At 39.5% G+C, this 72,089-nt stretch overlaps 1 protein-coding gene and 1 pseudogene across 1 annotated transcript; one reads left to right on the forward strand and one right to left on the reverse strand.

Annotated features, from left to right (window-relative positions):
* Positions 1-11,971: 11,971 nt before the first annotated feature.
* On the reverse strand, positions 11,972-41,964 carry LOC125101275 (5'-AMP-activated protein kinase subunit gamma-2-like; annotated as a pseudogene).
* A 26,443-nt stretch (positions 41,965-68,407) lies between these two features.
* On the forward strand, positions 68,408-69,356 carry LOC125099849 (olfactory receptor 14A2-like). Its single transcript, XM_047729386.1, is given in 2 exon segments — positions 68,408-68,944; positions 68,946-69,356. Coding segments are annotated over 2 exon segments (948 nt in total).
* The last annotated feature ends 2,733 nt before the right edge of the window (positions 69,357-72,089 follow it).

A 72,089-nucleotide genomic window follows, 5' to 3' on the forward strand; every position in this document is an offset into this window, starting at 1 on the left:
CTGAAAAACAATCTCAGGGTTTTGAAGGGGTAGGGGGTGGGAGGTTGGGAGAACCAGGTGGTGGGTATTGGAGAGGGCATAGAATGCATGGAGCACTGGGTGTGGTGCAAAAACAATGAATACTGTTACACTGAAAATAAAAAAAATCTGTGGAGAGTGAGAGAGAGTTTGACTTCTTTGGCAATTTGAATATCTTTTATTTATTTTTGTTCTCTTATTGCTGATGCTAGTTTTTCTAGTATTATGTGAACAAAAGTGGTGAGAGTGGGCATTCTTGTCGTGTTCCTGATCTCAAAGGGAAGGCTTACAGCTTTTCTCCATTGAGAATGATATTCGCTGTGGGTTTTTTTTTTTTTTTTAATAGATAGATTTCAAGAATGGATGGGGAATAATTAAGAGCTTTTCCCCTAAGGACAGGAACATAACAGGAATGTCCACGCTCTCCACTGTTGTTTGACATTGTACTAGAAATCCCAGCCTCAGCAACTGGACAACAAAATCCAGTAGGAAAAGGGAAATGAAAAATATTAGGACAGGGGCACCTGGATGGCTCAATGGGCTAAAGCCTTTGCCTTCAGTTCAGGTCATGACCCCAGGTTCCTGGGATTGAGCCCCGCATTGGGCTCTCTGCTCAGTCGGGAACCTGCTTCCTCCTCTCTCTCTGCCTACCTCTCTGCCTACTTGTGATCTCTGTCTGTCACATAAATAAATAAAATCTTAAAAAAAAAGATTAGGGAAGAAATCAATCTATGTCTATTTCTATGCCTATAGATAGAAATCTATCCCTATACTTTGAAGAGTTTTAATCAGGAACGGATGCTGTATTTTGTCAAATATGGCACCAATTGAGATGACGGTGTGGTACTTCTCTCTTCTTTTATTAATTTGTTCTATCACATTGATTGACTTGAAATATTGAACCACCCTTACATATAGAAACCAAAAAGACTCCAAACTCAAACCACTAGAACACATACAGCAATTCAGTGATGTGGCTGGATATAAAATCAATGTACAAAAAAATCAGTTGCTTTCTTTACACTAACAATGAAAATATAGAAAGGGAAATTCTCGGAATAAACCTAACCAAAGCAGTAGAAGATCTGTACCGGAGGAACTACAGAACATTCATGAAATAAATTGAAGAAGACAAAAAAAGATGGAAAAGCATTCCATGCTCATGGACTGGAAGAATAAGCATTGTTAAAATGTCTATATTGACCGGATCAATCTACACTTTCATTTCCATCCTGATAAAAAATCCACCAGCATTTTTCAAAGTGCTGAAACAAACAATCCTAAAATTTGTATGGAACTCGAAAACACCCCAAATTGCTAAGGAAATGTTGAAAAAGAAAAACAAAACTGGGGGCATCATGTTGCCTGATTTCAAGCTTTACTATAAAGCTGTCATCACCAAGACAGCATGGTACTGGCACAAAAACAGACACATAGACCATTGGAACAGAGTAGAGAGCCCAGATGTGGACCCTCAACTCTATGGGCAAATAATCTTTGACAAGTCAAGAAAAGATATTCAGTGGAAAAAAGACAATCTCTTCAATAAATGGTGCTGGGAAATTAGATAACTATGTCTTGAAGAATGAAACTTGACCATTTTCTTACACCATACACAAAGATAAATTTGAAATGGATAAAAGACCTCAACATGAAGCAGGAATCTATCAAAATCCTAAAGGAGAACATAGGCAGTGACCTCTTCAACACTGGCCACAACAACTTCTTTCAAGACATGTCTTGAAAGGCAAAGGAAACAAAAGCAAAAATGAACTTTTGGGACTCCATCAAGATTAAAAGCTTCTGCACAACAAAGAAAACAGTCAAGAAAACAAAGAGGCAACCCACGGAATGGGAGAAGATACTAGCAAATGACAGTACAGGTGAAGCACTGATATCCAAGATCTATAAAGAACTCCTCAAACTCAACACTCACAAAACAGATAATCACAGATAAGCCAATCAAAAACAGATAATCACAGATAAACCAATCAAAAATTTGGCAGACGATGTGTACAGACCCTTCTCAAAAGAAGTCATTCAAATGGCTAACAGGCACATGGAAAAATGTCCATCATCATTAACCGTCAGGGAGATTCAAATCAAAATCACATTGAGATACCACCTTACACTGGTTAGAATGGCTAAAGCCAACTAGACAGTAAACAATAAGTGTTGGAGAGGATGTGCAGAAAGGGGAATCCTTTTCCACTGTTGGTGTGAATGCAAGCTGGTGCAACCACTTTGGAAAATAGTGTGGAGATTCCTTAAGAAGTTAAAAATAGAGCTACCCTATGACCCTGCAATTGCACTAGTGGGTAATTACCCAAAGATACAGATATAGTGAAAAGAAGGGCCATCTGTACCCCAATATTCATAGCAACAATGGCTAAAATTGCCAAACTTTGGAAAGAGCTAAGATGCCCTTCAACAGAAGACTGGATAAAGAAGATATGGTTCATATATACAATGGAAGTTACACCTCCATCAGAAAGGATGAACACCCAACTTTTATATCAACATGGACAGAATTGGAGGAGATTATTCTGAGTGAAATAAGTCAAGTAGAGAAAGTCAATTATCATATGGTTTCACTTACTTGTGGAGAATAAGGAATAACATGAAGGACATTAGGAGAAGGAAAAGAAAAGTGAATTGGGGGAAATCAGAAGGGGAGATGATGCATGAGAGACTGTGGACTCAGAAACAAACTGAGGGTTTTGGAAGGGAGGGGGGGAGTGAGGGGATGGGTGAACATGGTGGTGGGTATTGTGGAGGGCACATGTTGCATGGAGCACGGTGTGGTGCATAAACAATGTATTTTGGAAGAATGAAAAAGTAAAATAAAACAAAACAAAACAAAACAAAATAAAATAAAATAAAATAAAATAAAATAAAATAAAATAAAATAAAATAAAATGGGTTGCCTGGGTAACTCAGTGGGTTAAAGCCTCTGCCTTCAACTCAGGTAATGATCCCAGGGTCCTGGGCTCAAGCCTCGCATTGGGCTCTCTGCTCAGCGGGGATCCTGCTCCCTTCTTTCTCTCTGCCTGCCTCTCTGCCTACTTGTGAGCTCTGTCTGTAAAATAAATAAATAAAATATTTAAAAAATGATAAAAACATGATTTGGTAATCAAGAAAAAAAAGTTGAAAAAAAAAATAAGAACGAAATAGAAAGAATGAAATCAGAGGATTCAGGATGTTCCATCTCAAGTTTTGATGTTGGTTGAGGAAATGATCAATAGAAGAGAAGAAAGATCTGAAAGCAGACCTATGTCAGGATGACTCACTGATTTTTGATAAAGCTGAATAACCCACTTAAAGTGAAGGATAGTTGTTTCAACAAAATATGTCAGAGCCATTGGACATCCATTGACATAGAAACCAAACTAAAACAAAAATATCTACATTTACACTTAATCCTTTATACAAATGTGAACTCAAATTATGACAGCATCATTTCAAAGGAAAACACAAAAGAAAGGTAAAAGTATAAAAGTTTTACAAAGGAAGCACAGGAGAAGACTTTCAGGACCTAGGAACTGTGGTTCCTAGACCATAGCACTAAAAGCACCCTACATTAATGAAAACTCTTCACAAACAGGACTTTACCAAAATTGGAAACTTTTCTTCCACTAAGAAATTTGCTTATATTAGGAGCATGAAATGACAAGCTCTAGACTAGAACATATTTGAAAACCGCATTATCTGACAAAGAACTTTTACCTAGAATATATAAAGAACTCTCAATATTCAGCAGGAAACAAAACAAACTATCCAAATAGAAAATGGACAAAGAGCCATGAACAGACATTACATCAAAGAGAATGCTGAGATAGCAAATAAGCACTGGGGGAGGGGGAGTTGATCTCTAGCCATGAGGGAAATGCAAATGAAAATCTGACTGAATTATCACTACTACCTGCGTGTTAGGACAGCTGTTTAATATAAAACACAGTAAAAACACCAAATGTTGGAAAGAGCCAGCTCTCCTACATTGCTGATGGAAAAGTAAATGGAACAGCCACTCTGGTATGACAGTTTGATAGCTTCTACAATATTGAAACATAAACCCTACAACCTAGCAAGCTCTTTCCTGGACCATTATCAAAAAGAATGAAAACTTAAATTCCCATGAAACACTATGCATGAATGTTCACTCTGGGTTTAATCAGAATAGCAGAAAGACTGGAAACATCCAAAATGAGTGAACAGTGCCCCTTTTAAGGGACCTTTCTGAATTACCTGTGGCTTTTCTTGAGAATCTACAAATCTACCTCTCTGCCTCCCTACCAATCTATAAATTACTCCACATGTCAGCACACCTCAGAGTGTGTCCATTCATCCTTAGGGTTCCCTAAGACCAGTCTTACTCCCTAAGACTAGCAGTCCCTAAGACTAGAAGCTCTACCCTCACTGGAGCATCACGCTTCCCTAAGGGCCCCAGGACCCTAATGTGTGGGTTTTGAGCAGCAGTGAAGGAGGCAGGAAGGATCTGGTACTAGTCTGTGACAGGGCACGTGATGGGCTGTGATGGCTTCTAACATTTAAGGGGCAGAGAAGGCCAGGTGTGGGACAGAGGCAACACCTAGAATGCTGTCCTCCAAGATCTGGTGTTTTGCCTTTGGGGAGGGGAGGCCATGACAAGGACCCAGCTCACAGTCTACCTTTCCTTCATCTCTCTCTCTGGACTGCATCTGCCCCCTGCTCTTGTAGAACCCCCTCCCTAAGCTTGCCATCTCCTGCCTCCTGCTCACAAAAACACCTCCCAACAAATTCACCCACATTTTACAGATGAAGGAATGGGGACTTAAGGTGTGAGCAGCTCTGGGGTAGCATCCCCTCTAGGAGCCTAATGTTTTTGGAAACCAAGGCATGTTGAGCAAGGTCTGAGCAGGTAATTACAGGAAGTTCCAAGTGCTGGATCATGTAAGCAACCCACACACCCCTTACATTTAAGTGGCCTGCACTTATTCAGGCTCCATACTGGCTCCCAAAAGTAGCACCCTCAAATCAGCTCAGACAACATCGATCTTAGGTATGTAAGCCTCCCACCTCCCAAGTCCCATGAAGTTCACTTCTCACACCCAGAGGAAGCTTCCTTATGATTCCCATCTCTTTATGCCCAGGTATTATGAGCTCACTGCCTTGACTGAGCTCAGCTCAGGAGCCAGACACCTAGGCCCTTCTCCTTCCACCTCACCTGGAGCCACATGTGATCCATAGCTCACTGGGATCTGCACCTCACCTGCGCTGCCACCCCACATCCCTGGAGCTTAAAAGGACATTTCTCCAGAGGGGCCAAGCCTGGAATCTCACATTCTAACTCCCTTCTGATTCCCAGTGTCCAATTTATCACAGAATTTCAACTTTGTCTGTTGGAAGTGGACTCTTTCCTTCATACCCAAGAAGACCCTACAGTCTCCAAGATGCAACTGTCCCCACATCTCTTACACCGTGCCTTACTTCTAAAATACCCAGGAACATAAAATACTCAATGTGAATCCCACCTGTCTCCCCCAATTCTTGCAATGCTTCATAGGTCAGAACTGAGCCCACCATCCTATTCTCTCACAGCACTATGACTACCGCCCTGTCCTCACACCTCCTTACCCAGACACAGGGAATGGTTTCATGCCTCTGGACTCTCTCCCCCCTGGTTCCCTTGTCTTGTCACAGTTGCTTTTTGAAGGACTGGATTACAGAGGAACATGTCATGGAGAAGCACTTGCTGCTGTGGCTGCAGTTTGAAGGCATAAAATCAGGATCCAACCTCAAGTTTATCAACAACCTGATGGGAGGTCTCAGTCAGAAATGCTTTATGCAGAAATACCTGTGTACAGACATACTGCTTCTCTATTCCTTCCAATCAGAATGGTGCTTTTCTCAGTATCTGTGCTTGGATTGTAGAGATCAGTATGTTTGAAAGTGTTGATGAGGACAGGCAGATTATGCTTAGTGTCAGCTCTGGATGCTTCAGTGACACTTTCTCAGAGCCAGCATTAGGAGAATGTGATAACTCATATGGGGCAGTAGTGACTGCAAGCCAGGCTACACATCACAATTATCCAGAAGTTGTCTCTCATAAATTCTATATTCATAAATGATCATTTTAAATAGTTAATTTAATATTCAAATTCACAGCACACCCCTATTCCTGGAGATGACATTTTTCCCAGCTCTCCTATGCCATCATATGTACATGCACAGCATCACCACTTGGGCACTTCGTGTAAGGAAGAAACTTCCAGGAAGACTTCTTCGTTTGAATGAAGAACCTCTCTACCTCATAGAGCTGATCCTGCCTCTCACTGCACTGCATGACCTCTTGTTTTAGGGCCTCCACCTCTCCCTCCAGGACAGAACTCCTCTTGTTCAACTGGAGGGTCTCAGTCAATGATTGCTTTGCGCTCAGGGCATGGTTCTCCTCTACAATTTCCTCCAAGCCCTCCTCCTCACTTTCTGCCCTGAGTTTTAATACAAAGTCTTCAAATACTGGACTGTTTCATCTCCTAGAGCATAGTGTTGTTTTCTGAGGAGAATTCCCCAAAAGATGAATACTGGACAGGTGGAAGGCCAGAGGGTCCTCAATCTAAAGTCAATCCCAGGGAGAGGGAACTGGAATGCTCATTTCTATGCAGGATTGGAAGGCACCCAGTCAGAATGTCTTGATGTCCCAGTAACTTTTTATACCAGTGATAGTATCGGATGTAGGGCTCATGGTTTGAAGGCTCCAAGATGGCATTGGTTCTGTGGACTCACGGGTTAAATGCTGTGCAGGTTTGGAGTTCTTGTAGCGAAGTGGCAAAAGTGTTTGAGTGTCCTGTACTCTGTGGGGAAATAAGTTTCCATGTGCATGAGCATGTGGTGATCCTGCTGTTCAGGTGCCTGCTTGGCCTAGGACAGAGGTGAATTATTGGTTACCTGGTCCAGGGACACAAGGTGAACCCACTGTCAAGGTGCCTGGTTTGCCTAATACAGAGCTAAGTTGTTGGTCTTGAGGACCAAAGGAGCATGGTGAGCCTTATATGCATGTGCCTGCCTGGCCTAGTAGAGAGCTGGATTTTTGGTCACCAGGTCCAAGAGCACATAGTGATCCTGCTGTCCAAGTGATTCATTTTCCCATTGCTGACCAGGAATGTAGCACTCATGGTTTCTTGGCATTGGGAATCCTGCTGTTCTCTGGACTCACCAGCCTTGTGCTTCATTGGGCTGGCCAGCTTGTGGTATGAAGGCTCCTGGTTCACCCCAAGTCTGTGTGATTCACCTACCCAGTGTCAAATGAGTTCATAAATCTTCCAGTCTTTGGTTTCCTGGTGGTTCCTTTGTTCTAATATCTGAATTTCTCTGCTGTGTTAGAGGGTTTGTGGTCTGTGGGCTCTTGGTTGGTCAGGTGTCTGGGTATTAGTTTGTCTAGTGATGAGTCAAGTCAGAGAGTTTGTGGTCTGAGAACTTGTGTTCCAAGCACTCCCACTGTGTCCAATGATGTGATTATTCCTTCTCCCAGTACTTACTTGTTTCCTAAAATTCCCTGTATGCCAAGGATCTGGAGGCATTGTACACATTGTGCACATCTGGGTTGGCTGGGTATTCAGGGAAGTCATGTGCCTGTGCTGACCTTGATTGAAGGGCAAAGTAGTAGTGTGCCCAGTGCTCTCTCATGATGGGGACATAGCTTCCTGTGTTGAGCTCACTTGTGACCCCAGAGGTGTGGGGCGCAGCTAGGCCATCCACACAGTGGGAAATAGGCCCAGGAGTTGCTGGATGCTGGTTCAAAGACTCTTAGATGCACAGAGGAGCACAAAAGTAGGAACTAACATGAAGGTTGTGTGCAGGGTTGGCAAGAAGCCTGAAGCAAGAGGTGTGGGCAGGGGGCTTGCCATGGGCAAGGGCAAAGAAAAGGGCAGAGAACATAAGGAGTATGAAGAAGAGCTGAAGCTGAATGACTATATCTCTCCTCAGTGTGACCTGGGCTGTTGCTGTGTTTTTATAACAGCCCTGGGGCATCACAATGTCTTCTGGTGGTGTCACCGCTATGCCCTGGCCAATCACCAGGACATTGTCAGGTCAGCCTAGTTTGGTTGGCCAATAACCAGGCAGTTCATCTGGTCAATGACCAATGGTTTTATCAGTTACCCTCCTGACATCAATACCTAGAAACCATGTTTTAAGGAAAACAGGTTAACTTTCCTTCAAGATGAAAAATTAATATTCAGTATGTATTTATAGTGAAGATCATGGTAAGTCTGAAAGGCTCAACTAGTACAAAGTTGAATGTGTCACTCAGAGTCACCATTCACTAAAATGCTGAAACAAATATTAATGAAGACATGGGCCATTTGACCTGATGAAACATCAGATTTCAGGGGTAGGTGGGACTATATGGCAAATAGAGGAAATTCTACTTTCAAATCATCCAGCAAAGATCAAAAATATGTCTGGAAAATGGTAGGCATTGTGTTTGGTACATCTTCCCCAAAGAAACCTAAGCTTGGAAAAGAAGAAGGTGTGTCACAAGTTACCATTTTTTTTTTTTATTAAAAAATTTTTTTTAAAGATTTTATTTATTTATTTGACAGAGAGAGATCACAAGTAGACAGAGAGGCAGGCAGAGAGAGAGAAGGAAGCAGGCCTCTTGCTGAGCAGAGAGCCCGATGCGGGACTCGATCCCAGGACCCTGAGATCATGACCTGAGCCGAAGGCAGCGGCTTAACCCACTGAGCCACCCAGGCGCCCACAAGTTACCATTTTACCTATTGCTAAAATGATATTCAGCTCTTATAGAAGGGAGATAACAAAATCCAGCCTTTCACCAGGTTCACAGTACTTGTATCCAGCATCCATTTTGAAAGTTCTGGGGAGAGGGGGAGGGTGGTAGAAGTTAAGTTTGTCTCATCCTTCAAATACAGCTACATGTCAAATCATTCTGAACACCTAACAAATCAACCAGAGATCTGAGAAAACAAATGCTGCAAGTCTATAAGTATAAAAGTAACCACCGTTTGGAAGGCAGAAGGTGTGGAGACTTGAATTTGGAATGATATAGCTAAGAAAATAGCGGAGGAAATGGAATCTAAGGAGGCTACCACAAAGTGCAATAAGCAACAGGGTGAAACTATAGATCTTTTAGAAGTCTGGAAAAAGAAGATATGGTATGTGTGTGTGTGTAATATTACTCACTAAACAAAAGTAACTAAATTTTGCCATTTAAAATGATGTGGGTGGAATTAACGGATATTATGTTGAGTGAAACTAGACAGGGAAAGACAAATACCATATGATTTCACTCATATATGGAACTTAAATAACAAAACACATGGATATAGGGGAAGGGAAGGAAAATAAAATAAGATGAAAATAGAGCTGAAGGCAAACTATAAGAGACTTTTAACTATAGGGACCATGCTGAGGGTTGCTGGAGGGGAAGTTGGTGGGGAGAAGAGGTAACTGGGTGATGGGTATTGAGGAGGGAAAGTGATGGAATGAGCACTGGGTGTTTTATGCAATTGATAAATCAGTAAATTCAATGTCTGAAACTAATTAAAGAAAGAAAGGAATGTGCTCAGGAACCTTATGTTCCCCACTGGCACACAGAATGCTCCCATTAATTACTTGTTGAAGGAGTGAGCTTTGATGGAGCTGTCTCCTCGCTGAGCACATACACAGTCTCTGGAGCTCAGAGGAGAGAAGAGTAAAAGGCAGAGAGGTGCTCTCTGAAGCTGGGGAATAGATGGGCTTCCCCATGAGGACCATGAAGAGAAGAAATGTGGACTGAACACAAACCAAAAGGACACACAGGAAAAAGCTGGCAGGGGAAGGAAAACCAGAAATGAACAAAGAAGGGAACTGGAAGTAAAATATCACAGAAGTGAAGAGAGGGGTTTCCTCAAGAAGCCAGAGGGCCAGGGCTACTTTCTGCCCTTAGACTAGCTGAGCAAGGCCAATTCTAGTTGGATTGCATTTGAGTTTCTGTCACTCCCAGGCAAACTCAATTCATATATATATATATATATATATATATATATATATATATATATATATATATGGTGTCAAATATATATATATTTGACATTTAATATTATGCTAGCTTCAGATAGACATTATGGTGATTGGACAAGTTTTACCTTATGCTAAACTGACCAAAAGTGTAGCTACCACCCATCACCAGAGACACAATTACAATACCATTGACCATATTCAGCCCTATGACTTACTTATCTCATAATGGGAAGCCTATGTCTCCTACTCCCTTTCATCATTTCTCCCATGCCCTCACCTCCCTTCTGACAACCATCAGTTTGCTCTCTGTATTGATAGGTCTGATTTTGCTTTTTTGTTTGGTTGTTCATTCATTTTGGCTTTTCAGATTTCACATAAGATTGAACTCATATGATATTTGTCTTTGTCTGACCTATTTCACTTAGGTTTATGGCCTCTGGGTCCATTCATGTTATTCCAAATGGAAAGATCTCATCTTTTATAGCTGAGTAATTTTCCATTATATATATATATATATATATATATATATATATATATATATATATATACATACATTGTCCTGATTTTTACATATACATTATATATATATATATATATATATATATATATATATATATATATATATATATCACCTCTTCTTTATCCATTCACCTGTGTTTTAATAGATAGTAAGATTATTTTAAAATTATTTATTTATTTGAGAGAGAGACCATGAATGGGAGAGGGGTGAAGGGGCGAAGGGAGAGGAAGGAGCAGGTTCTCCACCTAGCAGGGATCCTGACACTCTTCTTGATCCCAGATCCTGAGGTAAGGACCTGAGCCAAAAAGAGACCCTTAAATGACTGAGCCACGCAAACACTCCTACAGTGTGTTTTTGATCAGTATGAATTATTTTGATTTTTCAATCTGCCATAAAATATCCAAAAAGAAGGGAAAAAAACACAGTATACTCATGTTTATAAATACAGTGTGGATATTTTTAGAGTACTGATATTAGGAAGCGTTCTCTTCAACCCCATGACAATACAGCATATTCTATAATTACACTTTCCAACAAAAATCCATCAGCAGTCACACTGACATCAAGATTTTACATTTCAATACACTACAAAAAGGGGATATTTTCCGAGCACTTTTTCCACATAACAGCTTCCTGCTTGCAGTTTTGCACAGCAGGTCTTTACACATGCTTTTGGAAACTTGAGCTTTTAAACCATAACAGTAGCTATATTTGAAGTTTTATCCTTTCCAGATCCAAACTTAACTGAGGAAGTTACCATGTACAGTAACAACCAGTGGGGTTTATTAACAGGTATGGTGAAGTTTACCTGCCAAGATGTGTAAAATATTTCACTGAGTAAAAATGAATAAAGCTGCATAAAACAGTAATACTTATATTATAGATCAGAACAGACACAACATAAAAAGTCATTAAGTTTTACAAATTAATTATTTATATTCAAATTACAACAGCCCCACAAATATAAGGAAAAGAAACTGGTTTGAGAAAGGTTCAAAGACTTTCCCACTCCAGCCCTGTGTGTCTCCAGCTGCCAGGGACCACAGTGATAATATATCCCTTGTGCTGATATAAGACACAAGGCCTGAATAGGCCATGCTCTCTCTTATGTCATATTACCTGTTACAGGCCAATGAATTTGTTGAAATGAAAAATAACAACAACAACAACAAAAATCAGGACATAGTGCACTTTGATAACACATAGCATCTGGAATTTTTCAAAAGTCTGAAAATAGTTTTTTGTTTGTTTGTTTGTTTGTTTAATGCAAGCCTGAATCTTCAATCTTCAAACATTTAAAATCTGTTTCTTAAGCCCAGTTTCAACATCACTGGAAAAAATGCATATCACTATCCTGATACACATTCTTAACCATTTAATTGTCTTCTGTTATGGTCAGTGTTCATGAGGCATGACATGACCAAGAATCTTTGTTCATGTTTTCTCCAAGGGCTTCTTCTGGTAAAGTGGCCTTCCTGTCCCTATATTCTTCAGTTTGACAACTGCAGGCCTGAGTATCAGGGCTTGCTGTACGTCTGACAGGGAAATTACACCCACAATGTTATCTGCTTCTCTTTTGACCAGCAGCCAACAGAGGTCATTCAGAAATAGTCTGCCCAGGATTAATAGCTTACTGCACTTCATGACACCCTCAAGACACTATTAGAGGTGCTGAAGGGCCTGGGTGACTGTGATATTTAGGTTACTCTAGGTTTACTTTAGGTTTTTTTCAGCAGCAAGATTAATTACATCAGACTTTAAATAAATATCTACAACTTCTCCTGACTAATGCACCACAGGAAAGGCTGGCAAACTTCTTTCTACAAAGACACTCAAGGTTTTACTGATAGGAGTAATCCTGTGGATGAAGGGATGTTGTGGGTCCCAAATGCAAGAGCATCTGGGTTATGCTTCATGAAGGCAGGCTTTGGCAGATCAGACATAAAATGCTTGAGTATTATTTTGTGGGTGTTTTTTTTTTTTTTTTTTTTTTTTTTTTTTTTTTTTTTTTCAGAGAGAGTGAGCACAGACAGACAGAGTGGCAGGCAGAGGCAGAGGGAGAAGCAGGCTTCCTGCTGAGCAAGGAACCCAATGTGGGACTTGATCCCAGGTCGCTGAGATCATGACCTGAGCCGAAGGCAGCCACTTAACCAACTGAGCCACCCAGGTATCCCATGTGGTTAGTGTTTAAAGGGCATTCCCACTGATGGGATCAGTAGCTGGCGATGAGTAGATTTATTTTTGATCAGTGAGTGTACAGCATGAAGAGGATTGCATCTGTAGTTATACTCACTAAAGTCTTATATGTTATTTGGGGATAAGACTCCCTCCCTGTTTCAACCGTATGTGACTCTAATTCATAAATCTGTACCAGGCAATACTTATACTATCACTGTCATATATTAATGAAATTTATCATTGTTAGCATTCCTAAAAAACTGTTTTGTACTCTCCTGCAGTGGTGCTACTGGAACACCATTTGCAGCTAAAGCAGAGAAACCTTTCTAATTTGTAGTATCAGAGACAGCTAGGTTTGAAGGGGTTGGAATGATGCAGTGATCTTTGTGTGACAGTTGAAGCACATGAAAACCCACTTTCTGAGTCTTGTGCTTCTTCTTTTAAGTGGAATTTATCCTAGATATTGGATTCCTGGTCCAGAAGCTTCAGCCCACTTCTGCCAAGAAGGAAGAGGAAGACCTGGATCTGCAGGTACTTCTAGGGACTTCTCTGGGCAGGAGTGTGGGTATGATCTGGGACCCTCGGGGGAGGGCACAGGCAGAATGTGGTGATCTAGGGGTACAGGTATGGACCCCTGGATAGGCAAGAAGGTAGATGGTGGTTTGGATGAAAGGTCGTCCTTATTCATTCCGCTCTAGATGGATACCTGGGTTGTTTCCATACCTTGGCTATTGTAAGTAATGCAAAATTGTAGTGGTGCATATATCTTTTCAAATTCATTATTTCCTTTACTTTGGGTAGATGCCCTGTACTGGATTCACTGCATTATATGTTATTTCTCTTTATAACTGCTTAAGGAACCTCCAGTTCTCCAGAGTGGCTACACCAGTTTGCATTCCAACCAACAGTGTAAGAAGGTTCCCCTTTCTCCACAACTTCACCATTATTTATTGTTTCTTGCCTTTTCAATTTTTCACAATCTGAAAGGTTTAAGATGGTATCTCAGTGTGGTTTTGATTTGAATTTCCCTGTTGGCTAATGATGATGAACATTTTTTTTCATGTCTTCATATCCTCTGCCCATTTTTTAACTTGGTTATTTTTTATATTAACATATGGTGTATTATTTGCTTCAGGGGTAAAGGTGTGTGAATCATTAGTCTTACACAATTCACAGCACTCACCATAGTACATATGTCCCATGTTGGCTATTTGTCTCCTGGTTTTTGAGGTCGAGAAATTATTTATAGATCTTGATATCAACCCTTTGTCAGTAATGCCATTTGTGAATATCTTCTCCCATTCCGTGGGTTGCCTCTTTGTTTTGTTGACTGTTTTCTTTGCTGTGCAGAAGTTTTTTTTTTTTTTTTAATCTTCATGAGTCCCCAAAACTCATTTGCACTATTGTTTCCCTTGCCTTTGGAGACATGCCTTGAAAGAAGTAGCTGTGGCTGATGTAAAAGAGGTTACTGCCTATGCTATCCTCAAGGATTTTGATGGATTCTTTTCTCACATTGAGTTTTTTTTTAAATGCATTTTGAGTTTATCTTTGTGTATGGTTTAAGAGAATGGTCAAGTTTCAATCTTCTGTATATAGATGTCTAGTTGTCCTAGCACCATTGTTTTATTTTTTTAAAGATTGTATGTATGTATGTATGTATGTATGTATGTATGTATTTATTGATTTATTTATAATTTCTGTTTAGCATAACAGAATTCATTGTTTTTGCACCAAACCCAGTGCTCCATGCAATACGTGCCCTGCTTAATACCCACCACCTGCCTCCCGCAACTGCCCACCCCCTGCCCCTTCAAAACCCTCAGATTGTTTTCAGAATCCATAGTCTCTTATGGTTCACCACCCCTTACAATTTCTCTCAACTCCTTCTCCTCCCCATCTCCCCTTGTCCTCCATGCTATTTGTTATGCTACACAAATAAGTGAAACCATATGATAATTGACTCTCTCTGCTTGACTTATTTCACTCAGAATAATCTCTTCCAGTCCTGTCCATGTTGCTACAAAAGTTGGGTATTCATCCTTTCTGATGGAGGCATAATACTCCATAGGGTATATGGACCACATCTCCCTTATCCATTCGTCCGTTGAAGGACATCTTGGTTCTTTCTGCAGTTTGGCGACTGTGGCTATTGCTGCTATAAACATGGGGGTACAGATGGCCCTTCTTTTCATGACATCTGTATCTTTGGGGTAAATACCCAGTAGTGCAATGGCAGGGTCATAGGGAAGCTCTATTTTTAATTTCTTGAGGAATCTCCACAGTGTTCTACAAAATAGCTGCATCAGCTTGCATTCCCACCAACAGTGTAATAGGGTTCCCCTTTCTCCACATCCTCTCCAAAACATGTTGTTTCCTATCTTGCTAATTTTGGCCATTCTAACTGGTGTAAGGTGATATCTCAATGTGGTTTTAATTTGAATCTCCCTGATGGCTAGTGATAATGAGCATATTTTCATGTGTCTGATAGCCATTTGTATGTCTTCATTGGAGAAGTGTCTGTTCATAACTTCTGCCCATTTTTTGATATGATTATTCATTTTGTGTGTGTTGAGTTTGAGGAGTTCTTTATAGATCCTGGATATCAAACTTTTGTCTGTACTGTAATTTGCAAATAACTTCTCCCATTCCGTGGGCTGCCTCTTTGTTTTGTTGACTGTTTCCTTTGCTGAACAGAAGCTTTTGATTTTGATGAAGTCCCAAAAGTAAATTTTTGCTTTTGTTTCCTTTGCCTTTGGAGACATATCTTGAAAGAAGTTGCTGTGGCTGATGTCAAAAAGGATCCTGCCTATGTTCTCCTCTAAGATTCTGATGGATTCCTGTCTCACATTGATGTCTTTTATCCATTTTGAGTTTATCTTTGTGTACACTGTAAGAGAATGGTTTAGTTTCATTCTTCTACATATAGCTGTCCAGGTTTCCCAGCACCATTTATTGAAGAGACTGTCTTTTTTCCATTGTATATTTTTTTCCTGTTTTGTCAAAGATTATTTGACCATAGAGTTGAGGGTCCATCTCTGGGCTCTCTACTCTGTTCCACTGGTCTATGTGTCTGTTTTTATGCCAGTACCATTCTGTCTTGGTAATCACAGTTTTGTAGTAAGGCTTGAAATCTGGTAACGTGATGCCGCCAGTTTTTTTTTTTTTTAACATTTTCCTAGAGATTTGGGGTCTCTTCTGATTCCATACAAATTTTAGGATTATTTGCTCCAGCTCTTTGAAAAATACCGGTGGAATTTTGATCAGAATGGCATTAAAAGTATAGATTGCTCTAGGCAGTATATACATTTTAACAGTGTTTATTCTTCCAATCCAAGAGCATGGAATGGTCTTCCAACTTTTTGTGTCTTCTTCAATTTCTTTCATGAGTGTTCTATAGTTCCTTGAGTACAGATCCTTTACATCTTTGGTTAGGTTTATTCCCAGGTATCTTATGGTTCTTGGTGCTATAGTAAATGGAATCAATTCTCTAATTTCCCTTTCTGTATTTTCATTGTTTGTTTATAAGAAAGCCACTGAATTCTGTACATTGACTTTGTATCCTGCCATGTTACTGAATTTCTGTATGAGTTCTAGTACTTGGGGGTGGAGTCTTTTGGGTTTTCCATATAAAGAATCATGTCATCTGCGAAGAGAGAGAGTTTGACTTCTTCATTGCCAATTTGGATACCGTTTATTTCTCTTTGTAATCTGATTGCTGTTGCTAGGACTTCTAATACTATGTTGAACAACAGTGGTGAGAGTGTACATCCTTGTCGTGTTCGTGATCTCAACAAAAAGGCTGCAAATTTTTTCACATTGAGGATGATATTTGCTGTGGGTTTTTCATAGATAGATTTTATGAAGTTCAGTAATGTTCCCTCTATCCCTATACTTTGAAGCGTTTTAATCAGAAACAGATGCTGGATTTAGTCAAATGCTTTTTCTCCATCAATTGAGAGGCCCATGTGGTTCTTTTCTCTTCTCTTACTGATTTCTTCTATTAGATTGATTGATTTGCGAAAGTTGAACCATCCTTGAAACCCAGGGATAAATCCCACCAGGTCATGGTGGATAATCTTTTTTTTTTTTTTTTAAAGATTTTATTTATTTATTTGACAGAGATCACAAGTAGGCAGAGAGACAGGCAGAGAGAGGAGGAAGCAGGCTCCCTGCCGAGCAGAGAGCCCGATGCGGGGCTCGATCCCAGGACCCCGGGATCATGACCTGAGCCGAAGGCAGAGGCTTTAACCCACTGAGCCACCCAGGCGCCCCGTGGTGGATAATCTTTTTAATGTACTGTTGGATCCTGTTTACTAGGATCTTGTGGAGAATCTTAGCATCGATATTCATCAGTGCTTTTGGTATGAAATTCTCCTTTTTGGTGGTGTCTTTTCCTGGTTTGGGGATTAAGGTAATGCTGGCTTCATGAAAAGAGTCTGGAAGGTTTCCTTCTGCTTCAATTTTTTGAAACAGCTTCAGGAGAATAGGTTTTATTTCCTCTTTGAATTTTTGGTAGAATCCTCCAGGTAATCTGTCAGATCCTGGGCTCTTGTTTTTTGGGAGGTTTTTGATCATTGCTTCAATCTCGTTACTAGATATCAGTCTATTCAGGTTGTCAATTTCTTCCTGGTTCAATTTTGGGAGTTTATAGTTTTCCAGGAATGCATCCATTTCACCTAGGTTGCTTAGCTTATTGGCATATAACTGTTGATAATAACTTCTGATGATTGTTTCTATCCTTGGTTTTAGTTGTGATCTCTCGCTTTTCATTCATAATTTTATTAATTTGAGCTTTCTCTCTTTTCTTTTGGATTAGTGTGGCCAATGGTTTATCATCTTATTGGTTCTTCCAAAAAAAAAAAAAACCAGCTTCTAGTTGCATTGATACGTTCTACTGTATCTCTGGTTTCTACCTCATTGATCTCTGCTCTAATCATGATTATTTGCTTTCTTGTGTGTGGAGTTGGTTTAATTTGTTGTTGATTTCCCAGTTCTTTAAGGTGTAGAGACAGCTGTTGTGTTGTGGATTTTTCAAAAAAAAAATTTTTTTTTGAGGGAGGCTTGGATGGCTATGTATCTCCCCCTTAGGACTGCATTTGCTGTATCCCATAGGTTTGGACCAAAGTGTCTTCATTCTCATTGGTTTCCATGAATTGTTTAAGTTCTTCTTTGATCTACTGGTTGATCCAAGCATTCTAAAGCAAGGTGGTCTTTAGCTTCCAGGTGTTTGAGTTCCTTCCAAACTTTTCCTTGTGATTGAGCTCCAGTTTCAAAGCATTGTGATCTGAGAATATGCAGGGAATAATCTCAGTCTTTTGGTATCGGTTGAGTTGTGATTTGTGACACAGTATGTGGTCTGTTCTTGAGCAGGTTCCATGTGCACTTGAGAAGAATGAGTATTCTGTTGCTTAGGGTGAAATGATCTGTATATATCTATGAGGCCCATCTGGTCCAATGTGTCATTCATTTCTCTTGTTTCTTTATTGATATTCTTCTTGGATGATCTGTCTATTACTGAGAGAGGCGTGTTAAGATCTCCTACTGTTAATGTATTCATGTCAATATAACTCTTTGTCTTGATTAACAGTTTTCTTGTGTAATTGGTGGCTCCCACATTGGGGGCATAGATATTTACAACTGGTAGATCATCTTAGTGGATAGTCCCTTTAAGTATTATGTAGTGTCCTTCTGTATCTCTGACTCCAGTCTTTAGTTTAAAATCTAATTTATCTGATATGAGAAACGCTATTCTGGCCTTCTTTTGAGGCCCATTGGTATGAAAGATGCTTCTCCATCCCTTCACCTTCGGTCTGGGTGTATACTTAGGTTCAAAATGGGTCTGTTGTAGACAATACATGGATGGGTCCTGTCATTTTATCCAATCTGCAACCGTGTGCCATTTAATGGATGTATTTAAGCCTTTCACATTGAGCGTGATTATTCATAGATATGCTTTTATTTTTATTTTTATTTTTTTTAAAGATTTTATTTATTTATTTGACAGAGAGAGATCGCAAGCAGGCAGAGAGGCAGGCAGAGAGAGAGGAGGAAGCAGGCTCCCGGCTGAGCAGAGAGCCCGATGCGGGGCTCGATCCCAGGACCCTGAAATCATGACCTGAGCCGAAGGCAGCGGCTTAATCCACTGAGCCACCCAGGCGCCCCTCATAGATATGCTTTTATTGACATCGTGTTACCTTTGAAGTCTTTCTTTCTGTAGATTGCCTCTATATTTCTGTTCAATGCCATTTTTAGGATTTTCCATCTTTTATAGAACTCCCCTTAATATTTACTGCAGTGTCGGCTTGGTGGTCCCATACTCTTTTAAGCCTTGCTGGTCTTGGAAACTCTTTATCTCTCCATCCATTTTGAATGTCTGTCTTGCTGGATAAAGTATTTTTGGCCGCATGTTCTTCTCATTTATTGTCCTGAATATATCTTGCCAGCCGTTTCTGACTTGCCAGGTCTCTGTGGACAGGACTGATGTTATGCTGATGGGCTTTCCTCTGTACTTAAGGAGCTCTTTGTCCTAGCTGCCTTCAAGTAGGCCTGCTTACAATTATAATTCTTCATTCTTACTATTAGTTGTCTCGAGGACTTTCGAGAATCTATAATCTTGGGTGGAGACAGTTCTGCCTCTAGTACATGAACGTTGGTTCCATTCACCAGATTGGGAAAATTTTCATGGAGAACTTGTTCCACTATACTTCTAGCCTTCTTTCTTTCTCCTCCCCTTCAGGGATTCCAATAATTCTGATGTTGGAACATTTCATGGCATCATTTATTTCCCTGATTCTGTTTATGTGGCTCCTAAGCTATTTGTTCCAGGCTTCCTCCTGATCCTTTCTCTCTATCTGTTTGTCCACCAAATCACTTATTTTCTGTCTCAGTTACCCTAGCTTTTAAAGAATTTAGATTAGTTTGGAATTCATTGAGAGCATTGTGAACATCATCCCCGGTGGCTTTCATTTCTGCCCTAATCAATTCCATATTGTCATCCATGGCTTTTTCCAACCTAGCTATTGCCTGAATAATTGTTAACCTGAATTCCCTTTCTGACATATTGTATATGTCGATAGCCATTAGCTCTTTTGCAGAAGGCCCATCCTCTGTATTTTTCTTCTGTTGGGCATTCCTCCTCCTAGTCATTTTGGTGCAAGGTGCTGAATGGATGTAGCTGGATGTATCTACCGTGGTGCAGTCAAGGTGCACCCTGGAACGCTTCTGAGCAATCAGGAGTCCCCACCCAAATGAAAGAAAAAAGAAAGAGAGAAAAAAGAAAAGAAAAAGAGAAAAAAAAGAGAAGAGAGACAGAGAGAGAAAGGAAAAAAAAAGAAAGATAAAAGTGAAGGCTCAGCCCAATTGGGCCCCAAGCTAAGATTTATGACGTATACAAACAAAAACAGACAAGAAAAGAGTGTTAAAACTATATGAGAAGAGAAGAAAAAAAATATATATATACAAGCAAAAAAAAAAAAAAAAAAAAAAAAAAAAAAAAAAAAAAAGATCCTCCTCAAAAAGAACCCCTAATAAGATCTTTGTACTAGTAGGACAAACACAAATACACAGAAACACTGGCAGAAAAAAAAAAAAAAATGGGAGAATCGTTATAAATTCTCAGTGTGGGGAGGAAGGTTATTTTGATTCTTCCTGGATATATCTTTATATCTTTGTTAAAGACTCAAGTTTCCTAAGATAAAGGGAGATTAAAATGTGGTTTACCTATAGGGATACATTGATTGGGGAAAGGGGATTACCTTGAAGTTTAACTCTATATGAATGTTAAAAAATAAAACTAAAAAAAGAATAAACTAAACTAAACTAAAATTTAAAATAAATATATAAAAATAGAAAAGCAAAAGAAAAACACAGGTGTATGTATCAAAAAGTTCAGGTTAAATTGTTATTATGGAATTTGATGTACTGGACATCTCACTGTGATGGTAAATATGTTAAAAAATTATCTATATTAAAAAGATGAACCAGGGGGCGCCTGGGTGGCTCAGTGGGTTAAGCCGCTGCCTTCGGCTCAGGTCATGATCTCAGGGTCCTGGGATCGAGTCCCACTTTGGGCTCTCTGCTCAGCAGGGAGCCTGCTTCCCTTCCTCTCTCTCTGCCTGCCTCTCTGCCTAATTGTGATCTCTGTCTGTCAAATAAATAAAATCTTAAAAAAAAAAAAAGATGAACCAGAATAGTGGGAATGAGTTAAAAATAAAAGTTGTATCTATGAAGTAGTGGTGGTTGTCCTCTTGTCGTCTTCCCCCCGACCCCCGGTTGGCTTTCTGCTGGACGGGCCTGCTACGTGGGTTTTCAGGCAATGTTCCTGAGTTAAGTACTCCCGCCCCTCTCAAGGGGGTGGGTTCTGAGGAAACTGGTTTTTCAGGCTTTTGTTCTCTGGAGGTTTTTATGTTTTGTTTTGTTTTTTTTTTTCTGTTTGTTTGTTTGTTTGTTTGTCTCGCTTTGATAGCTTTTGATGGTTTTTGGAGGTTTAGAGTAAAGCAAACTGCACTCAGACCTCCCTCTCAGAGAGAAGCCTCAGTTGGTTCCCCTCTGGGTGCAGCAGAGCACATATGATCCCCCCTGGCTGCTGGCAGAACAAGTTCTGTGTCACAGTCCGTGGGGACACAGGAACTCCTGCTTGTACCCAAAACCACAACAGCAGCAGCTATCTGGGCAGCTCTGGACTGCCAGAGAAGTTTGAAGCAGTGATCGCACACTGAGACTTTCCCGCTTGCCTGGGCCGGGAGTGTCTGGCCTTTCTGGGTCTGAGAGTGCCAGGCTTGCACACACCTCTCTCAGGGGAGGGTGTGGGGCCCGCTTGTCTCAGGCTCTGATAGCATGGCATGGCGCAGGTGTGTAGACTGCAAAAAGGCTATGCTTCTGCCAGCTGGCAAGGCTCCCAGCCCCTCATGGGACCCCACAGGCTCTCAGGCGCGCTGGCAGCTCAGGGTCCAAGGCCTGGTTTCTCTGCCGCACTCTCTCTGGCTCAGTGCCAGGGGTGGCTGTCCTGGGTCTGGGGACTTAAAACCCTGTCCCTAACTGCCCTGATTTCCACAATTTCCCCCCATGATCCTTTGCTCTTTTTGAGTGCTTTCAACCAGACTGCAAGTTAATGCTGGTCGACAGATGCAGGGCACTCTTGAATTGAGGTATTACTTTCCAATGGGTCACCGCTGGTGGCTCCCTCCCCCTTGTTTGTCTTCCAATATCAGTCCGAGGTTCCCACTCCACTTTACCTGCCCACTGGCATCTTCTGTTCCCGTAGAGACCCAGACTGTAAAATTCTGATCTCAGGCTGATTTCATGGGTGATCAGAGTTTTTTGGTAGGCAATTAATTCACTTTAGGGTACAGGTTGAAATGGCGCCTCCTCCTGGTTCCCCGCCATCTTGTCTCCCCCCAGCTCCACTTCTTGAAAAGACTTTCTTTAATCCACTGGATATTTCCCCATGCTTTGTTGAAGATTATTTGACAATAGAGTTGATGGTCCATATCTGGGCTTTCTATTCTGTTCCATTGATCTATATGTCCGTTATTGTACAAGTACCATGCTGTCTTGGTGATCACAGCTTTGCAATAAAGCTTGAAATCAGGCAACATGATACCCCCAGCTTTGTTTTTCTTTTTCAACTTTTCCATGGTGATTTAGGGTCTTTTCTTGTTCCATACAAATTTTAGGATTTTTGCTTGAGCACAATGAAAAATGCCAATGGCATTTTTTTATTGGGATGGCGTTGAATGTATAGATTGCTTTGAGGAGCATAGACATTTTAAAAATATTTATTCTTTCTATCATGCACATGGAATGTTTTTCCATCTTTTTGTGTATTCTTCAATTTCTTTCATTAGTGTTTTGTAATTCCTAGATTATAGATCTTTTACCTCTTTGTTTAGGTTTATTCCAAGGTATCTTATGGTTTTTGGTGTTGTTGTAAATGGAATTTATTCTCTAATCTATCTTTCTACAGTTATATTTTTAGTGTATAAGAAATCAACTGATTTCCATGCATTGATTTTGTATCCTTCCACATTACTGAACTGCTATATGAATTCTAGTAATTTGGGATAGAGTCTTTTGGGCTTTACACATACGTTATGTCATCTGTGAAGAGAGAGTGTTTGACTTCTTCTTTGCCAATTTGAATACATTTATTTCTTTCTGTTATCTGCTATTGCTAGGATTTCTAGTACTTTTGTGAACAATAGTGTTGAGAGTGGGCATCCTTGTCATGGTTCCTTATCTCAATCAGAATGCTCTCAGTTTTTCCCCATTGAGAATGATATTTGCGTTGTGTTTTTCATAGAAGGAGTTTATGAAGTTGAGGAATGTTCCCTCTATCCTTATACTTTGAAGAGTTTTAATCAGGAAAGGATACTGTATTTTGTCAAATGTTTTTTTTTTTTTTTTTCTGTATCTATTGAGAGGACCATGTGGTTCTTTTCTCTTCTATTTATGTGTTCTATCACATTGATCTGTGAATGTTGAAGCACACTTGCACTAGGGATAAATCTCACCTTGTTGCTATGGATAATCTTTTTAATGTATTGTGGGATCCTATTAACTAGAAGCTTGTTTTACAATTGTGGCATCCATATTTATCAGGGGTATTGGTCTGATATTCTCCTTCTCGATGGGGTCTTTGCTTGGTTTGGGGATCAATGTGATGCTGGCCTCATAGAAAGAGTCTTGAAGTTTTCCTTCTGATTCTGTTTTTTTAAACAGCTTCAGGAGAATCAGTATTATTTCTTCTTTGAATGTTTGATAGAACTCCCCAGGGAATTCAATTGAAAAATTGAAAAATCCAAAACACACCAGCTGTTTCTACACCTTAAAGAACTGGAGAATTCCCTGGGGAATTCTATCAATTTGAATTCTATCAGTTTGATAGAACTGGAGAATCACTTCATCGGGCCCTGAACTCCTTTTTTGGGAGATTTTTGATCAGTGCACCTTGCCTGGATTGCAGTACAATTGCAGTATTTTCAGCTGTACATCTTTTCAACCATAACTGAACAGAATGACTAGAAGGAGGAACTCCCAACAAAGAAAAGACCCAAAGACAATGTCTTCTCCCACAGATCTAATGGATATGGATTATCCATAGATAATGGATAGACATTTTAACAATGTTTATTCTTCCGATCCAAGAGCATGGAATGGTCTTCCATCTTTTTGTGTCTTCTTCAATTTCTTTCATGAGTGTTCTGTAGTTCCTTGAATACAGAACCTTTACCGCTTTGGTTAGGTTTATTTTCAGGTATCTTATGGTTCTTGGTGCTATAGTAAATGGAATCGATTCTCTAATTTCCCTTTCTGTATTTTCATTGTTAGTGTATAAGAAAGCCACTGATTTCTGTACATTGATTTGTATCCTGACACGTTGCTGAATTCTTGTATGAGTTTTAGTAGTTTGGGGGTGAAGTTTTTTGGGCTTTCCATATAGAGAATCATGTCATTTGTGAAGAGAGAGAGTTTGACTTCTTTATTACCAATTTGGATACCGTTTATTTCTCTTTGTTGTCTGATTGCTGTTGCTAGGACTTCTAATACTATGTTGAACAAGAGTGGTGAGAGTAGGCATCCTTGTCGTGTTCCTGATCACAATGGGAAGGCTGCAAGATTTTTCCCATTGAGGATGATATTTGCTGTGGGTCTTTCATAGGTAGATTTTATGAAGTTCAAGAATGTTCCCTCTATCCCTATACTTTGAAGCATTTTAATCAGGAATGGATGCTGGATTTTGTCAAGTGCTTTTTCTGCATCAATTGAGAGGACCATGTGGTTCTTCTCTCTTTTCTTATTAATTTGTTCTATCACATTGTTTGATTTGCGAATGTTGAACCATCCTTGTGACCAGGGATGAATCCCACCTGGTCATGGTGGATAATCTTTTTAATGTACTGTTGGATACTGTTTGCTAGGATCTTATTGAGAATTTTAGCATCTATATTCATCAGTGATATTGGTCTGGAATTCTCCTTTTTGGTAGGGCCTTTGTCTGTTTTGGGGATCGGGGTAATGCTGGCTTCATAGAAAGAGTCTGGAAGTTTTCCTTCTGCTTCAATTTTTTGAAACATCTTCAGGACAATAGGTGTTATTTCTTCTTTGAAAGTTTGGTAGAATTCCCCAAGGAATCCATCAGGTCCTGGGTTCTTGTTTTTTGGGAGGTTTTTGATCACAGCTTCAATCTCATTACTAGATATCAGTCTATTCAGGTTGTCAAATTCTTCCTGGTTCAATTTTGGGAGTTTATAGTTTTCCAGGAATGCATCCATTTCATCTAGGTTGCTTAGCTTATTGGCATATAACTGTTGATATTAACTTCTGATGACTGTTTCTACTTCCTTGGTGATAGTTGTGATCTCTCCCGTTTCATTCATAATTTTATCAATTTTTTTTATTTTTTTTAATTTTTTTTATTTTTTCAGAATAACAGTATTCATTATTTTTACACCACACCCAGTGCTCCATGCAATCTGTGCCCTCTACAATACCCACCACCTGGTGCCCCCAACCTCCCACCCCCCACCCCTTCAAAATTCTCAGATCGTTTTTCAGAGTCCTAGTCTCTCATGGTTCACCTCCCCTTCCAATTTCCCTCAACTCCCTTCTCCTCTCCATCTCCCCTTGTCCTCCATGCTATTTGTTATGCTCCACAAATAAGTGAAACCATATGATAATTGACTGTCTCTGCTTGACTTATTTCACTCAGCATCATCTCTTCCAGTCCCGTCCATGTTGCTACAAAACTTGGGTATTCGCCTTTCTTTTTTTCTTTTTCTTTTTTTTTTTTTTTTACAGCTTTATAAACATATATTTTTATCCCCAGGGGTACAGGTCTGCAAATCGCCAGGTTTACACACTTCACAACACTCACCATAGCACATACCCTCCCCATCCTTCATCCATTTTGAGTCTATTTTCGTGTGTGGTGTAAGGAAATGATCCAATTTCATTTTTCTGCATGTGGCTGTCCAATTTTCCCAACACCATTTATTGAAGAGGCTGTCTTTTTCCATTGGACATTCTTTCCTGCTTTGTCGAAGATGAGTTGACCATAGAGTTGAGGGTCTATTTCTGGGGTCTCTATTCTGTTCCATTGATCTATGTGTCTGTTTTGTGCCAGTACCATGCTGTCTTGATAATGACAGCTTTGTAATAGAGCTTGAAGTCCGGAATTGTGATGCCACCAACTTTGGCTTTCTTTTTCAACATTCCTTTGGCTATTCGAGATCTTTTCTGGTTCCATATAAATTTTAGGATTATTTGTTCCATTTCTTTGAAAAAAAAGGATGGTACTTTGATAGGAATTGCATTAAATGTGTAGATTGCTTTAGGTAGCATAGACATTTTCACAATATTTATTCTTTCAATCCAGGAGCATGGAACATTTTTCCATTTCTTTGTGTCTTCCTCAATTTCTTTCATGAGTACTTTATAGTTTTCTGAGTATAGATTCTTAGTCTCTTTGGTTAGGTTTATTCCTAGGTATCTTATAGTTTTGGGTGCAATTGTAAATGGGATGGATTCCTTAATTTCTCTTTCTTCTGTCTTGTTTTTGGTGTAGAGAAATGCAACTGATTTCTGTGCATTGATTTTATATCCTGACACTTTACTGAATTCCTGTACAAGTTCTAGCAGTTTTGGAGTGGAGTCTTTTGGGTTTTCCACATAGAGTATCATATCATCTGCAAAGAGTGATAGTTTGACTTCTTCTTTGCCGATTTGGATGCCTTTAATTTCCTTTTGTTGTCTGATTGCTGAGGCTAGGACTTCTAGTACTATGTTGAATAGCAGTGGTGATAATGGACATCCCTGCTGTGTTCCTGACCTTACGGAAAAGCTTTCAGTTGTTCTCCATTGAGAATTATATTTGCGGTGGGTTTTTCATAGATGGCTTTGATAATATTGACGTATGTGCCGTCTATCCCTACACTTTGAAGAGTTTTGATCAGGAAGGGATGCTGTACTTTGTCAAATGCTTTTTCAGCATCTATGGAGAGTATCATATGGTTCTTGTTCTTTCTTTTATTAATGTGTTGTATCACATTGATTGATTTGTGGATGTTGAACCAGCCTTGCAGCCCTGGAATAAATCCCACTTGGTCGTGGTGAATAATCCTTTTAATGTACTGTTGAATCCTATTGGCTAGTATTTTGGTGAGAATTTTTGCATCTGTGTTCATCAAGGATATTGGTCTGTAGTTCTCTTTTTTGTTGGGATCCTTGTCTGGTTTTGGGATCAAGGTGATGCTGGCCTCATAAAATGAGTTTGGAAGTTTTCCTTCTATTTCTATTTTTTGGAACAGTTTCAGGAGAATAGGAATTAGTTCTTCCTTAAATGTTTGGTAGAATTCCCCCGGGAAGCCGTCTGGCCCTGGGCTTTTGTTTGTTTGGAAATTTTTGATGACTGTTTCAATCTCCTTACTGGTTATGGGTCTGTTCAGGCTTTCTATTTCTTCCTGGTTCAGTTGTGGTAGTTTATATGTCTCTAGGAATGCATCCATTTCTTCCAGATTGTCAAATTTGTTGGCGTAGAGTTGCTCATATATGTTCTTATAATTGTCTGTATTTCTTTGGTGTTCGTTGTGATCTCTCCTCTTTCATTCATGATTTTATTTATTTGGGTCCTTTCTCTTTTCTTTTTGATAAGTCTGGCCAGGGGTTTATCAATCTTATTAATTCTTTCAAAGAACCAGCTCCTAGTTTTGTTGATTTGTTCTATTGTTTTTTTGGTTTCTATTTCATTGATTTCTGCTCTGATCTTTATGATTTCTCTTCTCCTGCTGGGTTTAGGGTTTCTTTCTTGTTCTTTCTCCAGCTCCTTTAGGTGTAGGGTTAGGTTGTGTACCTGAGACCTTTCTTGTTTCTTGAGAAAGGCTTGTACCGCTATGTATTTTCCTCTCAGGACTGCCTTTGTTGTGTCCCACAAATTCTGAACCGTTGTGTTTTCATTATCATTTGTTTCCATGAATCTATTCAGTTCTTCTTTAATTTCCTGGTTGACCCATTCATTCTTTAGAAGGATGCTGTTTAGTCTCCATGTATTTGGGTTCTTTCCAAATTTCCTCTTGTGATTGAGTTCTAGCTTTAGAGCATTGTGGTCTGAAAATAGGCAGGGAATGAACCCAATCTTTTGATACCGGTTGAGACTTGATTTAGGACCAAGAATGTGATCTATTCTGGAGAATGTTCCATGTGCACTAGAGAAGAATGTGTATTCTGTTGCTTTGGGATGAAATGTTCTGAATATATCTGTGATGTCCATCTGGTCCAGTGTGTCATTTAAGGCCTTGATTTCCTTGTTGATCTTTTGCTTGGATGATCTGTCCATTTCAGTGAGGGGAGTGTTAAAATCCCCTACTATTATTGTATTATTGTCGATGTGTTTCTTTGATTTTGTTATTAATTGGTTATATAGTTGGCTACTCCCACGTTAGGGGCATAGATATTTAAAATTGTTACATCTTCTTGTTGGACAGTTCCTTTGAGTATGATATAGTGTCCTTCCTCATCTCTTATTATAGTCTTTGGCTTAAAATCTAATTGATCTGATATAAGGATTGCCACTCCTGCTTTCTTCTGATGTCCATTAGCATGGTAAATTCTTTTCCACCCCCTCACTTTAAACCTGGAGGTGTCTTCGGGTTTAAGATGAGTTTCTTGTAGGCAACATATAGATGGGTTTTGTTTTTTTATCCATTCTGATAACCTGTGTCTTTTGATTGGGGCATTTAGCCCATTAACATTCAGGGTATGTATTGAGAGATATGAATTTAGTGCCATTGTATTGCCTGTAAGGTGACTGTTATTGTATATTGTCTCTGTTTCTTTCTGATCTACTACTTTTAGGGTCTCTCTTTGCTTAGAGGACCCCTTTCAATATTTCCTGTAGAGCTGGTTTGGTATTTGCAAATTCTTTCAGTTTTTGTTTGTCCTGGAAGCTTTTAATCTCTCCGTCTATTTTCAATGATAGCCTAGCTGGATATAGTATTCTTGGCTGCATGTTTTTCTCATTTAGTACTCTGAATATATCATGCCAGCTCTTTCTGGCCTGCCAGGTCTCTGTAGATAAGTCTGCTGCCAATCTAATATTTTTACCATTGTACGTTACAGACTTCTTTTCCCGGGCTGCTTTCAGGATCTTTTCTTTGTCACTAAGACTTGTCAATTTTACTATTAGGTGACGGGGTGTGGACCTATTCTTATTGATTTTGAGGGGGGTTCTCTGAACCTCCTGGATTTTGATGCTTGTTCCCTTTGCCATATTGGGGAAATTCTCTCCAATAATTCTCTCCAATATACCTTCTGCTCCCCTCTCTGTTTCCTCTTCTTCTGGAATCCCAATTATTCTAATGTTGTTTCATCTTATGGTGTCACTTATCTCTCGAATTCTCCCCTCGTGGTTCAGTAGCTGTTTGTCCCTCTTTTGCTCAGCTTCTTTATTCTCTGTCATTTGGTCTTCTATATCGCTAATTCTTTCTTCTGCCTCATTTATCCTAGCAGTGAGAGCCTCCATTTTTTATTGCACCTCATTAATAGCTTTTTTGATTTCAACTTGGTTAGATTTTAGTTCTTTTATTTCTCCAGAAAGGGCTTTTATATCTCCTGAGATGGTTGCTTTAATATCTTCCATGCCTTTTTCAAGCCCGGCTAGAACCTTGAGAATCATCATTCTGAACTCTATATCTGACGTATTACCAATGTCTGTATTGATTAGGTCCCTAGCCTTTGGGACTGCCTCTTGTTCTTTTTTTTGTTGTGAATTTTTCCGCCTTGTCATTTTGTCCAGATAAGAGTTTATGAAGGAGCAAGTAAAGTACTAAAAGGGTGGCAACAACCCCAGGAAAATATGCTTTAGCCAAATCAGAAGAGATCCCGAATTGTGAGGGAGGAGAAAGGGGATAAAAAGGGGTTCAGAAAGAAAGAAAAAAAAAAGAAACTATTTAAAAAAAGGAAGCCGATAAAGAAAAAATATAAAAAGAGGAAAAATATATATATATTAGATAAACTATTTAAAAAACGTTAAAAAAAGAAAACGGTAAAAGTTAAAAAAAATTCAGCAGAAGAAGAGAAAAAGAAAAAAAAATTGAAAAAGAAAAAAAAGTTAAATTAACTGCATGGCTAAAAAATCATGGGGAGAAAGCCATGAGTTCCGTGCTTTGCTTTCTTCTCCTCTGGAATTCCGCCGCTCTCCTTGGTAGGTGAACTTGGTCCTGGCTGGGTTTCCCGTTGATCTTCTGGGGGAGGGGCCTGTTGTAGTGATTCTCAAGGGTCTTTGCCCCAGGCAGAGTTGCACCGCCCTTACCCGGGGCCGCGCTGAGTAATCCGCTCGGGTTCGCTTTCGGGAGCTTTTGTTCCCTGAGCGCTTTCCGTAGAGTTCCAGAGGACGGGAATGAAGATGGCGGCCTCCTGGTCTCCGGCCCGGAGTAGCCGAGAGCCCGGGGCCCCACTCCTCAGTGCGCCCTCAGAGAACAACTCCCATTGACTCCCGCCACCCTGGCCTCCGGCCACGCTCCGAGCTGACCGAGCCTGCGACCGGTTCAAGGCAACCCCGAGCTGAGAGTCACTCCTCAGCTCTGTCTCTGCAGCTGGCTTCCCCGTTCTAATACCGGTAAGCTCTGCGACACTCAGACACCCCCGATCCTTCTGCGACCCTGTGGGACCTGAGGCCGCGCTGACCCCGCCTGTGCTTCATCCCAGTTAAGCCTCTGGAGCGATGTCCCTCAGCGGAACAGACTTTTAAAAGTCCTGATTTTGCTCCGTTGTTCCGCCGCTCGCTGGGAGCCGGCCCCTCCCCCCGCGGTCTATCTTCCCGTCGCTTTGGATTCATTTCTCCGCCAGTCCTACCTTGCAGAAAGTGGTTGATTTTCTGTTTCTGGAATTGCTGTTCTTCTTCTCTTCAATCTCCCGTTGGATTTGTAGGTGTTTGCAATCTTTAGATAAGCTATTTAGCTGATCTCCCACTACCCGAAGTAGTCTCAGCCTGCTACTTCTCCGCCATCTTGACTCCTTCCTCATTCATAATTTTATCAATTTGAGCTTTCTTTCTTTTCCTTTGGATTAGTGTCGCCAACGGTTTATCAATCTTATCGATTCTTTCAAAAAACCAGCTTCTAGTTTCATTGATATGCTCTACTGTATCTCTGTTTTCTACCTCATTGATCTCTGCTCTAATCTTGATTATTTCCCTTCTTATATGTGGAGTTGGTTTAATTTGTTGTTGATTCTCCAGTTCTTTAAGGTGTAGAAACAGCTGGTGTGTTTTGGATTTTTCAATTTTTTTGAGGGAGGCTTGGATGGCTATGTATTTCCCCCTTAGGACCGCCTTTGCTGTATCCCATAAGTTTTGGACTGAAGTGTCTTCATTCTCATTGGTTTCCATGAATTGTTTCAGTTCTTCTTTGATCTCCTGGTTGATCCAAGCATCCTTAAGCAAGGTGGTCTTTAGCTTCCAGGTGTTCGTGTTCCTTCCGATCTTTTCCTTGTGACTGAGCTCCAGTTTCAAAGCATTGTGGTCTGAGAATATGCAGGGAATCATCTCAGTCTTTTGGTATCAGTTAAATCCTGATTTGTGACCCAGTATGTGGTCTATTCTTGAGAAGGTTCCATGTGCACTTGAGAAGAATGAGTGTTCTGTTGTTTTAGGGTGGAATGTTCTGTATAATCTATGAGGTCCTTCTGTTCCTAGATGTCATTCAATGCTCTTGTTTCTTTATTGATTTTCTGCTTTGATGATCTGTCTATTTCTGAGAGAGGTATATTAAGATCTCCTAGGATTAATGTATTCATATCAATATGAGTCTTTATCTTGATTAACAATTTTCTTATGTAATTGGCTGCTCCCATATTGGGGGCATAGATATTTACAATTGTTAGGTCATCTTGGTGGGTAGTCCCTTTAAGAATTATGTAGTCTCCTTCTGCATCTCTGACTACAGTCTTTAGTTTAAAATCTAATTTGTCTGATATAAGAATCGTTACTCTGGCCTTCCTTTGAGGCCCACTGGCATGAAAAATGCTTCTCCATACCTTCAATTTAGTCTGGGTGTATCTTTAGGTTCAAAATGGGTCTCTTGTAAACAACATATGGATGGGTCCTGTTGTTTTATCCATTCTGCAACCCTGTGTCATTTGATGGGGGCATTTAGGCCATTCACATTGAGAGTGATTATTGACAGATACGTTTTTATTGACATCGTTTTACTTTGAAGTCTTTCTTTCTGTAGATTGTCTCTATATTTCTGTTCAAGGCTATTCTTAGGATTTTTCCTCTTTTATAGGACCCCCCTTAATATTTCCTGCAGTGTCGGCTTGGTGGTTGCATAGTCTTTTAAGCCTTGCCTGTCTTGGAAACTCTTTATCTCTCCATCCATTTTGAATCTCAGTCTTGCTGGATAAAGTATTCTTGGCTGCATGTTCTTCTCCTTTAGTGCCCTGAATATATCTTTCCAGCCCTTTCTGGCTTGCCAGGTCTCTGTGGACAGGTCTGACGTTATTCTGATGGGTTTTCCTCTGTAAGTAAGGAGCCTCTTTGTCGTAGCGGCTTTCAAGAGATTGTATCTACAATTATGATTCCTCAATTGGACTATTAGGTGCCTTTTTGGTTTTTTTTTTTTTTTTTTTTTTTTTTTTTTTTTTTGAATCCATAATCTTGGTTTGAGACCGTTCGGCCTCGAGTACATGAACACTGGTTCCATTCTTGAGATTGGGAAAATTTTTATGAAGAACTTTTTCCAATATATCTTCTAGACTTCTTTCTCCTCCCCTTCAGGGATTCCAATAATTCTGACTTTGGAAAATTTCATGGCTTCTTTTATTTCCCTGATTCTGTTTTTGTGACCTCTAAGCTGTTTGTTTCATGCTTCCTCCTGATCCTTTCACTCTGTTTGTCCTCCAGATAACTAATTCTATGTTCTGTCTCAGTTACCCTAGCTTTGAGAGAATTTAGATTACATTGGAACTCATTGAGAGCTTTGTGAACCTCATCCCTGGTAGCTTTCAGTTCTGTCTTAACACTGTGAACATCATCCCTGGTGGCTTTGAGTTGAGCCTTAATCAATTATGTTTGTTCTTCCATGGCTTTCTCCAACATAGCTATTGCCTGGATGATTGTTAGCCTGAATTATCTTTCCAACTTATTGTCTATGTTGATAGCTGTTAGCTCTGTTGCAGAAGGCCCATCCTCTGTATTTTTCTTCTGTTAGGCATTCCTCCTCCTAGGCATTTTGGTGAGAGATGACTGAATGGATGTAGCTGGATGTATTGACCATGGTGCAGTTATGGTGTACCCTGGAACGCTTCTGAGCAATCAGGATTCCCCACCCAAACAAGAGAAAAAAGATAAGAAAAATTTAAAAAAAAGAGAGAGAGAGGGAGAGACAGGAATAAAGGGGAAGATGAAATAGAAGGTTCAGCCCAAAAGGGCCCCAAGTTAATATTTATGAAGTATACAAACAAAACTGACAAACAGGAAGACTGATAAAAGTATATGAGAAGAGAAAAAAATATCTATATATATAAGCAAATAAAGGAAGAACCTCGTCAAAAAGAACCCCAAGTATAAGATTTATATACTATCAGGAAAAACACAAAAACACAGAAACACTGGCGAAAGAAAAAGTTTGGAGAGTAGTTATAAATTCTCAGTGTGGGCAAGGAAGGTTGTTTTTTCTTCCTGGATGTATCTTGATATTTTTGTTAAAGGACTCAACTTTCCTAAGATAAAGGGGGATTAAAATTTGGTTTACCTATAGGGGTAGCATTGATTGGGGAAAGGGGATTACCTTGATATTTAACTCTATTTGAATATTAGAAAATAAAAATAAAAAAGGAATAAACTAGACTAAATTGAACTAAGATTTTTAAGAAATTAAAAAAAAACTAGAAATGCAAAAGTAAAACACAGGTGTATGTATCAAAAAGTTCAGGTTAGAAGGTTATTATGGAATTTGATGTACTGGACATCTCACTGTGGTGGTAAATAGGTTAAAAAATTATCTATATATATATAAAAAAAATGAACCAGAATAGTGAGAATGAGTTAAAAATAAAAGTTATCCTATGAAATAGTGTTGGTTGTACTCTTGTAGTCTTTTTTTTTTTTTCTTTCCTTGTTGGTTTTCTGGGAGAGAGGCCTACCACGTGGGTTTTTAGTCAATGATGTTCCCTGAGTTAAATCCTCCTGCCCCCCTCAAGAGGGTGGGCTCTGAGAAAACCGGTTTTTTCAGGCTTTTGTTCTCTGGAGGTTTTTATGTTCGTTCACTTTTTTTTTCTCTCCCCTTTACCACTTTTCATGGTTTTTATAGGTTTAGAGGAAAGCAAACTGCACCCTGACCTCCATCTCAGAGAGAAGCCTCAGTCTGCTCCTCTGTGGGTGCTACGGAGCCCATATAAATTCCCCCTTGGCTGCTGGCAGAGCAGATTCCAAGTCATGGTCCCTGGGGACGCAGGATCTTCTGCTTGTACCCAAAACCACGGCAGCAGTGGCTGTCTGGGCAGCTCCAGACCCCCAGAGAGGTTCCAAGCAGTGATTGCACACTGAGATTTTCCCACTGGCCTGGGCTGGGAGTGCCTGGTCTTTTGGGTCTAAGAGCACTGGGCTTGCGTGCACCTCTCTCAGGGGAGGGTGTGGGTTGCTTGCATGTCTCAGGCTCTGGTACAATGGCGAGGGTCCAAGAGCACCAGGCTGGGCATTAGTGCACCTGTCTCAGGGGAGGGTTTGGTGTGTGTGCGCATCTCAGGCTTTGATACAATGGCACGGGTCTGAGAGTGCCAGGCTGGGCCTTCGCGCACCTCTCTCAGTGGAGGGTGAGGGGCGCGTGTGTCTCAGGCTCTGTTACCATGGCTCGTGTTCTGCTATCTGGCGAGGCTCCCAGCCCCTCACAGGAGCCAGACTCCATGCATTCTCAGGTGGGCTGGAGGCTCAGGGACCCAGACCTGCTTTCTCCACCGAACTCTCTCTGGCTCAGTGCCAGGGGAGGCTGTCCTGGGTCTGGGGACTTAAGCCCCTGTCTCTAGCTGCCCCGATTTCCACACTTTCCCACCCGTGATCCTTTGCTCTCTTTGAGTGCTTTCAACCAGTATCCAAATTAATGCTGGTCCCCAGACGCAGGGCACTCTCGTATTGGAGTATTACTTTCCAATAGGTCACCTCTGGTGGCTCCCTCCCCCTTTTGTTTATCTTCCAATATCAGTCAGACGTTCCCACCCCGCTTTACCTGCCCACTGGCGTCTTCTGCCCCTGTAGAGATCCAGGCGTGTAGAATTCTGATCTCAGGCTGATTTCATGGGTGATCGGAGTTCTTTTGGTAGGTAATCAGCTCACTTTAGGGTACAGGTTGAAATGGCGCCTCCTCCTACATCCCCGTCATCTTGTCCCTCGCCTCTTCTGAGGATTTTATGCTTTAATGCCTCACATTTGGTTGTGTTATCCACGTGATTTTATTTTTGCATGTGGGGTAAGAAAGTACCCCAGTTTCGTTCTTCTACATGTCACTATCCAGGTTTCTAAGCATCATGTGTTGAAGAGACTGTCTTTTCCTCACTATATACTCTCCCTACCTAGTTAGATTAATTGACTCTATAAGCTTGAGTTTCTTCTTGGTTCTCTATTGTGTTCCACTGATCTATAAGTCTAATTTTTTTATGAGCCCCGTACTATTTTCATGACTACAACTTAATTAGGGCAGCTTAAAATAAGGGTACATGATACCTCAAGATTTTTTTTATTAATAATTTTTAAATTTATTTTCAACATAAAAAGTCTCTTTTAGGCAGCATATAAATTCATTGTTTTTGTACCACACCCAGTGCTCCATGCAATCTGTCTCTCTAATACCACCAACTGGTTCCCCCAACCTCCCACACCCCCACCTCTTCAAACCCTTCAGATTGTTTTTCAGAGTCCGTAGTCTCTCATTGTTCACCTCCCCTTCCAATTTCCCCCAACTCCCTTCTCCTAACTCCCCATGTCTTCCATGCTATTTGTTATATTCCACAAATAAGTAAAACCATATGATAATTGACTTTCTCTGCTTGACTTATTTCACTCAGCATAATCTCTTCCAGTACCGTCCATGTTGCTACAAAATTTGGGTATGCATCCTTTCTGATGGAGGCATAATACTCCATAGTGTATATGGACCACATCTTCCTTATCCATTCGTCCATTGAAGGGCATCTTGGTTCTTTCCACAGTTTGGCAACCGTGGCCATTGCTGCTATAAACATTGGGGTATAGATGGTCCTTCTTTTCACGACATCTGTATCCTTGGGGTAAATACCCAGTAGTGCAATATCTCAAGATTTGTTACTTCTCAAGGTTTCTTTGACTATTTGGAGTCTTTTGGGTTCCCACAAATTTTAGGATTATTTATTCTAGCTCTGTGAAAAATTTTGTAGGTATTTTGATAGGGATTGCATTAAATATGTAGATTGCTTGACTTATCCATTTCCTCTAATTTGTACAATTTCTTGGCATAAAATATTTTATAATATTCTCTTATAATTATTTGTATTTCTGTTGTGTCAGTTGTTACTCCCCTACATTTATTTCTGATTTTACTTACTGGGCTCAGGGCATTAGTGCACCTGTCTCAGGGGAGGGTTTGGTGTGTGTGCGCATCTCAGGCTCTGATTTTACTTACTGGGCTCTCTCTTGTTTTCTTGATGATTCTGGGTAAGGGTTTGTCAATTTTGTTTATCTTTACAATGAACCTGCCCTGGTTTCATTGATTTTTCTTTCTTTCTTTTTTTTCCTGTTTAACATGTTTTCATTTATTACTACCTCATCATTATCATTTCCTTACTTATATTCACCTTGGGCATTGTTGGTTTTCTTTCTTCTAATTATTTATTTATAAGTAAAGTAAGTGGGTGCTTCCCATTTTTTTTTTCTTAATTGATATCTTCTTTCATACTGTTGTGGTTGGAAAAGATGCATATGATTTCAATTTTAAGTTTAGTGAGACTTCTTTTGTGGCCTAACATGTGATCTAACCAGGGGATTTTTTTTTAATCCTGGTGAATGTTCTGCATGCACTTGAAAAGCAGGTATATTCTGGTGTTTTTTAATGGATGCTTTGTCTATATCTATAGGTCCTTTTGGTTGAACACGTCATCTGAGATCTGTTTCTTATTGGTTTTCTGATGGAGTGTTCAATCCACTGGTGTATGTTGGGTTTTAAAGTCCTCTAGTGTTGTTGCATTGTTCTCACTTTCTCCCTTCATGTTTGTTAAGATTTACTTTATGAATTTAGGTGCTTGAGGGTTGACTTTATAGATACATAGAGTTTGTATATTTTCTTCTTGGATTGACCCTTCTGTCGTTATATAACGTCCTTCTTTGCCTCTTGTTAAAGTCTTTTTTTTTTTTTTTAAGTCTGTGCTGTCTGAAATATATATATATATATATATATATATATATATATATATATATATCCAAAGTTTTTTTTTTCTTTCTCTTCCATGTGCATGGAATATCTATTTCCATATTTTCACTTTCAGTCTGTATGCATCTTTTGTCCTGAAGTGAGTCTCTTTTAGGCAGCATATAAATGGGTCTTTGTTTTTGTTTGTTTTTACTTATTCTGTGATCCCATGTCACTAGCAGGACACAAAAACTGAAGTGGATATTACCTGGAACTGTGGGTCCTGGTACTCTACATACTGAGGCACACAGGCAGATTAGCTGGCATTGAAGTGGGTATAAGCTGGCATCACAGGCTTTTTGGGAAAGTAACTGTAGCTGAGGTTAATTCAGGATTGGGGTTTATACACTGTGCATATGATGACCTAGCAGAATGGTTGAAGCTCAAGTGGGTGAAAGCTAGGGTGTCCCAGGGTCTTTAGCACTGTGAGTGTCCTGACAGAGTGCAGGCTGTGGGTCCTGGGCTTTCCACATAGGGAGCTCTTTATCAGTGCAGGTGTAATGGAACCAGAGATGAACAAGAAGGTCACATAGCCATCTGTGCGGGGGTACCCTGCAAGCTGGAGCCTGCAGGCATAGAGTGTTCTGGGTAGATTAGCACCTGTGTCACCTTGGTGGGATGTCTGGAAGTGTAATGAATGCTTCCTAGGGTCGTCCCAGTGTGCACCATGTTGGGGCTGCCTTGTTGGCACAGCAGGTTCTAGAGTGGGCTGACACAGCAAGGTAGTAAACTGTATAGGCTTTTCAGACTCTGCTTCTGTCAATACTATAAAAAAGGAGGGGAATGTGAGCCAGCATCTCGACACAGAAAGATATCCAACACCAGCCCCACCCCATGGTGGGGTGCGGGGCTCTTGGGGTGGATACTTCACCTTCTAGCTGCTTTCTGAACTTCAGCTTCTTTTATGTACCACAGGGCAGATGAATCAGTTTACAACCCCCAGAATTATCCCTCCCACTGCAGTTGGCAGGCTACTAAGTGGTAGTTTCTCTGTTATGATGTCTCTGTCTCTCTGTCTCCTGTTGTATAGAAGTTGTTCAGTCTGCCCTCAGTTCTACTTCAGAAGGTGTAGATACACCTATAAATAGGTGTACATTTTGTGTGTCTATGGAGGTGAGTTCAGTTCTCACCTTAGGTGAGGTAAGTTAGGTTCCCATCTTGGAATCTTACCTTTATAATCTTCCTCAAGTTATTTCACTTCTCAGTGGCCCCATTTCCTGACTATAGAATATTAATGTTATTTCAGGATCCAATAGCCTTACATGTCTAAAGAGCCTGGAATACAGTAAGTGCTCATAATGTTTCCCTCTGTTCTCATCCAACACTGTGCTCTCCAAAATAATTTTCCTTTGATTTGGCAGACAAACTGCTCCTCCCACTCTCAATTTCTGACATTTCTGAGCAGTTTGAGAAGACTTCCCTGCTCCTAGGTTTCGCACCTCACTCTGGCAACTTTACCCTTGCCACTTGCTTGCTTTATCTCCACCTACTCAACTGATACCTGAACATGCCTGGCTCAAGCCTCCTCTATAAATCATCTTCAGTGGGACTAATCATCTTCGGTTCGGAGGCTAACTTCAGAATCCAGAATCCATCAAGGGTCATAAATACCTTAGCAGCAAAGAAATGCTGATCCACTGGGACGGTCTTCCCAAGGGTTTTAGAAATCCACTGCTAATGGTTCAATTTTGGAAAAAAATTCAGTAGAGGGCCCAGGAGGGACATACTGGTTGAGTAGTGTAGATTTAACTGTGGCTTATGAACAACAAACACATCCCGAATAAAGTTTCCATCAATCTGGCAGCAGGAGTCAGACATGAAATGGAAAAGGATAGATGGATATAATAGTTGCTGAGTGGTCAGAGTATAAGCTTCACTGAGTCAGGCAACTGATAGAGGACTTTTCTGTGAACATGGAAACAATTCTACAGAGTGGTTATACTCTTGTTTATCCCTATTTTAAAGAGAGGAAATTGACATTGGTAGGTCTTACCTTAGCATGTAAGGGTACTATAGCATATTGCATAAAAGGAGTCTATAGAGCTTACTAGGCCTGGGATTCTCATCATAGCTCCACCTCCTCCTAGCTGTGTGACATTGAATACATTACCAAACCTCTCTGTTTCTCAGTCACCTGATCTATAACATGGAGACAGCAATGCATACCTCATTAATGTGTTTGAAGATTGAAATGATATTGCAAGCCTAAAACCCTTAGTAGTATTTCTGGTGCACATTAAACCCTCAAGAAATACCGTCTGTCCTTAATTTTACTATTATTTATATTACTGCCAAAAATCGTGAACTACAGACTAGGATGCTTGGATTCAAACCTAAATCCTTCTGGATACAAAATTAAAGAATTAGAACCATAACCATGTTTAGAAAAAAACATCATCATACTCTTTCATTCAAGCTTCTTGGCTTTGTTTACTAATGCCAGGCATGGTGCTGGGCACTGGAAACAAATAATAAAGAAGACCCTTCTGTTTAGGGGATTATAAGCTAGGAAAGTAAAATAAAATATATTATGTATCACCATTTTTTCATCTTCCCTTCCTGGTCATGGCTTTCCCAACGGACCATAATTTACCTTTTTTTAAATGAATTGGCTTGACTGTATGACTTGATTTGGCCAATGGAAAGTGAATGTTCTTGTTGCAAACAAAGACTTTAAATGGCCAAAGTTTGGAGCCAAGTTTTCCCACAAAGTCTGTGAGTTCTCAGGTCCAAAGTGGTCTAGGTAGAAATACCTGTGTATCGAAACTCTACTTCCATTTACTTTTTGTTAGATTGGCAACCACCTCAGTGTGTGACCTTGAGGTCTAGAGAAGTCAGTTTCAGTGAACAATGTTGACTATAATGGGAAGGTTGTGCTGTCAGCTTCCTTGGGTTGACAGCCACTTTCTCAGAGCCATGGAGACCCCTGCCCACTATCTGGAGAATGCAGTGACTAGTGTGGTGCCATGGTGAGTATGCTCTTGAGATGTGCATCACAAAGACCCAGAAACTCTCCTTCTGCATTTAAATAAAACTGTGTTTTTTTTAAAGCTGATAGACATCCTGAAACTCATGCCACCTCCACTCCAGGAGGTGACCCACACAGCAGCCCAGCTTCCCTCCCATTTCCTCCTGGGGTGGGCATGTGTGATGACCTCTCCCCTTTGAAAATGTAGGCTGGAAGGCAAAACCAGGATGCCCCAAATTTGGACAAAGAAGCTATGAGTCTCCGGAATCTCAGCCTGTCCCTGACACCTCCACCCCCTCCTCCCCTTCCAATAGGGAAGACTTTTCCTCAGGCTGAAGGAACTCAGCCTAGGATTCCTGTGTACCCAGGGCCTGGGGTCTCCTTCCATCTCCCATTTCCCTCTTCATGCTGGGCCATGTTGATGGAGCTCTGGTAGGCAACGTCTTCCAATCTTGTCCTTGTATATCAAGTGAAAAGCAGTTTTTATTTTTACCTTTGTTATTCTTCCACAAACACTTTGAAAGAATTCTTTAGCTTATACTCTTTCTATGACAGTTATTTATTACTGTTTTGTTTGTGTTAAAAGCTGTTTATATGAATTTGAGCTTTCTATCCAATTCTCTTAAAGTTCTATATATGGCTTAGATTCCTGTGGACAGCTCTCAATGTGCTGGTCTTTCTCTTGTCTTTGGTTTTGACATCTTTTGCTAATCAGGAGATAACTCCCCAAAAGATAAAATATCACCAACTGATATGTTACAAGGACATCAGGCTGAAGTCAGACCCAGGCTAGAAGACTGCAAGCCATGGAACCACCAGCACCTGAGCACAGTGACCCAGTGTGGGTACTGCACTCTGAATGGCTACAAGTCCCAGCCACATCTTGGCATACAGCTATGAACTATTGATATTTGGGAGTAAGTCCCCAACAAAGGGAACAACCTTTACCTTCACAGACCACCCCACACATGGGTCCTCTACTGGAGAGGGGGATTTGTGCATGGGTACTAATCTCAAATTTCTCATGTATCTGTACAGATGTCCCACTTTTCTGCGTTTGGGTTGTTCTTTGTGTTCCATATCTTGACCTTCCATGTGTCTTACAGAGTCAATGAATGTCTTGGCACAGGAGGACCTATGGGGCCAGTTCTTCCCTCTCTGGCAATTGGGACACAACTTGGGAGACAAGAACATGGTAATAATGAGTTGGAAGGAGGCAGTGAGTTTCCTGAGTCCAGTGCACTGTCTGCAACTTCTGGGCTCATATTCTTGGAAGGCAACATGAGGTGTGGTTCATAGGGACTTGTGGTTGACACTTCCAGCCAGCTCACCTGGACCAGACAGGGATGCTGAGTTCCACAGGCAGAGGAGTCCTCTGGGAACAGCAAAGAAAAACCTGGGACTGGACTCCCATGATGCATGAGGGTGGGTGTAGGGGGGTGGGTAGTGGGGTTGGCAAGGGGCCTTTGCCGCATGGAGGGTCTGCAAAGGCACAGAGGTGTCAGTGGCTCTCTGTGTGGGTCATCATTTTATAGGCAGGGGTTCTGGTTTGGAAACCATAGGATTAGAGACGGGAAGTGGGCTGGCATGTATGACTCTCTGAGGGATTTTGGGGGCTGCTCCTTGTTGTGTGTGAAGTCAGATGCCAGTGGCATGGGGAGGGAAGGCAAGTTGGAACCCCCTCACTCCCTCTCTTTGGAGCACTGGGCAACTGATTTTTGTAACTGCCTGCATCGGGACCTTTAAGTCACCAGAGTGCCCCTGACCAATCACCAGTCATCTCACCTGGGGTCTTTCTCACTCTGGTCAATCGCCAGACAGCTGTCCCCTTCCTCCTTTCCCTGACCAGTCATCAAGTGGTACTCAGTGTTAACTCTCTCATGTGGCCAATCACCAGGCAGCTCTCACCGCTGGTCCCCTGACTTCCTCCCAAAGCTGCCACCTTGGACCCAGCATCCTAGGCCCATGATTTGATATGCCTCCCTCTAGGGCAGAGACTGGCTGTTTCTCCCCTGGGTCCAGCCTTCCTTTTCCACGTGAGAAAAGGGAAGCATCTTTCATGCCAATGGGACTCAAAAGAAGGCCGGGGTAGCCATTCTCATACCAGATAAATTAGATTTTAAACAAAGACTGTAGTGAGAAATACAGAAGGACACTACATCCTTCTTTTTTTTTTCTTTTTCTTTTCTTTTTTTTTTTTTTAGAAAGAGCAGGGGAAAGGGAGAGAGAGAATTTAATTTTAAAGATTTTATTTATTTATTTATTTGATAGAGATCACAAGCAGGCAGAGAGGGAGGAGGAAGCAGGCTTCCTGCTAAGCAGAGAGCTCGATGCGGGGCTCGATCCCAGGACCCCGGGATCATGACCCGAGCTGAAGGAAGAGGCTTTAACCCACCGAGCCACCCAGGCACCCCCACTACATCCTTCTTAAAGGGACTATCCACCAAGATGATCTAAAACTGTAAATATCTATGCCCCCAATATGGGAGCAACCAATTACATTAAAAAACTTAATCAAGATAAAGATTCATACTGATATGAATACATTAATAGTAGGAGATCTAAACATGCTTGTCTCAGAAATAGATCATTGAAGCAGAAAATCAATAAAGAAACAAGAGCATTGAATGACACATTGGACCAGCTGAACCTCATAGATATATACAGAACATTCCACCCTAAAACAAGAGAATACTCATTCTTCTCAAGTGCACATGGAACCTTCTCCAAAATTGACCACATTCTGGGTCACAAATCAGGACTCAACTGATACCACAAGACTGAGATTATTCCCTGCATATTCTCAGATCACAATGGTTTGAAACTGGAGCTCAGTCACAAGGAAAAGTCACAAACAGCTGGAAGCTAAAGACCACCTTGTTTAGAATGCTTGGATCAACCAGGAGATCAAAGAAGAACTGAAACAATTCATGGAAACCAAAGAGAATGAAGACACTTCAGTCCAAAACCTATGGGATACAGCAAAGGCGGTCCTAAGGGGGAAATACATAGCCATCCAAGCCTCCCTCAAAAAAATTGAAAAATCTAGAATAGACCAGCTGTCTCTACACCTTAAAGAACTGGAGAATCAACAACAAATCAAACCAACTCCACACATAAGAAGGGAAATAATCAAGATTAGAGCTGAGATCAATGAGGTAGAAACCAGAGATACAGTAGAACGTATCAATGCAACTAGAAGCTGGTTTTTTGAAGGAATCAATAAGATCGATAAACCATTGTCCACACTCATCCAAAAGAAAAGAGAGAAAGCCCAAATTCATAAAATCATGAATGAAAAGGGAGAGATCACAACTATCACCAAGGAAGTAGAAACAATCATCAGAAGTTATTATCAACAGTTATATGCCAATAAGCTAAGCAACCTAGATGAAATGGATGCATTCCTGGAAAACTATAAACTCCCAAAAGTGAACCAGGAAGAAACTGACAACCAGAATAGACCAATATCTAGTAACGAGATTGAAACAGTGATCAAAAATCTCCCAAAAAACGAGAGCCCAGGACCTGACGTATTCCCTGGGGAAATTCTACCAAACTTTCAAAGAAGAAATAACACCTATTCTCCTGAAGCTGCTTCAAAAAATTGAAGCAGAAGGAATACTTTCAGACTCTTTCTATGAAGCCAGCATTACCCTGATCCCCAAACCAGGTAAAGGCCCTACAAAAAGGAGAATTTCAGACCAATATTACTGATGAATATGGATGCTAAGATTCTCCACAAGATCCTAGCAAACAGGATCCAACAGCACATTAAAAAGATTATCCACCATGACCAAGTGGGATTCATCCCTGTGTTACAAGGATGGTTCAACATTCACAAATCAAATAATATGATAGAACAAATTAATAAGAGAAGAAAGAAGGACCACATGGTCCTCACAATTAATGCAGAAAAAGCTTTTGACAGAATCCAGCATCTGTTCCTTATTAAAACGCTTCAAAGTATAGGGAATGAGGGAACATTAATGAACTTCATAAAATCTATCTATGAAAAACCCACAGCAAATATCATCCTCAATGGGAAAAAGCTTGCCACCTTCCCATTGAGATCAGGAACACGACAAGGATATCCCCTCTCACCACTCTTGTTCAACATAGTATTAGAAGTCCTAGCAACAGCAATCAGACAACAAAGAGAAATAAAAGTTATCCACATTGGCAATGAAGAAGTCAAACTCTCTCTCTTCACAGATGACATGATTCTCTATATGGAAAGCCCAATAGATTCCACCACCAAACTACTAGAACTCATACAATTCAGTAACGTGGCAGGATACAAAGTCAATGTACAGAAATCAGTGGCTTTCTTATACACTAACAATGAAAATACAGAAAGGGAAATTAGAGAATCGATTCCAATTACTATAGCACCAAGAACCATAAGATACCTGGGAATAAACCTAACCAAAGAGGTAAAGGATCTGTACTTGAGGAACTACAGAACACTCATGAAAGAAATTGAAGAAGACACAAAAAGATGGAAGACCATTCCATGCTCTTAGATCGGAAGAATAAACATTGTTAAAATGTCTATACTGCCTGGAGCTATCTAGTCTTTTAATGCCATTCCGATCAAAATTGCACCGGTATTTTTCAAGGAGGTGGAGCAAATAATCCAGAAATTTGTATGGAATCAGGAGAGACCCCGAATCACTAAGGAAATGTTGAAAAACAAAAATAAACCTGGGGCATCACGTTACCTGTTTTCAAGCTCTACTACAAAGCTGTGATCACCAAGACAGCATGGTACTGGCATAAAAACAGACACATAGACCAGGAGAACAGAGTAGAGAGCCCAGATATGGGCCCTCAACTCTATGGTCAAATAATCTTCGACAAAACAGGAAAAAATATACAGTGGAAAAAAGACAGTCTCTTCAATAAATGGTGCTGATAACACTGGACAGCTATATGTAGAAAAATGAGACTCGACCATTCTCTTACACCGTACACAAAAATAAACTCAAAATGGGTAAAAGGCCTCAACCTGAGACAGGAATCCATCAGTATCCTAGAGGAGAACATAGGCAGTAACCTCTTCGATATCAGCCACAGCAACTTCTTTCAAGATATGTCTCCAAAGGCAAAGGAAACAAAAGCGAAAACGAACTTTTGGGACTTCATCAATATCAAAAGCTTCTGCACAGCAAATGAAACAGTCAACAAAGCAAAGAGGCAACCCACGGAATGGGAGACAATATTTGCAAATGACAGTACAGTCAAAAGGTTGATATCCAGGGTTTATAAAGAACTCCTCAAACTCAACACACACAAAACAGACAATCATATAAAAAAAGGACAGAAGATATGAACAGACACTTCTCTAATGAAGACATACAAATGGCTATCAGACACATGAAAAAATGCTCATCATCACTAGCCATCAGGGAGATTCAAATTAAAACCACATTGAGATACCACCTTACACCACTTAGAATGGCCAAAATTAGCAAGACAGGAAACAACGTGTGTTGGAGAGGATGTGTAGAAAGGGGAACCCTCTTCACTGTTGGTGGGAATGCAAGTTGGTGCAGCCACTTCGGAAAACAGTGTGGATATTCCTCAAGAAATTAAAAATAGAGTTTCCCTATGACCCTGCCATTGCACTACTGGGTATTTACCCCAAAGATACAGATGTCGTGAAAAGAAGAGCCATATGTACCCCCATGTTTATAGCAGCAACGGCCACAGTTGCCAAACTGTGGAAAGAACCAAGATGCCCTTCAACGGATGAATGGATAAGGAAGATGTGGTCCATATACACTATGGAGTATTATGCCTCCATCAGAAAGAATGAATACCCAACTTTTGTAACAACATGGTCGGGACTGGAAGAGATTATGCTGAGTGAAAAAAGTCAAGCAGAGAGAGTCAATTATCATATGGTTTCACTTATTTGTAGAGCATAACAAATAGCATGGAGGACAAGGGGAGATGGAGAGGAGAAGGGAGTTGAGGGAAACTCGAAGGGGAGGTGAACTATGAGAGACTATGATCTCTGAAAAACAATCTGAGGGTTTTGAAGGGGCGGGGGATAGGAGGTTGGGGAACCAGGTAGTGGATATTGGAGAGGGCACATATTGCATGGAGCACTGGGTGTGGTGGGAAAATAGTGAATACTGTTACACTGAAAAGAAATTACAAAAAATAAAATATAATGCATTTCTTTAGGGAGTATATAGATGGGCCTTTTCTTTTTCTTTTTTTTATTTTTATTTTATTTTATTTTTTATTTTTTTAAAGATTTTTTTTTATTTATTTGACAGACAGAGATCACAAGTAGGCAGAGAGGCAGGCAGAGAGAGAGAGAGAGGAGGAAGCAGGCTCCCTGCAGAGCAGAGAGCCCGATGTGGGGCTTGATCCCAGGACCCTGGGATCATGACCTGAGCCGAAGGCAGAGGCTTTAACCCACTGAGCCACCCAGGTGCCCCCCCCCTTTTTTTTTTTAAATCCACACTGTCACCCTATCTCTTTGGAGAATTCAGTCCATTTACTTTCAAAGTAATTATTGATATGTTTGTATTTATTGTCATTCTGTTACTTGTTTGTGGTTGTATTTTAGTTTTTCTCTGATCCTTTCTTTTCACTTTCATTTTTTGCTGGTTTTTATTACCAATATATTTTCATAATTCTCTATTTATTCTTTGATTATATATTCTTTTTTTTATTTGTGTTTATAAATAGGCTTGTATATAAATCTTTTCCACTTAGGATTCTATACTTAATTGATGGTGTCTTAAGTTTTAATGCTTTTTTTTAAAGATTTTATTTATTTATTAGGCACATAGAGATCACAAGTAGGCAGAGAGGCAGGCAGAGAGAGAGGGGGAAGCAGGTTCCCTGCTGAGCAGAAAGCCTGATGCGTGGCTTGATCCCAGGACCCTGAAATCATCACCTGAGCCAAAGGCAGAGGCTTTAGCCCACTGATCCACCCAGGTGCCACTGAACCTTTTTTTTTTTTTACATCTCTGCCTCCCCATGGGCATTTTAGGTAATTGTTCTCTTACTTTAAATCCTTTTTTTGGTGAATCTTTTCACTAATATTTACAATTATTCTTATTTTTCACACTCTCATTTATGGTCTTTGCTTCCATTTAAATAGTGCCTTTTAATATTTCTTATAAGGATATTTTATTTTATTTTTAGATTTTACATATTTACTTAACAGAAAGAGATCACAAGTAGACAGAGAGGCAGGCAGAGAGAGAGAGGGAGAAGCAGGCTCCCTGACGAACAGAGCACCCAATGTGGGGCTCAATCCTAGGACCCTGGGATCATGACCAAGCTGAAGGCAGAGGCTTTAACCCACTGAGCCACGCAGGCGCCCCTCTTATAGCGCTATTTTACTTGTCATGAACTCTTTCAGTTTTTCTTCCTCTGAGAAAATCTTTATCGCTCCTTCTATTCCGAATGATAGCCTTTCTGGATAGAGAGGACTCTTGGCTACTTTTATTTCCCCATCCAAAACTTTGCATACGTCATTCCATTCACTTCTGGACTACAACATTTGTATAGAAAGATCATCCGATACCAATAAGAGTTTGCTTTGTATGTAATTGTTTTTTTTTTTAGTTTTTTTTTTCTTTATCATTAATTTTTACCTTTTAAATTGCATATGCTTATGTGGGCCTCCCAGTGTTGATTTTTTTTAAGATATATATATTTTTTATTTGAAAGAGAGAGAGAGAGAAAGAGATCACAAGTAGGCAGAGAGGCAGGCAGAGAGAGAGGGGGAAGCAGGCTCCCTGCTGAGAAGGGAACCCTGTGTGGGGCTCGATCCCAGGACCCTGGCATCATGACCTGAGCTGAAGGTAGAGGCTTTAACCCACTGAGCCACCCAGGTGCCCCCTGTGTTGATTTCTTGGGGGCATCTCTGTTTCTTAACCAAGATTCAGAAAATTTTCCACTATTATTTCTTCAAATACATTTTCTGCCTCCTTTTCTCTCACTTCTTCCTTAGTAATCCTTGTAATGCAAAGTTATTAAATTAGGTAGAGCCAGAGGAGATAAGATGGCAGGAAAGTAGGAGGAGGTGCCATTTAAGCCTGTACCCTTAAGTGAGCTGATTCCCTACCAAAGAACTCTGATTACCCATGAAATCAGCCTGAGATTAGAATTATACACTTCTGGATCTCCACAGGGACAGAAGACACCAGTGGACAGGTAAAGTGGAGTGGGAACATCAGACTTATATCAGAAGATAAACAAAAGGAGGAGGGAGCCACCAGAAGCAACCCATTGGGAAGTAATACCCCAATTCGAGAGTGCCCTGTGATTGGGGAACAGCATTAACTTAGAGTCTGATTGAAAGCACTCAAAAAAAGCAAAGGATTGTGGGGAGAAATTGTGGGAATCAGGGCGGTTAGGACAGGGGCTTAAGTCCCCCAACCCAGGACAGCCACCCCTGGTGCTGAGCCAGAGAGAGTGGGACGAAGAAGCCAGGTCTCGGTCCCTGAGCTGCCAGTGCACCTGAGAGCATCTGGGTGGAGGTTCCCATGAGGTGAGGGAGCCTCAACAGCCAGCAGAACCAGAGCCTTTTGCACTCTCCTCTCAGGAGCTGCTCTACCAGAGTCTGAGTTGCATCCCACACCCTCCCCTGAGAGAGGCCTGCAGGTGCCAGCAGGCGGTCTCTCAGACCCTGGAGAGTCTGATCACCCCCAGCATGAGCCAGCGGGAAAATCTCAGTATGCTATCACTGATTGGAACCTCTCTGGCAGTTTGGAGCTGCCCACACAGCCGTGGCTATTGTGGTTTCGGGTATAAGCAGGAGTTCCTGTGACCCCAGAGACCGTGACTGGGAACATGCTATGCCAGCAGCAAAGGGAATTTATGTGCTCTAGAGCACCCAGAGGGGAACAGACTTGAGGCTTCACTCTGAGAGGGAGGCCTGGAGGCAGTTTGCTTTCCTCTAAACCTCCAAAAACCATCAAAAGCTGCCAAGGGGAGAGAAAACAAATGAACAAACAAACAAAAAAACCTTCAGAGAACAAAAGTCTAAAAAACCGGTTTCCTCAGAGCCCAACCCTTGATGGGGGCAGGAGGACTTAACTCCAGCAAGACTCCCTGAAAACCTACAGGGCAGGACCCTCCCCCAGAAAGCCAACCTAAAAATAAAATAAAATAAAATAAAAAAGACAAGAGGACAACCACCACTACTTCATAGATACAACTTTTATTTTTAATTTGTTCCCACTATTCTGGGTTATATATATATATATATATATATATATATATATATATATATATATACATAACCTTCTAACATATTTACCATCACAGTGAAATGTCCAGTACATCAAATTCCATAATAACCTTTTACCTAAACTTTTTGATACATATACCTGTGTTTTTCTTTTGCATTTCTATTATTGAATTTTTTAAAATATTTTATTGATTTATTTAACAGAGAGAGGCAGAGAGATCACAAGTAGACAGAGTGGCAGGTGGGGATGGGGGGAAACAGGCTCCCCGCTGAGCAGAGAGCCCAATGTGGAGCTCTATCCCAGGACCCTGAGATCATGACCTGAGCTGAAGGCAGAGGTTTAACCCACTGAGCCACCCAGGTGCCCCTCTATTATTAAATTTTAAATTTTTATTTCATTTTATTTTAGTTTATTCTTTTTTTTAATACTCGTATAAAGTTAAGCTTCAATGCAATCCCCTTTCCCCAATCAATGCTACCCATATAGGTAAACCAGTTTGTAATCCCTCTTTGTCTTAGAAAAGTTGAGTCCTTTCACAAAGATATCAAGGTACATCCAGGAAGAATCAGAATAACCTTCCTGGCCCACACCGAGAATTTATAGCCACTCACCCAATTTTTCGTCCATCAGTGTTTCTGTGTATTTGATTTTGTCTGGTAGTATATAAAGCTTATACTTAGGGTTCATTTTGACGAAATTCTTTTTTGTTTGTTTGTTTTAATTTATTTTTTTTTCTTTTGTCATCAACTTTTGTCGATCTTTTTGTTTGTCAGTTTTTGTTTGTATACTTCATAAATCTAACCTTGGGGACCATTCGGCCTGGGCCTTCTCTTTTATTTTATATTTCTATTTTTTCCCTGTCAATCTCTCTCTCTCTCTCTATTTTTTTTTCTTTCATTTGGGTAGGGACACTTGATTGCTCAGAAGCATTCCAGGGTGCACCTTGCCTGCACAACAGTCGATACATTCAGCTACACATCCCTTCAGACAGCTCTCACCAAAATGAAAAGGAGGAGGAATGCCCAACAGAAGAAAAATACAGAGACTGGGCCTTTAGCAATAGAGCTAATGGATATGGACATAGACAATATGTCAGAAAGGGTATTCAGGTTAACAATTATCCAGGCAATAGCTAGGTTGGAGAAAGCCATGGAAGACAAAATGGAATTGATTAGGGCAGAAGTGAAAACCACCAGGGATGATGTTCGCAAAGTTCTCAATGAGTTCAAATCTAATCTAAATTCTCTAAAAGCCAGGGTAACTGAGACAGAAGATAGAATTAGTGATCTGGAGGACAAATAGATAGAGATAAAGATCAGGAGGAAGCCTGGAACAAACAGATTAGAAGCCACGAAAACAGAATTAGGGAAATAAATGATGCCATGAAATGTTACAATGTCAGAATTACTGGATTCCCTGAATAGGAAAAGAAAGAAAGAAAGCTAGAAGATAGAGTGGAACAAATTCTCCATGAAAATTTTCCCAATCACATGAATGGAACCAGGGTTCCTACTGGAGGCAGAAAGGCCAGCCCTGAAGATCATAGAATCGAGAAATACCTCAAGAAATCTGATAGTGAAAATGATGAATCATAATTGTAGACAGGAATACTTGAAAGCAGCTAGGGCAAAGAAATTCCTTAGGTATAGAGGAAAGCCCAACAGAATAACGTCAGAGATGTCCACAGAAACCTGGCAAGCCAGAAAGGGCTCGCAAGACGTATTCATGCCATGAAATGAAAATAAAGTGCAGCCAGGAACACTTTATCTATTAGGACTGACATTCAAAATGGATGCAGAGAAAAAGAACTTCCAAGGCCAGAAGGTTTAAAAGAGTATGCGACCATCAAGCTGACACTGCAGGAAATATTGAGGGGCGTTCTATAAAAAGGGAAAAATACTAAGAATATCATTGAACAGAAATATATGGAGACAATCTATAGAAACAGAGCCTTCACAGGCAACACGATGTCAGTGAAAATGTATCTCTCAATGATCACTCTCAATGTGAATGGCCGAAAGCGCCCATTAAAAAAACACAGTGTTGCAGATTGCTTAAAATGACAGGACCCATCCATATGTTGTCTACAAGAGACCCATTTTGAAACTGAAAATAAATTCAGACTGAAAATGAAGGGATGGAGAAGCACCTTTCATGCCAATGGGCCTCAAAAGAAGGCCGGGGTAACGATTCTTATATCAGATAAATTAGACTTTAAACTAAAGACTATAGTCAGAGATACAAAAAACCACTACATAATTCTTAAAGACACTATCCACCAAGAAGATCTAACAATTGTAAATATTTATATCCCCAAAATGTGATCAGCTTATTACATAAGAAAACTGTTATTCAATATAAAGATTCATACTGATATGAATACATTAATAGTCAGAGATCATATCATGCCTCTCTCAGTAATAGATCATGCAAAAAGAAAATCAATAAAGAAACAAGAGCATTGAATGACACATTGGAACAGATGTACCTCATAGATATAAACAGAATATTCCACCCTAAAACAACAGAATACTCATTCTTCTCAAGTGAACATGGAACATTCTCAAGAATAGACCACATACTGGGTCACAAATCAGGACTCAACCGATACCAAAAGACTGAGATATCCCCTGCATATTCTCAGATCACAATGCTTTGAAACTGGAGCTCAATCACAAGGAAAAGTTCAAAAGGAACTCAAACACCTGGAAGATAAGACCACCTTGCTTAAGAATGCTTGGATCAACCAGGAGATCAAAGAAGAATTTAAACAATTTATGGAAATCAATGAGAATGAAGACTCTTTGGTCGAAAAGGTATGGGATATAGCAATGGCAGACCTAAGGGAGTAATACAAAGCCATCCAAGACTCCCTCAAAAAAATTTAAAAAATCCAGAATACACCAGCTGTCTCTACACCTTAAGGAACTGGAGAATCAACAACAAATTAAGTCAACTCCACACACAAGAAGGGAAATAATCAAGATTAGAGCAGAGATCAATGAGATAGAAACTAGAGATAGAGTAGAAAGTGAAAATGAAACTAGAAGCTGGTTTTCTGAAATAATCAATAAGATGGATAAACCATTGACGAAACTAATCCAAAAGAAAAGAGAGAAGGCCCAAATTACTAAAATTATGAATGGAAAGGAAGAGATCACAACTAACACAATCATCACAAATTATTATCAACAGTTATAGGCCAACAAGTTAAGCAACCTAGATGAAATGGATGCATTCCTGGAAAATTATAAACTTCCAAGGAAGTTTATTGATAACCTGGAAGAAACTGATAGCCCTGACTAGACCGATATCTAATAACAAGATTGAAGCAGTGATTGAAACTTCACAATAAACAAGAGCCCAGGACCTGATGGATTCCCTGGGGAATTCTACCAAATGTTCAAAGAATAAATAACACCTATTCTCCTGAAGCTGTTTCAAAAAATTGAAGCAAAAGGAAAACTTCCAGACTCTTTTTATGAAGCAAGCACTACCCTGATCCCAAACCAGGCAAAGACCCCACCAAAAAGGAGAATTTCAGACCAATATCACTGATGAATAGGGATGCTAAGATTCTCAACAAGATCTTAGTAAACAGGATCCAACAGTACATTTAAAAAGATTATCCTCTATGACCAGGGGGGATTCATCCCTGGGTTCTTAGGATGGTTCAACATTCGCAAATGAATCAATTTGATAGAACAAATCAATAAGAGAAGAGAGAAGAACCACATGGTCCTCTCAATTGATGCAGATAAAGCACTTGACAAAATCCAACATCTGTTTCTGATGAAAATGTTTCAAAGTATAGGGAGAGAGGAACCATTCCTGAACTTCATAAAATCTATCTATGAAAAACACACAACAAATATCATCCTCAATGGGAAAAAGCTCACAGCCTTCCAGTTGAGATCAGGAACATGACAAGGATGCCCACTCTCACCACTCTTGTTCAACATAGTATTAGAAGTCCTAGCAACAGCAATCAGACAACAAAGAGAAATAAACGGTATCCACATTGGCAATGAAGAAGTCAAACTCTCTCTCTTCGCAGATGACATGATTCTTTATATGGAAAACCCAAAAGACTCCACCCCCAAACTACTAGAACTCATACAGCAATTCAGTAACATGGCAGGATACAAAGTCAATGTACAGAAATCAGTGGCTTTCTTATACACTAACAATGAAAATACAGAAAGGGAAATTAGAGAATCGATTCCAATTACTATAGCACCAAGAACCATAAGATACCTGGGAATAAATCGAACCAAAGAGGTAAAGGATCTGTACTCAAGGAACTACAGAACACACATGAAAGAAAATGAAGAAGTCACAAAAAGTTGGAAGACCATTCCATGCTCTTGGATCGAAAGAATAAACATTGTTAAAATGTCTATACTGCTTAGAGCAATCTATCTCTTTAATGTCATTCTGATCAAAATTCCACAGGTATTTTTCAAAGAGCTGTAGCAAATAATTCTAAAATTTGTATGGAACCAGAAGGGACCCAGATTTGCTAAGGAAATGTTTAAAAAGAATAACAAAACTGGAGGTTTTGTGTGATTTTGTTTTTATGTGGTTGCATAGTCTTTTAAGCCTTGCTGTTCTTGGAGTCTCTTTATCTCTCCATCCATTTCGAATGTCTGTCTTGCTGGATAAAGAATTCTTGGCTGCATGTTCTTCTCATTCATGCCCTGAATATATCTTGTCAGCCCTTTCTGGCTTGCCAGGTCTCTGTGGACAGGTCTGACATGATTCTGATGGGCTTTCCTTTGTAAATAAGAGTTTCTTCATCCTGGCTGCTTTCAAGAGGTTCTGCCTACATTTATAATTCTTCATTCTTACTATTAGTTGTCTCGTGGACTTTCGAGAATCTATAATCTTGGGGCGAGACCGTTCTGCCTCTAGTACATGAATGCTGGTTCCGTTCATGAGATTGGGAAAATTTTCACGGACAACTTGTTCCACTATATCTTCTAGACTTCTTCCTTTCTCCTCCCCTTCAGAGATTCCAATAATTCTGACGTTGGAACATTTCATGGCATTATCTATTTCCCTGATTCTGTTTTCGTGGCTTCTAAGCTGTGTGTTCCAGGCTTTCTCCTGATCCTTTCTCTCTGTTTGTCCTCCAGATCACTAATTCTATCTTCTGTCTCAGTTACCTTAGCTTTGAGAGAACTTAGATTAGATTGGAACTCATTGAGAGCATTGTGAACCTCACGCCTGGTGGCTTGCCTTTCTGCCCTACCATTGTGAACATCATCCCTGGTCACTTTCAGTTCTTCCCTAATCAATTCCATTTGGTCATCCATGTCTTTCTCCAACCTAGCTATTGCCTGGATAATTGTTAGCCTGAAATATCTTTCTGACATATTGTCTCTGTTGATAGCCATTAGCTCTGTTGCATAAGGCCCATCCTCTGAATTTTTCTTCTGTTTGGCATTCCTCCTCCTAGTCATTTTGGTGAGAGATGGCTGAACGGATGTAGCTGGATATATCAAACGTGGTGCAGTCAAGGTGCACCCTGGAACACTTCTGAGCAATCAGATTTCCCCACCCAAAGGAGAGAAAAAAGGAAAGAAAAAAGAAAAGAGAGAGAGAGAGGGACAGAGAGAGAGAGACAGGAAAAAAAGGAAGAGAAAAGAGAAGGCTCAGCCCAAATGAGCCCCAAGGTAAGATTTATGAAGTATACAAAAAAAAAAAAAAAAAAAAAAAAAAAAAAAAAAAAAAAAACAGGCAAACAAAAAGACTGATAAAAGTATATAACTATATATATAAATATATATATATATATATATATATATATATATATATACAAAAAAAAAAAAAAAAGAAGAAGAACCTCGTCAAAAACAACCCCAAGTATAAGATTTATATACTATCAGGATGAACACAAATACACAGAAACACTGGCAGAAGAAAAAGATGGGAGAGTGGTTATAAATTCTCGGTGTGGGTGAGGAACTTTATTTTGATTCCTCCTGGATGTATCTTGATATCTTTGTTAAAGGACTCCACTTTCCTAAGATAAAGGGGGATTAAAAATTTGTTTACCTATTGGGGTAGCATTGATTGGGAAAAGGGGGTTACCTTGAAGTTTAACTCTGTATGAACATTAGAAAATAAAAATAAAAAAAGAATAAACTAGACTAAACTTAACTAAAATTAAAAAAAAAATAAATAAATAGAAAAGCAAAAGAAAAACACAGATGTAAGTATCAAAAAGTTCAGGTTAGAAGGTTATTATGGAATTTGATGGACTGGACATCTCTCTGTGATGGTAAAGAGGTTAAAAAATTATCCATATTAGAAAAAATGAACCAGAATAGTGCGAACGAGTTAAAAATAAAAGTTTTATGTATGAAGTAGTGGCAGTTGTTCTCTTGTAGTCTTTTTTTTTTTTTTTTTTTGTCTTCTTCTTTCCTGGTTGGTTTTCTTGGGGAGGGGCATGCCACGTGTTTTTTCAGTCAATGATGTTCCCTGAGTTAATTTCCCCTGCCTCCCTCAAGGGGGTGGGCTCTGAGGAAACCGGTTTTTCAGGCTTTTGTTCTCTGGAGGTTTTTATGTTTGTTTGTTTGTTCGTTTTTGTTTTTTTTTTTTTCCTCGCCTTGACAGCATTTGATGGTTTTTGGAGGTTTAGAGGAAAGCAAACTGCACCCAGGCCTCCCTCTCAGAGAGAAGCCTCAGTCTGCTCCCCTGTGAGTGCTACAGAGATGCTGGCAGAGCAGGTTCCAAGTTATGGTCCTTGGGGATGCAGGATCTCCTGTTTGTACCCAAAACCATGACAGCGGCTGCTGCCTGGGCAGCTCCGGATGGCCAGAGAGGTTCCAAGCAGTGATTGCACACTGAGATTTTCCCGCTGGCCCGGGCTGGTAGTGTCTGGTAGTGTCTGGTCTTTCTGGCTCCGAGAGCACCGGGCTGGCACCCATGCCCACCTTTCCCAGGGGAGGGTGTGGGGCGTGCGTGTCTCAGGCTCTAATAGTACGGCGTGGGTCTAAGAGCACTGGGCTGGTACACACCTCTCTCAGGGAAGGGTGTGGGGCGCGCGCATCTCAGGCTCTGATAGTATGACGCGGCATTCTGCCATCTGGCGAGGCTCCCAGCCCCTCACAGGAACCAGACCCCAGGTGTTCTTGGGCATGCTGGCCGCTCAGGGACAAAGACCTGGTTTTTACGCCTCACTCTCTTTGGCTCAATGCCAGGGGAGGCTGTCCAAGGGTCTTGGGACTTAAGCCCTTGTCCCTAACCGCCCCAATTCCCACAATTTCCCCACGTGATCCTTTGCTCCTTTTGAGTGCTTTCAACCAGACTCCAAGTTAATGCTTGTCCCCAGACACAGGGCACTCATGTATTGGGGTATTACTTTCCAATCAGTTACCTATGGTTGCTCCCTCCCTCTCCCCACTCCGCTTTACCTGCCCACTGGCATCTTCTGCCCCTGTAGAGATCCAGACATGTACAATTCTGATCTCAGTCTGATTTCATGGGTTATCGGAGTTCTTTGGTAGGTAATCAGCTCACTTTAGGGTACAGTTTGAAACAGCGCCTCCTCCTACTTCCCTGCCTTCTTGTCTCCTCGTATTCTTCCATTTTTTTAAATGAATGTTTCATAATTTTATTATACAGTGTTAACTTTCTGCGCAAATTTTTTCTTAATAATTTTATCCATTTGATGCCATTGAAAAAGGAATTTTTATTTATTTTTTGGTTCGTATGAAAATGTAATTGATTTTTTTTAATAACTTGCCTCTGTCTCTCCATTGACAAGGCTGTTCTGCACTGACAGTAACAATTAATAAAACTAAAATGCAACCTACAGAGTGGGATAAGATATTTGTAAATTGCATATCCAATAAGGGTTAGTATCAATTAACTTATAAGATGGAACACCTTCTCAAAATAATACAATTAAAAATGGGTAGAAGACATGAAGAGTCAACTCTCTAAAGAAGATACACAGCAGATACCTGAAAAGATGCTCAGTATCACAGATCACCAGGTAAATAAATCAAAACTAAAATGAGATATTAGCTCATACTGGTATGAAAGACTAAAATAAAAATTGAAAGAAAGAAAGGTATTGGCAAGAACATGGAGAAAAAGGAAATCTCATGCCCTGTTGGTGGGAATGCAGACAGGTGCAGCACTGTGGAAAACAGTTTGGAGGTTCCTCAAAAAGTTAAAAATTGGGGCACTTGGGTGCTCAGTCTGTTAAACATTGGAATCTTGATCTCAACTCAGGTATTGATCTTAGGGTGGTGAGTTCAGACCTTGGGGCTCCATGCTGGCTGCAGAGACTACTTTTTAAAATGCTGAAAATAGAACTGCTTTATGATCCATAAGTGTACTGTTAAGTAGTTACCAAAAAAAATACTAATTCAAATATTATTTGAATATTATTATTGCAGCATAGAGATATTGCAATTTACCATTGCAAATTTGGAAGCAGCCAAAGTGCCCATGGATAGATGAATGGATAAAGAAGATGTGGTATATGTATAAAATGGAATGTCATTTAGCCATTAAAAATAACCAAATCTTACCATTTGGAATTATGTGGATGGAGCTGGAAAGTAAAATGGTAAGTGGAATAAGTCTGTCAAGGAAGGACAAACACCATAGAATCTCATTCATATGTGGAATTTAAGAAATGAAACAAATAGGGAAATAAAAGAGAAAGAGAGAGAAACCAAGGAATAGACTCTTCACTACAGAGAACAAACTGATGGTTACCAGAAAGGTGGTGGAAAGGGGATGAGTGAAATAGGTTGTGAGGGTTAAAGAAAACACTTATGCTAATCATTAAGTTATGCATAGAATGTTGAATAACTATGTTGTTCAACTGAAACTAATATAACACTGTATGTTAACTAAACTGGAATTAAAATTTAAAATTTAAAAAAAATGAGGAATTGAGGTAAAGTTTGATGGTCCTTGCAATATTTTTGCAACTATTTTATAACTTTGAACTCTGTTTACACATTAAGATATATTTGAGTAAAACAAAACCAAAACTAACAAACCAATACCTGGTTATTGCAATAATTTGTAATTTTAATTTCTAATTTTATTTTTCTTTCTCCATAATTTATTTTCATGTCATATTTAATACCAAGTTAATATGCTTATAATTTAATAAAGTACAATATTAATTCAAAGTATTGAGACCTTTTTATTCCTACATACTAAAATTGTATATTTCCTAACACAAACTACATATCTAATTTTTATTTTGAAAAATGCTTCCTTTGGCAAAAATAAATTTGAATGATATTAATGAAAAAGTTGACATTTAAAAATATTAATATATAATTATGTTAAGCTGAATAGATTATTGTTAATACATTATTTAATTCTTTACAGTACATTTATGCTATTAATTTTCTTTTTTTAATTTTTTCAGTGTTCCAAGATCCATTGTTTATGCGCCACACCCTCTATGTAAGCAAGATTAAGTTTTATTAATTAAAATATTTTTTGGAATTATGTAATTGATAAATGACATTTTGTTAGTTATATTTCTAGTAGCCAAAATTATTTTGAAGTGAATTAGCTAAAAGTGTTTAATGTTAGTAAGATTTATTACATTCCAAAGCAATCAGACATAAGAATTAGGAAGTACACTCTTTTTGTTTCTGTGTGTCTTTTTTTTTATTCCATTTTTAATTTAAATTTTATTTTTTATAAACATATATTTTTATCCCCAGGGGTACAGGTCTGCGAATCGCCAGGTTTACACACTTAACAGCACTCACCATAACACATACCCTCCCGAATATCCATAACCCAACCCCCCCTCTCCCAACCCCCCTCCCCCCATCAACCCTCAGTTTGTTTTGTGAGATTAAGAGTCACTTATGGTTTGTCTCCCTCCGAATCCCATCTTGTTTCATTTAATCTTCTCCTACCCCCTTAACCCCCCATGTTGCATCTCCTCTCCCTCCTAACAGGGATATCATATAATAGTTGTCTTTCTCTGATTGACTTACTTCGCTAAGCTTGATACCCTCTAGTTCCATCCACGTCGTTGCAAATGGCAAGATTTCATTTCTTTTGATGGCTACATAGTATTCCATTGTGTACATATACCACATCTTCTTTATCGATTCATCTGTTGATGGACATCTAGGTTCTTTCCATAGTTTGGCTATTGTAGACATTGCTGCTATAAACATTCGGGTGCACGTGCCCCTTCGGATCACTACGTTTGTATCTTTAGGGTAAATACCCAGCAGTGCAATTGCTGGGTCATAGAGTAGTTCTATTTTCAACATTTTGAGGAACCTCCATGCTGTTTTCCAGAGTGGTTGCACCAGCTTGCATTCCCACCAACAGTGTAGGAGGGTTCCCCTTTCTCCGCATCCTCGCCAGCATCTGTCATTTCCTGACTTGTTCATTTTAGCCATTCTGACTGGTGTGAGGTGATATCTCATGGGGGTTTTGATTTGTATTTCCCTGATGCCGAGTGATGTGGAGCACTTTTTCAGGTGTCTGTTGGCCATCTGGATGTCTTCTTTGCAGAAATGTCTGTTCATGTCCTCTGCCCATTTCTTGATTGGATTATTTGTTCTTTGGGTGTTGAGTTTGCTAAGTTCTTTATAGATTTTGGACACTAGCCCTTTATCTGATAAGTCATTTGCAAATATCTTCTCCCATTCTGTCAGATATCTTTTGGTTTTGTTCACTGTTCCTTTGCTGTGCAAAAGCTTTTGATCTTGATAAAATCCCAATAGTTCATTTTTGCCCTTGCTTCCCTTGCCTTTGGTGATGTTCCTAGGAAGATGTTGCTGCAGCTGAAGTCGAAGAGGTTGCTGCCTGTGTTCTCCTCAAGGATTTTGATGGATTCCTTTCTCACATTGAGATCCTTCATCCATTTTGAGTCTATTTTCGTGTGTGGTGTAAGGAAATGATCCAATTTCATTTTTCTGCATGTGGCTGTCCAATTTTACCAACACCATTTATTGAAGAGGCTGTCTTTTTTCCATTGGACATTCTTTCCTGCTTTGTCGAAGATGAGTTGACCATAGAGTTGAGGGTCTATTTCTGGGCTCTCTATTCTGTTCCATTGATCTATGTGTCTGTTTTTGTGCCAGTACCATGCTGTCTTGATGATGACAGCTTTGTAATAGAGCTTGAAGTCTGGAATTGTGATGCCACCAACTTTGACTTTCTTTTTCAATATTCCTTTGGGTATTAGAGGTCTTTTCTGGTTCCATATAAATTTTAGGATGATTTGTTCCATTTCTTTGAAAAAAATGGATGGTACTTTGATAGGAATTGCATTAAATGTGTAGATTGCTTTAGGTAGCATAGACATTTTCACAATATTTATTCTTCCAATCCAGGAGCATGGAACATTTTACCATTTCTTTGTGTCTTCCTCAATTTCTTTCATGAGTACTTTATAGTTTTCTGAGTATAGATTCTTAGTCTCTTTGGTTAGGTTTATTCCTAGGTATCTTATAGTTTTGTGTGCAATTGTAAATGGGATGGACTCCTTAATTTCTCTTTCTTCTGTCTTGTTGTCGGTGTAGAGAATGCAACTGATTTCTGTGCATTGATTTTATATCCTGACACTTTACTGAATTCCTGTACAAGTTCTAGCAGTTTTGGAGTGGAGTCTTTTGGGTTTTCCACATATAGTATCATATCATCTGCGAAGAGTGATAGTTTGACTTCTTCTTTGCCGATTTGGATGCCTTTAATTTCCTTTTGTTGTCTGATTGCTGAGGCTAGGACTTCTGATACTATGTTGAATAGCAGTGGTGATAACGGACAACCCTGTCGTGTTCCTGATCTTAGCGGAAAAGCTTTCAGTTTTTCTCCATTGAGAATGATATTTGCAGTGGGTTTTTCATAGATGGCTTTGATAATATTGACGTATGTGCTGTCTATCACTATACTTTGAAGAGTTTTGATCAGGAAGGGATGCTGTACTTTGTCAAATGCTTTTTCAGCATCTATGGAGAGTATCATATGGTTCTTGTTCTTTCTTTTATTAATGTGTTGTATCACATTGATTGATTTGCGGATGTTGAACCAGCCTTGCAGCCCTGGAATAAATCCCACTTGGTCGTGGTGAATAATCCTTTTAATGTACTGTTGAATCCTATTGGCTAGTATTTTGGCGAGAATTTTTGCATCTGTGTTCATCAAGGATATTGGTCTGTAGTTCTCTTTTTTGTTGGGATCCTTGTCTGGTTTTGGGATCAAGGTGATGCTGGCCTCATAAAATGAGTTTGGAAGTTTTCCTTCTATTTCTTTTTTTTGGAACAGTTTCAGGAGAATAGGAATTAGTTCTTCTTTGAATGTTTGGTAGAATTCCCCCGGGAAGCCATCTGGCCCTGGGCTTTTGTTTGTTTGGAGATTTTTGATGACTGTTTCAATCTCCTTACTGGTTATGGGTCTGTTCAGGCTTTCTATTTCTTCCTGGTTCAGTTGTGGTAGTTTATATGTCTCTAGGAATGCATCCATTTCTACAGATTGTCAAATTTGTTGGCATAGAGTTTCTCATAATATGTTCTTATAATTGTCTGTATTTCTTTGGTGTTCGTTGTGATCTCTCCTCTTTCATTCATGATTTTATTTATTTGGGTCCTTTCTCTTTTCTTTTTGATAAGTCTGGCCAGGGGTTTATCAATCTTATTAATTCTTTCAAAGAACCAGCTCCTAGTTTCGTTGATTTGTTCTATTTTTTTTTTGTTTCTATTTCATTGATTTCTGCTCTGATCTTTATGATTTCTCTTCTCCTACTGGGTTTAGGTTTCTTTCCTGTTCTTTCTCCAGCTCCTTTAGGTGTAGGGTTAGGTTGTGTACCTGAGACCTTTCTTGTTTCTTGAGAAAGGCTTGTACCGCTATGTATTTTCCTCTCAGGACTGCCTTTGTTGTGACCCACAGATTCTGAACCGTTGTGTTTTCATTATCATTTGTTTCCATAAATTTTTTCAATTCTTCTTTAATTTCCTGGTTGACCCATTCATTCTTTAGAAGGATGCTGTTTAGTCTCCATGTATTTGGGTTCTTTCCAAATTTCCTCTTGTGATTGAGTTCTAGCTTCAGAGCATTGTGGTCTGAAAATAGGCAGTGAATGATCCCAATCTTTTGATACCGGTTGAGACTTGATTTAGGACCAAGAATGTGATCTATTCTGGAGAATGTTCCATGTGCACTAGAGAAGAATGTGTATTCTGTTGCTTTGGGATGAAATGTTCTGAATATATCTGTGATGTCCATCTGGTCCAGTTTGTCATTTAAGGCCTTGATTTCCTTGTTGATCTTTTGCTTGGATGATCTGTCCATTTCAGTGAGGGGAGTGTTAAAATCTCCTACTATTATTGTATTATTGTCGATGTGTTTCTTTGCTTTTGTTATTAATTGGTTTTTATATTTGGCTGCTCCCACGTTAGGGGCATAGATATTTAAATTGTTACATCTTCTTGTTGGACAGTTCCTTTGAGTATGATATAGTGTCCTTCCTCATCTCTTATTATAGTCTTTGGCTTAAAATCTAATTGATCTGATATAAGGATTGCCACTCCTGCTTTCTTCTGATGTCCATTAGCATGGTAAATTCTTTTCCACCCCCTCACTTTAAACCTGGAGGTGTCTTCGGGTTTAAGATGAGTTTCTTGTAGGCAACATATAGATGGGTTTTGTTTTTTGATCCATTCTGATACCCTGTGTCTTTTGAATGGGGTATTTAGCCCATTAACATTCACGGTAAGTATTGAGAGATATGAATTTAGTGCCATTGTATTGCCTGTAAGGTGACTGTTATTGTATATTGTCTCTGTTTCTTTCTGATCTACTACTTTGAGGGTCTCTCTTTGCTTAGAGGACCCCTTTCAATATTTCCTGTAGAGCTGGTTTGGTATTTGCAAATTCTTTCAGTTTTTGTTTGTCCTGGAAGCTTTTAATCTCTCCATTTTCAATGATAGCCTAGCTGCATATAGTATTCTTGGCTGCATGTTTTTCTCATTTAGTACTCTGAATATATCATGCCAGCTCTTTCTGGCCTGCCAGGTCTCTGTGGATAAGTCTGCTGCCAATCTAATATTTTTACCATTGTACGTTACAGACTCCTTTTCCCGGGCTGCTTTCAGGATCTTTTCTTTGTCACTAAGACTTGTCAATTTTACTATTAAGTGACGGGGTGTGGACCTATTCTTATTGATTTTGAGGGGGGTTCTCTGAACCTCCTGGATTTTGATGCTTGTTCCCTTTGCCATATTGGGGAAATTCTCTCCAATAATTCTCTCCAATATACCTTCTGCTTCCCTCTCTGTTTCCTCTTCTTCTGGAATCCCAAGTATTCTAATGTTGTTTCATCTTATGGTGTCACTTATCTCTCGAATTCTCCCCTCGTGGTCCAGTAGCTGTTTGTCCCTCTTTTGCTCAGCTTCTTTATTCTCTGTCATTTCGTCTTCTATATCGCTAATTCTTTCTTCTGCCTCATTTATCCTAGCAGTGAGAGCCTCCATTTTTTATTGCACCTCATTAATAGCTTTTTTGATTTCAACTTGGTTAGATTTTAGTTCTTTTATTTCTCCAGAAAGGGCTTTTATATCTCCCGAGAGGTTTGCTTTAATATCTTCCATGCCTTTTTCAAGCCCAGCTAGAACCTTGAGAATCGTCATTCTGAACTCTATATCAGACATGTTACCAATGTCTGTATTGATTAGGTCCCTAGCCTTTGGTACTGCTTCTTGTTCTTTTTTTTTGTTGTTGTTGTGAATTTTTCTGCCTTGTCATTTTGTCCAGATAAGAGTATATGAAGGAGCAAGTAAAATACTAAAAGGGTGGCAACTACCCAAGGAAAATATGCTTTAGCCAAATCAGAAGAGATCCCAAATTGTGAGGGGGGAGAAAGGGGATAAAAAGGGATTCAGAAAGAAAAAAAAAAAAAAAAACTATTAAAAAAAAGAAAGCCGATAAAAAATATAAAAAGGGAAAGAAATATATATATATTAGATAAACTATTTAAAAAGTGTTAAAAAAGAAAACGGTAAAAGTTAAAAAAAATAGCAGAAGAGAAAAAAATATTGAAAAAGAGAAAAAAAATTAAATGAACTGCAAGGCTAAAGAATCATGGGGAGAAAGCCATGAATTCCATGCTTTGCTTTATTCTCCTCTGGAATTCCGCCGCTCTCCTTGGTATAGAAACTGCACTCCTTGGTAGGTGAATTTGGTCCTGGCTGGGTTTCTAGTTGATCTTCTGGGGGAGGGGCCTGTTGTAGTGATTCTCATGCGTCTTTGCCCCAGGCGGAGTTGCACCGCCCTTACCCGGGGCCGGGTTGAGTAATCTGCTCGGGTTTGCTGGGTTTGCTTTTGGGAGCTTTTGTTCCCGGAGCGCTTTCCGTAGAGTTCTGGAAGACGGGAATGAAGATGGCGGCCTCCTGGTCTCTGGCCCAGAGGAGCCGATAGCCCGGGGCCCCAGTCCTCAGTGCGCCCTCAGAGAACAGCGCCCAATTACTCCCGTCACCCTGGCCTCCGGCCGCGCTCCAAGCTGACCGAGGCTGCGACCGGGTCAAGGTAACCCCAAGCTGAGAGCTTACTCCTCGGCTCTGTCTCTGTAGCCGGCTTTCCTGTTCTAATACCGGTAAGCTCTGCCACACTCAGAAAGCCCCGATCCTTCTGTGACCCTGTGGGACCTGAGGCCGTGCTGACCCCGCCTGGGCTTCACCCCAGTTAAGCCTCTGGAGCGATGTCCCTCAGAGGAACAGACTTTTAAAAGTCCTGATTTTGTGCTCCGTTGCTCCGCCGCTCACTGGGAGCCAGCCCCTCCCCCCGCAGTCTATCTTCCTGTCGCTTTGGATTCACTTCTCCGCCAGTCCTACCTTTCAGAAAGTGGTTGATTTTCTGTTTTTAGAATTGCTGTTCTTCTTCTCTTCAATCTCCCGTTGGATTTGTAGGTATTGGCAATCTTTAGATAAGCTATTTAGCTGATCTCCCACTACCCTAAGTAGTCTCAGCTTGCTACTTCTCCACCATCTTGACTCCTTCCCCTCTGTGTGTCTTTAAAAATGATTTTTTAAATTACTCTTCAATAATGGTTTTTAACAAATGATCAAAAAGTTTATTTTGCTTTCTATGTTGGATGGCAAGCTAATAACAAGGATTCTCAAAGCGCAATGCACATCCGATTCACCAAGTTAGTTGAATAAATGAACTTCTTTGAACTACAACAAGAGACCCACTGAGTCAGTAATTAGCAATATTTAACAGAAATCATCATGTTTAGCAAAGTGCTTAAGTTATTAGTAGCATATATAAAATAATAACCAGATGTTTATATTTTTTTACCAATGGAGATAAGAGATAGTTAATAACGCTTCATAGAAAACATTTAAGAGTTTCTTTTTTTGGAAATTCAAACATATTATTCATATGCCTTATAATAATTTATTGTGTAGACATTGACTGCAGAATGTTTCAAGTGATGCCAAATTTGAAATAAAGAGCAAATGACTTTCCTGGTTGTGTTTTCATCATCCATCCATTTTAAGAAAATGTCACTTCTGAGAAATCTTCTAGTCCTTCAACTGAAGTTTAGAAAAACAGATATGTTATAATGACAGAGACTTCTCAAAGGAAGATACAATTTTCCGATAATTTTGGGCAAGCAACTGGTAAGTTAAACTCTTTTTGTTGGGGAAGAAGAATTTCAACTCTCAGATATACTTTTGAAATCATCTAATAAGTAATCCATTGTCAGACAGTTGAAGAGTTGGAATTGTTTTAAAGTATGAATTTTAAGTTTCTATTGGTAAAATGTTCAATAGTCTCTGTTTCAAAACAAACAAACAAACAAACAAACAAAAATCCTAATATTGTAGGTACTAAAACCTTTAGGGCAGACACCAAAAACAATGAAATTCAATGGCCAATTTTTTCCACACATCTTCCTTTTTTGGTCTATTGTTGTGCATTTCTCTAAACAAACAGAACAAGCTGATTAATGTCTTAATTATTTTATTGTTCTACATGCATTCTTCAATTTCAGCACATATGGCTTCTGCACATATGATCCATATGTCCATTTCCTTTACTTTCTTGTTTTAACTTACTTCTTAATGTGTTCCTTTCACTGGGCTTTGTTCTATAAGCTACTGTTCATTTAGACTTTAGCTTCTAGCTAGCCCAGAAGGGAAGCATTTCCTCCCTCCACATTTGAGCCGTCCCATGGATATTCTGTAAAATAATACTTTTTAAAAAATTGCAATGACACCCATCAATATCTATTTTTTTCTTATTTATAGGTTTATGTATTCTTCATTTTATATCTCTGTTCATTGACAGAAAGCACATGGAAAACAATCTCTCTCTCTCTCCCCTCTTTTTTTTAAATTTCTACCATTAAGCTTTGTATCTAATATATATGAAATATTTCTTGACATTTTCAGTTAATAATAAATAATTCTGGAACAGTAACTAATAATCTAGGGAAATATTTTAAAGTTTGAGATAAATGTCTGAAAATATTAAAAAGTAAAATATAGACAACAGAATATAATGGAAGAAACATATGAAGACAGAATGGTTAAAACATTCTGAAATTATAGTGACTTCTAAACTAGAAGTTTAAAAATCAACCACTGGAAATGTGCCACAATATCCTGACTTTCTACAAATGTATGCATTCAAAAGACATTAGGTCTTGTTAAATAATTAATTTATATCGTTCCCATACATGAATGAAACTTTCAATATATGTGACTGCATGACCTCAAGATAATATAAACATTGAAGAACAGAATCTTTGTTTATATTCCTTTATTTATGTCCATAAGGTTAGAAAAAAAGTTATTTTCTTATGTTGGATCATTTTATATAGAGTAAATGTGAAGTAATTATAGTTAATAGCTCCTGCTTCCAGTCAGAGAACGGGAGAAGAATTAGGCACAAACAAGTCAGCTGCAAGAGATTGGGAGCAGAGTACAACAGTCAAAAAGACTGCTGCCCCAAGTAACTCCTCAGTCTCGCTTTTATTAGATAGAAACAGTAACCAACAGAAGAGTCGATGAAGGTCAAATATTAGTCATACATCTTGTAGATAAACAAGAAGGAGGGCAGAATATATCTGTACAAGCAGTATAAAGTTTATAGTTGAACAAGTACATCCAAAGGACTTATCTAAGTAGCCACAGGTGCTCTCAGGGGGGAAAGGGGAGATAACGGAAAAATGAAGCAGGCAGCGTTCTGTCTTGAGCAGGCTGGGCATCCCAGCTGCTCAGCTTCAAGGCCATATATCGTTCTCTCCCCCAGAGGCCTATTGCAGTATCTGTTTTTCTTTTTTTTTCTTTTTTTAATTTTAATTTTTATTTTTTATAAACATATAATATATTTTTACCCCAGGGGTACAGGTCTGTGAATCGCCAGGTTTACACACTTCATAGCACTCACCAGAGCACATACCCTCCCCAATGTCCATAATCCCACCCCCCTTCTCCCACCCCCCTCCCCCCAGCAACCCTCAGTTTGTTTTGTGAGATTAAGAGTCACTTATGGTTTGTCTCCCTCCCAATCCCTTCTTGTATCTGTTTTTCTTAAGGCTGTATCTAAATGTGCTTGGTAACTAGTAAAACTTCCCAGGGGTTATATTTTAAGTAATATATTTTCTGAGGGGCAGTTGAATATAGCAAATAAGATTGGCTAGTGTTCCTATTATGTTATTAGGAATCTTAAAACTATAAAGACATAGAACATTGGATTGTCTATCAGAAAGCAAAACGATTTGTCATTATGCATGACACAGTAATAGTGTGATATAAATACCTAGTGTTTTAGAACAATTTTCTTAATCAACTTATATACACACCTGGTAGGAAGTTGAGTTTGAAGCTCAAAATTAGACATAGCTCATATGAAGACTAATTGTGTTCACACATTACTTATGAAACCCCTTTACCTTAAAAAAAGGATGAAATTTTTGCAGAAGCATTTAAGATACATAGTCTATTTTTCAATTAAATAATTGTGTATGTCAATATTATTCTTCTTCGATGTGTAAATTGATTTTTTTTGTATGTTTCTTTGTGCCAACAGACAGTGAAGAGAATCAAGCATGACCAATGTCACCTTGGTGGCAGGATTTCTCCTTGTGGTGTTTTCTGATATCCAAGAACTTCAGATATTATATGGGGTACTCTTCCTCATGATTTACCTGGCTATCCTAATGAGTAACCTTCTCATCATTACTCTCACTACCCTGGACCTGCAGCCACAAACACCCATGTACTTTTTCCTGAAGAACTTATCTTTCCTGGATGTCTTTCTTGTGTATGTTCCAATCCCCAAATTCACTGTCAACAGCCTAACTTACAACAATTACATTTCCACTTTAGGATGTGCCTTTCATCTACTTTTAATGACTTCCTTTGCAGCAGGTGAGGTATTAGTCCTCACTGCCATATCTTATGACCGCTATGTAGCTATATGATGTCCCCTGAACTATGAGGTAACTATGAATGCTGGTGCTTGTGCACTGATGCAGGTGTTTCTTGGGCCACTGGGGGGGGGGCTCTTTGGAGCTCTGTACACTGCTGGCACATTTTTTATGCCATTCTGTGGCTCCAATGTGATCCCACAGTTTTTTTGTGAATGTCTCCTCATTGCTAAGGATTTCTTGTCCTGAAACACTCCTGGTAGTTTACACAAGTATTAGAATCGGTATTTTTTTAGGTATGTCTTGGTTTATCTGTATTGTGATTTCTTATGTTTATATTGTCTCCACTGTACTAAAGATTCCAACCATAAAAGGCCAATCAAAAGCTTTCTCCACATGCTTTCCCCATCTCATTGTCTTTACTCTTTTTATTATAACTGCTTGTTTTGTCTATCTCAAACCATCTCCAAATCCACCTTCAGTTATTGACAGGCTGCTTTCTGTGATCTACACTGTGGTACCTCCAATACTTAACCCTGTGATCTATAGCCTGAGGAACAAGGATATGAAACAGGCTCTTATGAGATTGCTGCACAAAACTTGTGGCCATCAGTCAAACTCCATTTAACACTGTCTGAAGTCAGTGCTCTAGTGCCTTACTGATTACATTAGAACTTCTCACAGAATTTCTCATTCTTAACTGCAATGGCTTGAGACAAAAGGGTAATGTACCCACATATATGTAAGGAAATAAATACTCAAGTGCTGAATTGACTGATTCAAAGGTTGGATAGTAACATTATACCCAGCTAACACATAAGTGTCATGTTTCTCATTCAGTGATCTTCTATGACAAAGAATCTCTCCATTTGTGGTATAACTTCTAAAAAAATTCCTTCTGTTTTTCATGGTGTTTATAATTTTGGTCATTGAATAACTCATTTTCTCTATTTTATTCACTGGAAATTTTTTAAAAATGAGAAAACTTCAACAGGTACAGTATTATAAAGACCATGTGAGGAGAGATAAAAACTTATACATTACTTTCCGAATACATCAGACTGTCTAATGTTGAAGCAAAACAGAAAAATAGAAAAAAAAATAATGCAGTAGGCTAAGAAGATTCTAGAGTTGTACTTACATCTGTAAGCAATACTCAGGAGAGGCACCTAAAATAATGACAAAATCCTGAAGGGAGATACATCCCAGCACAATTCCTAAAGATAAGTAGTCTTCAACTGGGTAAATAGTATTTCCAGAGAGACACTAGACAGAGGTAGGGAACTGTTAGACACGAATTTCTACATTTCTACTTGTCTATAATTCAGAAAGTTCTTTACCTCTCTTTGTGTCAGGGTGAAAATTTCTAAACTGAATAAAAAGAAGCTATTAAATATAACTGTAGCAGAAATTTCTCAGTTGGGAAAGAACTTTCTTTTGTCTTATTCATGAGGGCCTACAATATATTTTTATTACCTTACATGTAGTCTACACAGATGTTCTTTTTTTTTTTTAAGATTTTATGTACTTATTTATTTGAGAGAAAGAGCACACAGAGATAGAATGAGATGGAGAAGCAGATGCCCCACGGAGCAGAGAGCCAGATGTGGGAGTTGATCCCGGGACACTGAGTTCATGAACTTAGCTTAAGGCAGATGCTTAACCAACTGAGCCAGCCAGGTGCCCCTGTACCTAGAGATTCTATGTCTTATGAAATAACCATCTTGACTTCACATTTGACATTATTCTATTGTTTATTATTTAAAGAAAAAAAGAGAAACAGTTCTTAGATATTTTCAATCATGTTTTCCTCTTTTTTAAAATTTTATTTCTTTTCAGTGTGCCAAAATTCATTGTTTATGCACTACACCCTGTGCTCCACACAATACGTGACACTTTAAATCTTAATATTAATGTTTTATTATCATTTGAATTAAATAGATGATTGATATTATTTCTCTGGCACATATGATCTCGTTTAATCTTGCCCCCAAATATCTTCTGACAATCTTTGATTGTTACCATGCCAATATTGATTGTAAATGTATACATACATCTTATCATAAGTGATAAAATATAACTCATATCTCTTATAAATTAATTTTTCCCATGGGATACATAGAAAAGTCCTCATTTTTTTGTTCCCTACCCTTAGGGAAAGAGATATGGTGAATGTAATTAGATTTATTTGATTTATGTTGCATCAACTGCCAGAGTTACCTGGGAAAATCTTTAAAAAAAAAAGATTCTTAGACTACCCATGGTAAAATTTATATTGGCAAAATGATATTGTCTCTAATATTTAAGAAATTGTATGCTTTATGGAAAATCCCTAGAGTTATTTTAGTTCTCTCACTATCTATAGTGCATCTTTATCAACAGATAAAACACCAACTAAAAAGCAATTTTTTGCTTTAGAAGACTGACAGCTGGTAAAAATAGAAGGAATGATTGTGTCACAAGATATCTAAGCAAAAATCAGTAATGGACAATAAAACCTTCAGGAGAAAAGTTGTAAGAGAATACGGTATTCTCATAATAACAGGTGATGACTTAGACTGAATATTTCAAGCTGAAGAAATATGAGTGATCTGAAAAAAAACTTTCTTATTTTCATATGAAGCAGACCACAAAACCCTCATATAAGGGATGCCTTCTGTATTCCCAGCAGGAAGGAATATCTGTACCTCCAGAGATGAAGGAATGCAGAAAGCAATCTGAACAAATAGACATTACTATATTTCCCATTTGCTGCACTTAGCTCTGACTCTTTCTCCTATCTTATATTTCCATGACTTTCTTTTCCTTGTCAAATCTAGCATAAAAACTCATTTCCAACCACTTCTTTGAGGCTTCATTTCTTTTTGAAAACTCCCATGTGACATAAAACTTACATTAAATATTTTTTAAAACATATTTTTTCTTGTTATCTGGGTAACAGGCAAGGACTAAAAGGGTAAGGGTAAAATATATTTATTGCTCCCCTAGAGTTCTGATACCTGAAAAAAAGATAACTGTGACACCACAAGAAGTAAAGAAGTTGATGAATTCATAAAACTCCTCAACCACAATCATGCAGAACAGAAATTAATTACATCGAAGTAAATGAACTGGGGGCAGGTGTAAGATAATAGAATGGCAGGACCTAAGCTCATCTCATCCCACATTCACAACCAATTAAATAACTGGAGACTGATCTGAAGACTGGCGGAACAATGTCCACAGCTAAATGTAGAAACAAAGCTGCATTTGAGAGGTTAGGAAGGGCATAAGCAGTGGTCAGGAGCTGCCACCAGGAGGAAGATAATTATTGTTATGGAGATGATGGTATCAAGAAGACCATACGGAGAAAACAAATCCC

This window comes from Lutra lutra, chromosome 5 (assembly GCF_902655055.1).
Source record: "Lutra lutra chromosome 5, mLutLut1.2, whole genome shotgun sequence".
NCBI lineage: Eukaryota > Metazoa > Chordata > Mammalia > Carnivora > Mustelidae > Lutra > Lutra lutra.